The sequence below is a fragment of the Rhinatrema bivittatum genome, chromosome 8, assembly GCF_901001135.1.
Source record: "Rhinatrema bivittatum chromosome 8, aRhiBiv1.1, whole genome shotgun sequence".
Taxonomy (NCBI): Eukaryota; Metazoa; Chordata; class Amphibia; order Gymnophiona; family Rhinatrematidae; genus Rhinatrema; species Rhinatrema bivittatum.
The window spans coordinates 240,578,294-240,639,241 of NC_042622.1; the positions used below are offsets into that span (position 1 = coordinate 240,578,294).

Genomic DNA, 60,948 nt, shown 5'->3' on the forward strand with positions numbered 1-60,948 from the left:
ATACTGTGGAAGTCCAAAAGGTATCCCTCTCGAATTATGGTTAGGACCCACTTGTCCGACGTTATCTCGACCCATCTTTGGTAGAATCAGGCAAGCCTGCCCCCTATGGCTTCTTCCTGTGGATGGGTCTGTTGATTCTCATTGTGGGGTGCTGCTGGGGCCTGGACCTGAGCCGGCTCCCTTCTTGTTGTGTTTGTTCCGAAAGGACTGGCACCTGCCTGCGGGGCGAGGTGCTTGGTATGTATTCTTGTACGATCTGAAACGCTGTGATCCTCTGCCCCTGGATGTCCGGGGAGAGGGGCGTTGGCTTCTCTTGATCTTGTCCTCCGGTAACCGAGGTACTGGAGATTCGCCCCATTTGTCGGCTAACTTCTCTAGTTCACTGCCGAACAGGAGGGTTGTTTTAAAAGGCATTCTTGTGAGTTTTGTCTTGGATGTCGCGTCGGCTGACCAGCTTCGGAGTCAGAGTTGCCTTCTGGCTGCTACAATGGATGAGATTCCCCTGGCTGAAGTGCGCACCAGATCGGAGGTCACATCCATGAGGAAGGATATTGCTGGTTCTAATGTTTCGACGGGCGTGGTTGTGTTCCTGGCCTGTGACAAGCATGCGCGTGTCACCACGGCACAGCAGGCAGCGATCTGCAGAGACATAGCTGCTGCCTCAAATGACTGTTTAAGGATGGACTCCTGATGTCTGTCTTGGGCATCCTTGAGTGCCTTTCCTCCTTTGACTGGAATGGTGGTGCGTTTTGTGACTGCGCAGACCATGGCATCCACTTTGGGGAACCCCAGGAGATCTTTGGCAGAGGGTCTAGTGGGTATAGAGCTTCTAGGTCCCGTCTTCCCTTGAAACTGGCCTCCGGGGCATTCCATTCCAGGTCGATCAGCTGTTGTACAGCTTGCAGCAATGGGAAATGGCGTGAGGCCTGACAGAGACCGACCAGAAGAGGGTTCATCTTTGGCTCCGCTGAGGCACTTGTGTCTGTGATGGCCAGCTCCCTCAGACTCCCGGACACGAGGTCTGGTAATTCGTTTTTGGAGAAGAAATGCATCATGGTTCGGTATGGTTCCGTTCCTGGAGGAATTTCCCCTTCCTCCAGGGAGCCTTGGTCTTCCTCTGAGGTGTCCGTGTCGCCTAAGGTTAGGCTTTTGTCTGGAGGAGGCACATCTCTGGGAGGCCGAGAAGGGCCTGGGAGGTTACAGTCCTCTAGTGGAGGCTGTGGCATCGGTGGTGCCGATGGCGCCTGGACGAAGGTTTGCAGACCTTTAAAGAATTCCACCCAAGAAAAAGGTTCCTGGGTCTATACTGAACCCAGCGGCGTTCCCCGAGGGTCCCATCTGGAGGGCCGAGCTGGGGATAGAGAGGTCCGGGGTTCTACCAGTGGATCCGTATTCCTGTACTGGCTGGGGGGGACCTTGCCCTGGTTCTCCCAGAGCCGTCTCGCATGTAGGCACAGGGCAGTAGCCTCTTCATACTGCGCAGCTCTTATGTGGCAGGCTGGGCAGAGGGCTTGTGCTTTGGCTTTCTTGGCCGGTGGTGCCATGGTTTGTGCGCGTAGGGGCGTTCAAACCCGGTCTGTGCGATAATATACGCACGCCGGGAGGCTTAGATATGCACTTCGAGTGCGCGGAGGGTGTGCGTGCAGGTTGCGAAGATACGCGTGGCCAGTCTGTGCGCGCAGCCGAAATTGCACGCATGGTGCTGTTAAGTGTGGCGCTATGCGCCCGGCACCCTCATGCGCCTCGCTTTGCGCGCGGCACCTATGTGCGCGCCACTGTGCGCACAGCTCAGTTAGGTGGACAGTACGGCGATCAAGGGAGGCGACCATGCGATTAAGATGGTGACCCCCTGGAGGGTCTCCACGTGGGAGGACCCTCGAGCCGGATCGGGGTCTAGCCTGGAAGGAGCTGCTCAACCCGATGGGACAGACGCCGACGGGCGATCTGTGTGGCTATCCGAGCCTCAGAGACGAGAGTTTTCTACCTTACCTTGTCTCGGCACTTCCTGGTCTCGTGCCGGGTGGTCTCCAGCTGCGGGGGGAGAGGGAAAATACCTTCACTGCTGTGCTCGGTCTTGCATCTGCTGCCTCTCAGCCGCTCCCTCCTGGGGGCTAAGTCCACGCCGGAAACCGGCTGCTGGAGCGAGGCTTACCTCTGAGGGATCTCGGAAATCACCTCAGGAATTCTCGACTGGGGGAGGGACCCTTAGGTATCACCACAGGAGAGCGGAGCTCGTCTTGAGAGGTAAGATTTTGGAATTTTCTTTCTTCTTTGGGTTTGGATTTTCTAACGCTGTGCAAACATGTGTAGAGTCCCAAACTGCTATGGAGATGGAGAAATACTGAAAAGCAGAGCTTCCTGCAGGGATATATGTAGTGCTGACGTCAGATTGAAATCTGACTCCGTCTCCAACTGCTATCAGGAGCACACTATACCCATTGGTCCTGAGTCCATCTGCTACACGCTAGAAAATTAATACATTTTACTTTCTCAATCAACAATATTTCATCATCTTTCTTCTTTTTTTCAATGTAGTTCTATATACATCTTCACTTGATCACTATTTTCTGAAGACTCTTCTCTATATTCCTTTAATGTGCTATACTTGTTCACCGGGTATTGCTTTCTTATCCTAGTTCAACCAAGATATCTCAGTTTCACCCTTTCGCTAAGGGCTTCCTCAGGGACTAACCCGAATACTCATAAAACAGCAGCAGATCAACCCAATTCACTCCTCATAGGAATATAAGAACATAAGACATGCCATACTGGGTCAGACCAAGGGTCAATCAAGTCCAGCATATCCTGTGTCCAACAGTGACCAATCCAAGTCACAAGTACCTGGCAAATACCCAAACATTAAATAGATCCCAAATTACTACTGCTATTAATTAATAGCAGTTTATGGACTTCTCCTCTAGGAACATATCCAAACCTTTTTTAAACCCAGTTACACTAACTGCCATAACCACATCCTCTCACAATGAATTCCAGAGCTTAACTATGCATTGAGTGTGTGTGTGTGTGGGGGGGGGGGGGGGGGGGGGGGGGGAGGGGGGGGGAGGGGGGGGGAAAGCTCCAGTTTGTTTTAAATGTGCTACTTGCTAACTTCATGGAGTGCCCCTAATGCTTCTTTACATTAATCTGTTCAACTCTTTCATGATTTTGTAGACCTCTATCATATCTCCCCTCAGCCGTCTCTTCTCCTCATAGGGCAGCCGTTCCATGCCCCTTTATCATTTTGGTTATCCTTCTCTGTACCTTCTCTCCAGTGCAACTATATTTTTTTGAGATGTGGTGACCAAAACTGTACACAGTATTCAAGGTGTAACTGTTTTAGTTTGATAAGGAATAATTCACAGACACCAATTTAATAATAATTTTTAATAAGCAAATTGGTAAAAGTTGATTTGCTATATCCTTTTTAATGTTTCTTTAGTATACACTTAGAATATACAGTAAAGTATATAATTCCTTATCCAGTTATCTCTAGGGATCTTTTCAGAGATAATGAAATAAACGTAGAGACTTTCCCATTGATATCTATACTTGATTAATATTGTATCAAATACTTACGATGTAAGTTGTAGCTGGCCAGGCTATTGATACTCACAGTGGGGAGGGAATGTAGCACTGTGATACAGGATATCTTCTGGGCATGTGTTTCTCTCTCTCTGCCTCCAAAGTGATGATAAAGTTTTACTCTGTTTTATAATGTCCCAAGTGAAATCCAAGACAAATGTTCTTTTCTGATTGGTCACAAATTGGAGCTCTTTTCCTCAAATATGGTTTTGTACCAGAATAACCAAGTTCTCTTGTCATATATGGTTTTGTGCCAGAATAGCCCCAGCCAACTAAGAATCACTTATTAGCATGGCTCTTCCCTATAGAAACAGTTGTTCCTTTCTATTATAGAAACAGTTGTTTTGGAGTTATTTCTGACCCCAACCAATCAATGACTACAGCAATGACTATATCCAGGACTTCAGCTCCGGTTGCTAGACAGACTCCAGATGTACTCTATTTTAACTGACTCCATACGTTGTTGTCAATCTTCCAATCCAGCATCTCTGAGCAAAATGCAGCGTCAGCAAAGCTTCAGCCTGTCACTAGTAAGTTTTAGCTGGCTTACTAGTTAAATCCACTGTATCCAATACAATATTAATTCAAATAAGGAAATCAAAGAAATAATCTCCTCATCATCCCACATTTCCCTCAAATGATTCCATGAGAACTCATCAGTGAACAAGGAATCACATACTAAAGTACATAGCACAGCAAAATTATGCATTCTTATAAAACTTCCGTTGTAAATGGAAATCTGCAAGCATAACTGAAAGCTGTGTTGTCTTTTTACGTACCCAATAGCACATAAACAATAAAATAAAAAAGAATATAACTTGCACAACACACATAATAACAATTGGATGAATTAGAAAATCAAAAACATGAGAGGCTGTTGGGGAAAATCCGAACAATGAGTCCCACCAAGAAAAATGAACAGGTTTATTTAAGAAAGTGCGTGAAACTTTCTCATTTTCAATTTGAATAGTGTGTTGGACTTGAGTATTATTTGATGTCAAATAAGCAATGTAGTGATGAAGAGCAGTAAAGTTTACAAGGTGATGATAGATATCTTCACCTAGTCCCAATGGTAAAGGATGAACAGAAAAAGAAAGAAAGTCCTTTGTGATGTCCACAGACTGCTTAAAGATGATAGGAGTAGAAAATACAGTCCCATTGATACGAAGCGAAGTTAAAATTTGAGACTGATTAGAACACCATGTGTCATTGGTAAGGTCCACAGAAAATGGAACAGAACTTTGAGTAGTAGTGAAGAAAACAGTTTGTGGTGTAAACAAGTGAAAACAGAAATGTCCAGCACCCAAATAATACACCATAAAATCTTCATTAGGATTGTATTCTACAGATGCCTCTAAAAAGCACTGAGATACATTAAGTAAACAAGGTGATGACATATTCAGTAGTTGACCATCAAAACAAGAAAAATGATAAGGAAAAGATTTACATAAACTTGGATCAATAGGTTGAAACTCATTCCATGCATTATCAAGAGGTAAAATCCAATTCAAAACATCACGAGGATATACAACCACATTATGTAATTGAATACCAATGTTAACTATAGGATAAATAACAATATGTTCACCCTGCCATGGAAGCAAAGTACCAATTGTACAACCAGTAAAAGAACAAGAAGGAACACTAACGGTCCACCAGTCTAAATTTTCAAGAGCAAATTGAGGTATATGCTTACTTGCAAGTTGCATGAGTGAAGTGGGCCAATGACCTAGACGAGCAGTAATTAGAATTTCTTTAAGAATAGTGTTAAGTTCTATTTGTACTTGGCTACAAGCTAATGCCCAAGATACATCTTTAGAAAGTTCATACTCACTTTTAGCAAGCATAAGTATTTTCTTCTCCAAAATGGATGATACAAGACTAGTAGTATCCACAATAACATTAGATAAACGAGAGGAAGCTTCATTCATATTATATTGGGATCTAAAACCATCAGCATTATGCCGAGCTGTAGAAGTCATTTTGTTACGAAGTACTTCTAAATTAACTGTATTCACAGTGCCTAGTACTGTACTAGCACCACCTAAGATAGTATTTAATATGCTACGTTTATGTCGAATAGTTTCCTCTGGAGAATAAGTAGTTTGAAGAGAAAACCAAGATTCAAGTAATTGAACATGATTAGCAACGAAACTAGAGCAATTTGGATATGTGTAACTCACTAAAAATAAATGAGGGCGTAAATGCCACGTAACAAAATGATAATCTACATGATATAAAACATCATGGGGTTCATCATATTTAACTTGGAAAGGATGTGTACTTAAGACAAAAGGTGTATCATGGGAGCAACTATCAGTTTCAATAGGGTATGTCAGATCACATCGTATAGTGTATGGAACACAATAAGAAACACAGTAAACTATCCTTTCATCAAACTGAAATCTATTATCACGGGCAAACATCTCACTTTGTGAAACAGTACAGTTCTGAAAATGAGTAGTGTTATCATTGTAGACATAATATTGGGGGGAAGGACTACCTAAATATTCACATGTACATTGCCAAGCTATAGCTCCACTTTGTTTTGTAGAACTCCACTTTACTTTCCTATATTGACCATCTTGCAATTGTGACTCATCTGAACAATAAGGATGAAGAGAAACCTCTTCAGCATGAGTATATGATAAATGGACAAACAACACAAACAACCAGGAAACATAAGATAGACAAAACATCTTCTTCCAGGAAAGATGCCAGGTAGGCTGGAAAGGTGATCTTCGAGGAGGCAGTATCACTTTCTGACGTGGACGCTTCACTCCACAAAAAAGTCTCCATGGCTCCATCCTGTAACAAGAAAACTCAAGAAAATTTCTTTAATTGTGAGATATGTACCCATTTAAGCTTATCACTGGGTAAAACAATCTGATAAACAACTGGACTAATACGGTTAGTGACCGTACAAGGTCCCAACCATTTAGATTCTAAAACATGCTTCTTTTTACTCAAATTAAGGTACATAACCTGCTCACCAACATCCCATCCATCTGATTTGTCTTGATCAGGGCTGTTCTTGTTTCGTGCCTTTATAATAGATTGCAAAGCCTGATCCATTCGAAACTGCATAGTTGTTTTATCTTGTAAAAGGGCTTTAATATGCTGAATTACCTGATAATCCATGGCTTGTTCATCTCCTTCACACATCCAGTCTTGAGTAATTAGTAGCGGCATAGCATGACCAAAAAGAATTTGATAAGGTTGATAACCTGTGTGCAATCGATTAGTACTTCGAATAGAGGCCAAAATCAATGGTAACTTTTGAGGCCAATCTTTGCCAGTACCACAAACAACTTTACGAAGAGCTTCTTTAATAGTACGATTCATTCTCTCCACTTGGCCTGCTGCCTGGGGATGGTATGGTATATGTAGCTTTTGGGTAATACCTAAAGCTTTTAATAATGATGTAAATATCTGACCTACAAATGCAGGACCTCTGTCTGAATCAATAATATGTGGTATACCAAACCTACAAATTACCTCCTCAAACAGTTTCTTAGCAGCGGTTTCTGCGGTGTGAGTTCTGGTAGGAAACGCTTCTACCCAGCCCGAGAAACCATCAATGATCACTAAAAGATATTTATATCCCTCTTTAGAAATAGGGAGTGCATCAATAAAATCAATTTGTAAGCGATGCCAAGGACCAACACGTCTCTGATGATAAAGATATTTATCATAAGTTACAGCTTGTCTAGCTTTTTCTTGAGCACAGGGTATACAATTAGCTACCCATTCTTTGATCTGATCTTTCATCTGAGGCCACTGTGCAACTTGTTTAACTCTATATAAAGTACCCTCTATTCCCTCATGAAGGTAAGAATGTGCAAGACAAATTAACTCCTGTCTTTCAATAGTAGATGGATGCCATATAGGCTCCTCTGATTCTTGTGACTGATCTTGTGCTTGCCTTCTTGTGGTAACTGCTGCTATAAATTCATTAGCTAGTTTATCCACCTTGTTGTTCCAATATGATTCCTTATCTTGATTCTTCTGATGTGCCTTAACATGTCTAACATGTAAAATCCCTGGATGTTTACTTGTCCAAGTATACAAATATTCCCATTGTTTACGCTGAGCTAATTCTTTCCCATCTATGGTATGCCATCCATGTTTTGCCCAATCTAACATCCAATATTGTAGGCCCTTAGCCACATAATCACTGTCTGTATATACATACACTGCTGGAGGTGGATTAGGATAGAACTGTAAAACCTGTTTAACTGCTTCAACTTCTGCATTTTGAGCAGATACATGTGTGTGTATTTTTCCTTTTATCTCCGCTCCAGCCAAATTTATGGCTGCATACTGAGTATGTCTTACCCCTTTTTCCCATAATGAACTACCATCAGTAAACCAAATGTGTGGATGTAAATCTGCACTATCAATCTCTGACAATAATGGAGCTACTTTACACTGTGACATGTGAGTATCTTCCAATTCTCCACAATTATGATCATTTCCTTTTTCAATAAGTGCATGTGCCATCAAATCAGGTTTGCTTATTGTTTCACTAGTAACTCCTCTGTTAAGCAAAATAAGAGTCCATTGTGCTAATCTAGTTCCTGAAACTCTACCTCCTACCAACTGTCCTGACAAAATATACTTCAAAGGAGTATGCAGACACTGAATTGTTATAGCAGCTGTCCCTGTCAGTGGTTCAAAAGTCTGAACTGCCCACACTGCTGCCAAGCATTCCCTTTCACAAGGATCAAAATTTAATTCTGTGCCCTGCAACTTCCTTGAATCATATGCAACTGGAACCAATTTATCATCTTCATTTCTCTGTAAAAGTACAGCAGCAAGAGCTACATCAGATGTTGCAAGTCTAATACTAAATGGCTTAGCACTATCTGGGAATTTAAGTGCTGGAGCTCTTAGCGCAGCTTGTTTCAATTGAGATAAAGCTTGATCATGTTCTGGACCCCATTCCCACTGAGATTTTTTCTTTAATAGTTTATACAATGGGGCTGCTATTTGTGCATATTGAAAAATGTACGATCTCAAAAAATTAAATCCTCCTAATAGAACTCTAAGAGAATGAGCATCAGTTGGAGCAGGAGCTTCCACTAATGCTGTGACCTTTCTCTGATCAGCTTTTCTTCCTTCTTTACCTACAAGAGTACCTAAGTACTGCACTTGTTCTTGAACTAGCTGAGCCTTCTCCAGGTTAACTTTAAATCCTGTCTTTTGAATAAGCTCTAGTACCCTTTCTGTCCTCTCTTGTACTTCCTGTTTATTAACACCCGTAATGATAATATCATCCACATATGAATATACATGATCTTTGTCTGACTCTTCTAAGTTAGACAGCATTTGAATTACATGTGCATGAGCTATTGCCGGTGCATTATGAAATCCCTGAGGGACTCTACAAAAAGTGTATTGTTTATCTTCAAATTGAAATGCAAAGCGCTCCTGACTCTCATATTGAATGGGGATATTAAAAAAACAGTTTGCCAAATCTATCACTGAAAACCATTTACATCGATCTTGAATCTTTTGTACCCATTCTGTAATATTAGCTACTACTGGTGCCATTTGAGGAGTACCTTTATTTACTCTCCTGTAATCAACTGTCATTCTCCAATTAATTCCATCAGCTTTTCTAACAGGCCAAATAGGTGAATTAAATGGTGAATTTGTTCTCCTAATTACCCCTTGTGCTAGTAAGTCATCAATAATTTCTTTTAGACCTTTATGAGCTTCTGAGGGATACCTATATTGTTTTTGTGGGGGCACAAAATCTCCTACAATTTTAACACAAGCTTCAATTTTACCACAATCTGTGGGTTTTATTGTCCATAGACTAGGAAATTTATTTTGCCAATATTCCCTATCTTCCTTACACATAATTCCACATACTTCAGTAATATCAATCCCTTCATCTACATCTTTAATTGGAAACCAATCATTTCTGTTACTAATCTTCCAGAGTACCCGATTGGGAATATCTATTATGCATTGATGTTTCTTAAGCCAATCTATTCCTAGTATCATATCATCCTGCATATCAGAGTTCTGAACCATAGGACCAACTAATTGTTTTCCTGCAATAGTCACTGGTACTTTTCCCCATAAAATACCCTTTGAATCATGGCCCTGAAAACTCTGTAAATGTACTGATCTAACTCTAATTCCTTCCTCTGGCTTACTACGAATTAATGTGATAGCTGCACCAGTGTCTAGTAAAGCATTTATTTCTTTAGTTCCATGCCTGAGAGTCACTCTTGGTCTGCCTCCAGGATCCCACTGTAACTGGCACAGCTGGATCCACTTACAACATTTTGTGCTATCATGACCCTCAAGCTCCTCATTTCAATCTTCTTTCAACATTTTTCCATACTCCACAGAATTAGAAAAATCCACAGCAGCATTTGGAACTTGTTTACAATTAAGTTGGAGAGCTCGAGCAATGATACTGGAAGTGGGTTTCCCATTCCAATAATCACGATTCTCCCCATGCTGCATCAGAATTTTCCAAGCCTGTACTCGATTATCATTTTCCTGTGTAGTATTTTCATACACTTTGTTATCCTGCCACTGACTGAGAGAAGGATATAAACCTCCTCTGCCTCTTCCTACCACACCTCTATTTCTGACTCGACTTCTGCCTCTTGACTGTGATCTCCATCCACCCTCATTACTATATGTAATATCTGTAGTCCCAACTGAAGCTACACCTTGTTTCTTACACCCTTTTGGTAAGCCATAGTACATCTGAACCTGATGTACCTTTTCTCTCACTTCTGTCATTGTAGCTGGATGATTATCCTCCCATACAGAAAATCTATTACTATAATGGGGATGCAAACTAGCTACACAGTCTCTTAAGGCAGAAAAGCCATAAGCTACTTCATCTAAATTCTCTGCAGGAACATTTCCTTCACCGTTCCTGACTGGATGGGTATTCCCTGCCATAACTTGTAAAAGACCCCACTTGGTGATAAAATTATCTGGGTCTTCCTCTGCTCCCTGAACTAGAGTTGCTGCTTTAATTTTAAGATCTTTCTGACCCATTGAACATCCTAATTGTGTCATTAGTTGTAACAATGGTTGCCCAGGGACTGCAGCAATTCTCTCCACTATGCCCCTTATAGAATCATCTGCACATGCTAACATTAAACGTTGAACTTCCTTACTATCCAAATTCTCCCTAAAAAACAGTTCCCATAAATTTTATTAACCAATCTGATCATGTGCGAATTGTAAGGGGTCCTAGTTCTTTCCCTAAGGCTTGCATATCTACAGGTGACAAACTCTGAGTGGTTGTTGTAGTGGTGGTGCTGGGGGCATCATTCTCCCCATCTCCACCTGGAGTAGTGGCAATAGAAGTGCGGGTGACCACTGCAACAGGGTGGCATGCACTATCTGGATCCCAGCTCCAGATATCACCATTCCATTTGTCTGCAAAATCACCATCACAATTGCCATTCTCACAAGAGATAGCAGCTATTTGGGCTCTATGCATATTCACTGCTTGAGTCAATTTCTTAAGACGAGACTCACAGCACTCATGATCTACAGGATTACGTCCCTGTTCTAAAGATAACTTCTTTACAAGTCCCTGTAATACAGAATTTTCATTCTGGAGTTTTTCCTGATCCCCTGTCTTTTGCTCTAAATTTGAAATCTGAGCTTGTGCATCTCTGTATGCTATTTTTAAATGTTCTCCGTTTGCTTGAGAAGAATGAGCAAGTAATTTCCAGTGTTCCTGCTTATCTTTTAAATCTTTTGTCTCCTGTGTTAAAGCTGTCACCTGCTCTTTTAATATTGCATTTTCTTTAAATAATTTACTAGCAGAGTTCCACAAAAGCCATAAGCAGCTAGATGTTTGTTTCTGATTATTCTTTACTGAATACAGATTGCAATATGCTTCAAGCTGTGATTCCAGATCAAAAACTGAATTGATTACGTCGGTGCATGAATCCGACCATGGACATGGACCTGAATTCTGTATAATCTGTCTCAGGAGCGAGGGCGAATCTACTCCTGGATAATTTAACTTTTGTTCCTGTTTTGTAAGATTCTTACGCTTAAACATGATTAGTTAACAATAATTTTAACTCAAACGAAACACCAGACACACAAGTTCTCCTTATACTTCAAAGAACTCCTAGACAAACATAAGTTCCCCTTATATCCTTCAAGGAACTACTTATATTTAGAACATAGGTGGGGGGGTCTTATTTATTCTCTCTTACTTTCATATAACTCCCCCTTCTTACTGTAACCTTTACGGAACTGATCCAGAACCTTCCTTGATTAATTAAAGAGCAACAAGCCCCAACCATCTCAAGGTGTTACTAGTAGAATTCCTCAAATTCCTTTGTCTAAATAATTTCCAAAATATTTAATGGTGCACCACATAACACAAACATACAAATATACAACCTATCAGAGAGAATTATTGAAAACTCTGCTTTTATTCCCATCTCTGCCTTTATTCCTATCTCTGCCCGCATTCTCCACCAATTTGTAACTGTTTTAGTTTGATAAGGAATAATTCACAGACACCAATTTAATAATAATTTTTAATAAGCAAATTGGTAAAAGTTGATTTGCTATATCCTTTTTAATGTTTCTTTAGTATACACTTAGAATATACAGTAAAGTATATAATTCCTTATCCAGTTATCTCTAGGGATCTTTTCAGAGATAATGAAATAAACGTAGAGACTTTCCCATTGATATCTATACTTGATTAATATTGTATCAAATACTTACGATGTAAGTTGTAGCTGGCCAGGCTATTGATACTCACAGTGGGGAGGGAATGTAGCACTGTGATACAGGATATCTTCTGGGCATGTGTTTCTCTCTCTCTGCCTCCAAAGCGATGATAAAGTTTTACTCTGTTTTATAATGTCCCAAGTGAAATCCAAGACAAATGTTCTTTTCTGATTGGTCACAAATTGGAGCTCTTTTCCTCAAATATGGTTTTGTACCAGAATAACCAAGTTCTCTTGTCATATATGGTTTTGTGCCAGAATAGCCCCAGCCAACTAAGAATCACTTATTAGCATGGCTCTTCCCTATAGAAACAGTTGTTCCTTTCTATTATAGAAACAGTTGTTTTGGAGTTATTTCTGACCCCAACCAATCAATGACTACAGCAATGACTATATCCAGGACTTCAGCTCCGGTTGCTAGACAGACTCCAGATGTACTCTATTTTAACTGACTCCATACGTTGTTGTCAATCTTCCAATCCAGCATCTCTGAGCAAAATGCAGCGTCAGCAAAGCTTCAGCCTGTCACTAGTAAGTTTTAGCTGGCTTACTAGTTAAATCCACTGTATCCAATACAATATTAATTCAAATAAGGAAATCAAAGAAATAATCTCCTCATCATCCCACAAAGGTGCAGTCTCACCATGGAGCAATACAGTGGCATTATGACATCCACCGTTATATTTGCCATTCCCTTCCTAATAATTCTGAACATTGGTTGGTTGCTTTTTTGACTGCCGCAGCACACTGAGCCGACAAATTCAATGTATTATTCACTATGACGCTTAGATCTCTTTCCTGGGTGGAAAACTCCTAAGATAGAACCAAACATTGTGTAAATACAGCAAGGGCATATTTTCCCTATATGCATCATCTTGCACTTGTCCACATTAAATTTCATCGGCCATTTGGATGCCCAATCTTCCAGTCTCGCAAGTTCCTTCTGCATTTTATCACAATTTGCTTGATATTTAACTACTCTGCATAATTTTGTGTCAGCCACAAATTTGATCACCTCACTCGTCCTACCCCTTTCCAGTTCATTTATAAATATATTAAAAAGCACTGGTCCAAGTACAGATCCCTGAGGCACTTCACTGTTTACCTTTTTCCACTGAGAAAATTGATCATTTCATCCTACTTTGTTTCCTGTCTTTTAACCAGTTTGCAATCCACAAAAGGACATCGCCTCCTATCCCATGACTTTTTAGTTTTTTTTAGAAGCCTCTCGTGAGGGACTTTGTCGAACGCCTTCTGAAAATCTAAATACACCACATAGGAAAATTGGTTCTTACCTGCTAATTTTCATTCCTGTACCACCACGGATCAGTCCAGACACCTGGGTTCATCTCCCCCTATCAGGAGATGGAGACAGAGAAAAAAACCTCGCTGCCACCGTATCTAAGCAACCATGCCACCTGCAGTTCTTCAGTATATATCTATATCAAAGCAAATAATAGCAAAAAATAAGGAACCATTAAACAACAATTAACAAGAAATGGAATGCAACAGAGAACAATCTTCCAGCTGAGCGGACTTTCCCCTTAATATAACCCCCTTCTAATTGGGCGGGCTCTGGCCTGATCTGTGGTCCTATAGGAACGAAAATTAGTAGGTAAGACCCAATTTTCCTTTCCCTGTACATACCCAGATCAGTCCAGACACCTGAGATGTACTAAAGCTCTTACCCAGGGTGGGACCTGGAGAGTCCCACTCGCAAAACACTCTCGCCAAAGGAAGGGTTTGCCGGAGCCCCGATATCTAAGCGATAAGTGCCTTGCAAAAGTATGCAGCGACTTCCAAGTCGCCGCTCTGCAAATTTCCTGTGGGGAAACAAGTTGAGATTCCGTCCACGAGGCCACTTGCGAACATGTGGAGTGAGCACGCAAGCCTTCCAGAATTGGACAACCACATGTAATGTGCATGGAAGAAATAGCCTCCTTCAACCATCGTGTGAGAGAGACTTTAGAAGCCTCTATTAGGACCACTCCACAGTACGAAGAGGTGATCGGACCTCCTAAAGTTATTGGTAATCTTGAGATAACGCAATAAAGCTCTCCAAACATCTAGACGTTTGAGGTCCTTCGCAATAGGATCCGACACCGGTAAGTTAGGAAAAGCCGGAAGTTCCACTGACTGATTGACATGGAATGCTGAAACCACCTTTGGTAAAAAGGAAGGTACTGTCTGTAAGGAAACTCCGGATTTCGAAATCTGAAGGTAAGGATCTCGACAAGATAACGCCTGTAACTCAGAAATTCTTCTAGCCGAACAAATAGCGACGAGAAAAATTACCTTAAGTGTCAAATCCTTTAACGTAGCCCTTCGAAGCGGCTCGAAGGGAGGTTCACACAGAGCTTTAAGAACTAGATTAAGATTCCAGGACAGACAAGATTTCCGAACTGTAGGACGAAGATTCATCGTACATCTAAGCAAACGAACCACATCCGGATGAGACGAAATAGAGGAACTTTCAATTTTGTCACGGACAGAGCCCAGTGCTGCTACTTGTACTTTAAGAGAACTAAGAGATAAGCCCTTGGTGAAGCCATCCTGTAAGAAAGATAATATTTTAGGAATTAAGGCTCTAAGAGGGCGAATTCCCCTGACGGAACACCAGGACTCAAAAATTTTCCATACCCAAACCTAAGAGAGGTTAGCAGACTTCCTTCTAGACTGTAACAATGTGGTGACTACCGAGTCACTACCGAGGTAGTTCCTCTTAAAAGCTATGCTGCTAAACAAAAGTGAGTAGCCTGGTCGAAATATATAGAACCCTGTCAAAGAAGACGCGTCAGGTGGCTGAAGCGAAGCGGGCCGTCCACCGCCAGGTTGACCAGATTCGCAAACCACGGACGCCGAGGCCACCCCAGAGCCACCAGAATCACCTTTCCACAATGCTTTTCTATGCAACGTAGAGCCTTGCCCACCAGCGGCCACGGAGGAAAAACATAGTAGAACTCCCTGAGGCCATGGTAGAACCAAAGCGTCGACCCCTTCGGCCCCATACTGTCTTCGGCGACTGAAGAATCGGAAGGCCTTGGCATTCCGAGAGATCGTCATAAGCTCGATGTGAGGTAAACCCCAACAATCTCGAATTAATTGCATGGCTGTCTCTGATAGTTCCCACTCACCTGGATCCAAGAGTGTGAGACTCAAGAAATCCGCCTGACCCTTCTCTGTTCCTGTGATGTGGGATGCTGCTAATCTCTCTAGATGTCGTTCCGCCCAAGGCACCAACCTCTGCGCCTCTAGAGCCACTGCTTTGCTTTTGGTTCTGCCCTGCCAATTTATATACTCTACTGTTGTTGTGTTGTCCGACAGAACTCGAACCAGACGATTCCATAGTAACGGCAGAAACTCCTTCAAAGTCAAGTGAACCGCGCTGGTCTCTAGAGGAGCGCTGAAATGTTCTCTTGTTCCTGTCTTCAGGTAATCGGGGTACTGGGGATTCGCCCCATTTGTTGGCTAACTTCTCCAGTTCGCTTCCGAATAGGAGAGATCCTTTAAAAGGCATTTTTGTGAGGTTCGCTTTGGAAGTCGCGTCAGCCGACCAATTCCAGAGCCATAGTTGTCTTCTGGCCGCCACCGCGGCGGTGACACTCCTGGCTGAGGTGCGTACAAGGTCTGCGGTAGCATTGGTGAGGAAGGAGACCGCAGGTTCCATCACTTCTCCGGGCGTGGTTGTGTCTCTGGAGAGGCTCAAACAGGAACGTGCCACCAAAGCGCAGAGGAAGCAATTTGTAGTGTCATTGCTGATACATCAAAGGATGCTTAAGGATGGTTTCCAGCCTTCTGTCCTGGGTGTCCTTCAGTGCCGCTCCTCCCTCCACACACATATCGTGGTGCGTTTTGAGACTGCACAGATCATAGCATCCACTTTAGGGAAGCGTAGAAGTTCCTTAGCCGTGGGTTCCAGCGGATATAGGGCTTCTAGTGCCCGCCCCCCTTTGAAAGTGGCCTCTGGAGCATTCCATTCCAGGTCAATCAGTTCCTTAATGGGCTCCAACATAGGAAAATAGCATGAGGCTTTACGAAGGTACACAACATGGGATTCATCTTTGGTTCTGATGTAGGCTCTGTGCCTGGAAGACCATAGTCTGGGACACAAGGGCTAGTAATTTGTCCTTGTGGAAGAATCGGAGCATGGTTCGGTATGGCTCCATCCCTGGGGGAATTTCTCCTTCTTCTAGGGCAGAGCTTTCCAAACTGTGTGTCGGGACACGTTAGTGTGTCGCCTGCAGTGTGCAGGTGTGTCGCGCAAGCCCGGTCAACTCTGATGCGAGTTTGGGCTTTTTTTTTTCTAGAGATTCACTTTTTTTTTTTCAGTTTATGGGTTGCTTATTATTGGGTGATTTTTGCTGTCAATCGCGTTTTTTTGGGGGGCTTGGTGGGTGGGAACGAGCCCAGCCATCCTTGCATTGGCTGCTGCTGCCGAAGAGGCCTGGCCATGAGGAGTACTGACTGCAAGCAGCAGTGTCTGGTGATCATGGAAGGGAGTGAAGCACTTAACTGGCAACAATCAAAAAGACGAGGTACATGAGTGTGGGGGCCAGACATGTGCTGGGGGGAGAGAGATGAGTGAGTGGGGGGCAAACGTGCTGGGGGGACAGACATGTGCTTGAGGGGGAGAGATATGAGTGTGTGGGGGCCAGACATGTGCTTTGGGGGGGGGGGGGGGAAGAGATGAGTGTGTGGGGGCCAGACATGTGCTGGGGGGAGGAGAGAGATGAGTGTGTGGGGGACAGACAATTTGTTTTATTATTGTTTCTCATAAATTATAACAATAACATGAATCTTGGAATATATATTTTTAATATAAATTTAAGGTTTTCATGAGATAGGTTGTGTCGTGAAACATTTTATTTATGTATATATTTAAGGAAACATACATAAATTGTCGAAATATGTTTCGTTCGTTTAACCTTTAACCTCTGGTTTACTAGTAGACTGAATTACCGTGTCGTGAAATTATGTTTGTCTAAAAAGTGTGTCACCAACATGAAAAGTTTGGAAAGTTCTGTTCTAGGGAGTCTGTTTCCTCATCTGAGGTATCTGGATCCCCACCATGGGAGCACTTGGTTAGGAGAGGCATGTCTCGAGGAACTCGGGAGGTGCCGGGAAGGGCTTGTGCTTCTGGCAGGGGTTGAGTCGGGTGCACAGCAGAGGCTGGTTGTGCCTGGACAAAGGTTTGCAGCCCTTTGAAAAATTCCACCCAGGAGAAGGTTCCTGGGTCCATGTTGATCCCAGGAGGGGTTGTGGTGGTAGCCCCGGAGGAATTTTCCTGTGGGGGTGCCGAGTTGGAAATACTTAGGTCTGGGGTGCCATCATCAGTGATTCTGGATCCCTCTCCTGGCTGTAGAGGGTCTTGATTTGGTTCACCCTGGTTCTGTTCACACTGTTGGCTCAGAAGGGATTCCAATTCAGGCTGCGCAGCTCTTAAGTGGCAGGCTGGGCAAAGGAAGGGTCCCTTGGCTTTCTTGGGTGGTGGTGCCATTGTTTGTGTGCGTGAAGGGCTTAAAAGCTCGTCCGCACGTGGAGTTATGCACACAGATGCGCTTAGTTGTGGGCCTTGGATGCGCAGAAGTTATGCGCATGAAGTGCGCACAAGTGCGTGCGGGCAACAGCATTTGTGCGCACAGCATAGTTATGTGCAGTTGTGCGTGCATGCGGCCTAGTTGTGCACATGACCCAGATGTGCACACCGCTGTGCACTCAAACCATAGTTGAGCGCTTAGGGTCTCCAACTTGCCCTGCACGTACCGTCGGTCGAAAGGGGGAAAATGGCACCGACAACCCCAAAGGCAAGATGGCGGCCCCCCCCCCCCCCCCCCCCCCCGGAGGGTCTCCACGTGTGTGGAGCCCCGCTCTGAATGGGGCCTACCCAAAGGAGGGTTGCTCAACCCAATTTTAAACCTCGTCGGAGGAAGGACGGTACGGCTGTTCGAGCCTTGGAGACTTAGAAGTAAAGATTTCTACCTTACCTGGTCTCGGCGCTTACCGGTCGCGTGCCGGGCGGTTTCCAGCTGCGGGGGGAGAGGAGAATACCTTCACCACCGCGCTCGAATCTGCACAAGCTGCCTTTCAGTCACATCAGAAAAGTCTCGACTGAGGGAGGGACCATTACGTTTCACCGCAGGAGAAGCGGGGCTCTCTTCTTAAAGGTAAATTTTTTTTCTTCTTTCTTGTAAATGTTACACTATTCTCATTTGGGATAGTGTCCGCATCTGCTATGGAGACGGAGAAATACTGAAGAGCTAAGCATGCTGCACAGGTATATGTAGGCTGACGTCAGCTTTGAAATCTGACTCTGTCTCCCTTCTGCTATCAGGAGAGCACAATACCCATTTATCCTGAGTCCATCTGGCTGCACTCTAGGAAATGCAGGATTAACAGCCTCTGCCATCTGCTGGAGACAGAGAAATACTAACGAACTGCAGGTGGCTCGGTTTGCTTAGATACGGTGTCAGCGAGGTTTTTTTTTCTCTGTCTCCATCTGCTGATAGGGGGAGATGAACCCAGGTGTCTGGACTGATCCAGATACATACAGGGAACTACTGGTTCACTTTTGTCCACAGGTTTATTCACCCATTCAAAAAAATGAAGCAGATTTGTGAGGCCAGACTTCCCTTGGGCTGTTTAATGGGACCCATGCTGGCTGTGTCCCATTAAACCCTGTCTATCTAAATGTTCTGTGATTTTATTCTTTATTGTAGTTTCTACTCTTTATAACAGTTTCCTTTTCAGAATCAACCAAACCCTGCCAATCACTCTCGGGGAGGTCCTGACAACCGGAAATGGCTGCGGTACTTGGGGACAGGCATGAAAGATATGGAAGGGTGCTGGACTCCGAGCGCGACGGCTCGCCAACCTGTCAATAATACAGGCAAGTGCTGAAAAGCAAGGCAGTCCCCTCAGATCATACGCTACAAGTCACTTTATGCCAAAACACTTCTGCCAGCTCGTGCCATTTAATAGTCCCCTGCAGCACCCTACAGGGAAGAAAATGACTGTTCATTACCACATTACTAAATTGCTCTTTCAAATTTGCTACTAATTGCTAGAAAAAAAACAAAACAAAACGTTTTTCCTGTTTTAGTTACTTAGGATTTACTGGAAATCTAGGCGAGCTGCTTTAAGGCAAACATACTATGCACACAATATAGGAAGGTGAGCAGGCTTTTACCTTTATAAAAAAAATGTTCTCCTGCATTTATCTTTTCAGTGCAAAATGCTGTTGATTCATCTTGCACAGTAACTATTTACAGTTCTCAAAGGGACAGGACAGGCTCTGGGAGGAAGAACGTGCAGTGTGTGCTTGCACAGAGGAGGGGAGGGTGGGGTGTTGCTCTGCTCTATATTGGGTGAAGGATCCCATGAAAAGCGAGTCTCTCTCCACCCCCGGTTCAATCCCTTCCTCCCTGTGGGCTCTTCTCTTCAGTCTGCATTTCGCCCTCCAGCCCGGGCACTAGAACTTCTTGTTCTTGCTCAGCTTGTTGTTGCGCCAGATGTGCTGCTTCCGCAGGGTTCTCCAGTACTTGGGAGACTCCGGGTCCAGTTCGTGCAGCTTCTTTGGGGGCCCCAGATGCAGCTGGAACAGCCTGCAAGAAACAAAACCAGGGTGGGTGGGGATGACTCTGATAGGAAGCGCACTGCAGGCCGGGAGAGGTACAAATGCTTTCCCCGACTTTACAAGCCCCCTCGGCAACACCTGCGATGTTTGCCCGAGGCTGGAAACGCTGCCAGAACTCCATGGCCAAAGAATGTGCTGCTAATAAATCCGTCCTTTTTGGAGTACACAGAGGTTCCAGGCACATTCTTCGTGCAGCCTGCCCTGCTTTTTACTATGCAGATGGACAGATAGAAGGCAAGCTGCATGTATGCAAGGACAGACTGTTTCACAACAAACAGAACTGATGGGCAGCAGGGCAGTATGTGACTCCTTACCATTCAGGATACTCTGAATCCTCCTTCAGCGCCACCTCCTGGCCTTGCTTGTAGATGTTCACGCCCATGGCGTGGGAGGTGAGCAGCCCAGGGTCCTTGCACACTTCAGGATCCTTTAACGTCTCTATGCTTGCTCCTTTCCCTTTTCCCTTCACAACTGCAAGACAAAGCAGAATGCAGATTTTAGAGCTGCACCCAGAGCACACAACGGTGGAACCTGGAGACTCAGAGTCCAATCCCACCTCCACTAATCACTGTTGGGTGACCTTAAGTAACTTATAAAACCTTGAACACCTCCCGGGGTCCAGCTTACGGATAAGAATGGCAGAGTCATGTCAGGCATGGAGTAGCCACCCAGCGGTTAGAGCAGTGGGCCAGGGAAGACCGGGTTCAAATCGCGCTTCTCCCACTGACACACGATGCGACCTTGGACAAATCACGTCACCCTATTATTATCACGGGTACAAAACTTACATTGTAAGTCCTACGGGATAAGGGAATACCTACTGTACCCGACTGAAACTTGCCTTGAACATGGGTTTAGCAAGGGGAGTAATTAACTCTAAAAATCCAAACTCATGGCATACACAGATACATTAGCAGCACAGCTACAGTATTATTGCTAAGGCAAGCTGGTCTGGTTCTATCCTAGAGCATGCTGGGAAATGTATATCCCTCTTTTAATAAATAATAAACTATAGACACTGATCCAGCGCTGCCAGGTGTGCAAACTGTACAACTGAATGGGGCAGCACTTCCAGGGAGGACAGCAGGCGAGGCCTCCAGCATAGCCCATCCTACTTGGCAGCCACAGAAAGGAGAGAGAGACCCCGGCACAGGCAATCCTTACAGTGGCCACAGTAAGGAGAAAGTGAGGCCCCATGAGAGAGTATGAGTATGTGTAGGTGAAACAGTGCAAGGGTGAGTCAGTAAAAGACCATGTATACATGTGAATATAACCCACAATCATCTCAGGGTGACTGGAAATCAAAAATTCCCAGGTATGGAGATTGGAGAATTTTTTTTAAATCCTTATTAGCTGTAGTTAATGAGTGTTATTTGAAATGTCTGTCGTTTTTGAAATATTTTATTGATATTTGGGAAATGTTTACAAATTTTTAATTGAGTTTTTAATTATTCAATGTTCTTTTCATCAGCTGTTTTGAAATATGTATTTTTTTTAACTAGTATGATTTTACTATTATAATGTATGTTTTACATTTCTTGATTTTTATTGTTTGATGTTTTATAAGGAATTGTGATGTTTGTTTTTCCATTGTTGCACTGCATACAAAGTATGACATGTAGTGTCATTTTTAAAGTTTGGATCACTGGAGGGAGCCGGACCTTTTTTTGGTGGTGCCCAGAACAGAGACAGACAAGAGTGTGAGACAGAGTATGTGAGACTGAGCCAAAGTGAGACTCAGGTTGTGTTAGAGACAGAGATTGTTTTTCTGCGAGTTGGTTACTGGAAAAAGAATAATAATTAAGTATTAAAAAAATAAAAACCAGAATGAGGAGGGAGCAGCATGGTAATTGTTCATACAGGGCAGCAAAAAAATAAAAATAAAAAAAATCTAGCACCAGTCCTGTGTAGACTACAGAATGTCCTGAAATGGGAACTAGACAAGATCACTAAGAACATAAGAAATTGCTATACTTGGTCAGACCAAGCGTCTAAGAAGCCCAGTATCCTATTTCCAACAGTGGCCAATCCAGGATAAAAGTACCTGGCAAGTACCCAAGCATTAAATGGTTCCCATGCTACAAAATACTGGGAACAAGCAGTGGTTATTGCCTAAGTCAATTTGACTAATAGCAATTTATGATCTTCTACAGGAACTTGTCCAAACCTTTTTTAAACCCTGCTAAGCTAACAGCCTTAACCACATCCTTTGGCAACTATTTCCAGAGCTTAATTGTGCATTGAGTGAAAAAGAATTGTCTATGATTTGTTTTAAATGTGCTGCTTGCTAACTTCATGGAGAGCCCCCTAGTCCTTCTATTGTCTGAAAGAGTAAACAACCGATTCACATTTACCCATTCAAGTCCTCTATCATATCCCCCTCAGTTGTGTCTTCTCCAAGCTGAACAGCCCTAACTCTTTAGCCTTTCCTCATAAGACAGCAGTTCCATCCCCTTTAACATTTTGATCACCCTTCTTTGTACCTTCTCCCTAGACACTTTATGTTGGAAAGAATCACCAACCAATTACCCTAAAAGAGAAAAGCTTATGTATGCAGAAGCTGGGAATACAAATGGGGCCTCCTGGTGACTCTATAGGCAGTCAAGTTCTCAGGATATCCACATGAAATTGAGGCATTCAAATTTATCTCATGCATATTCATTGTGGGTATCCTCAAATCTCCACAGACTGAGACCGGTAGGGCAGGTTTGGGACATCACTTGTTATCAAGACTGTAGAAAGGGGTGGTGTAGACGAAACTCCATTTATGGAAGAGAATGTATAGGAAGAGCTAAGAAAACTGAAAGTGGACAAAGCCATGGGGCCTGATGAGGTTCACCCCCGAATACTGAGGGAACTCAGAGATGTGCTGGTGGGTCCATTGTGTGACCTGCTCAATAGATCTTTGTAAAAGGGTTGTAGTGCTTAGTGACTGGAGAGAAGAGTGGTGGTGGTCCCCGCTTCACAAGAGTGGAAGTAGAGAAGAGGCTGGAAACTACAGGCCGGTTAGCATCACCTCGGTGGTGGGAAATTACTGGAGACACTGCTGATGGAAAGGATAGTGAACCTATCTACAATCCGGTGGGTTGCTCAATCAGAAGCAGCATGGATTCACCCGAGGAAGGTCCAGGCAGACAAATCTAATTGATTTCTTTGATGGGGTGACTAAGAGAACTGGATCAGGGAAGAATCGCTCGATGTAATTTACTTGGATTTTAGTAAAGCTTTTGATATGATCCCACAAAGAAGACATCAACAAAATGAGAAGCTTGGGAATCAGCTCCAAGGTGTTGGTGTGGATTACAACTGGCTGACAGATAGAAGACAACAGATGATGGGCGTGGCGCTTAACAAAATGGAACCTACTCTGAAGAGAGAATGGTGTTAAGTGGAGTGCCACAGGGATCGGTGTTGGGACAGATTCTGTTCAATATCTTCGTGAGCGACATCGCGGAAGTGTTAGAAGGTAAAGTTTGTCTATTTGCGGATGATACTAAGATCTACAACAGAGTGGACACGCCGGAAGGAGCACAGAGAATGAGATGGGATTTAAGGAAAGCTGGAAGAGTGGTCGAACATATGGCAGCTGGGATTCAATGCCAAGAAATGCAGAGTCGTGCATCTGGGGCGTGGTAATCCAAAAGAAACTATATGCGTTGGGGGGTGAAGGGCTGATGTGCACAGAGCAGGAGAGAGACCTTGGGGTGATAGTGTCTAACAAACTGAAGTCGACGAAACAGTGTGACACCGCGATAGCCAAAGCCAGAAGAATGCTGGGCTGCATAGAGAGAGGAATATCGAGTAAGAAAAGGGAAGTGATAATCCCCTATACAGGTTCTTGGTGAGGCATCACCTGGAGTACTGTGTTCAGTTCTGGAGATCGATTCTCAAAGGAGACAGACAGCATGGAGGTGGTTCAGAGAAGGGCGACCAAAATGGTGGGTGGTCTCCATCGAATGACTTATGAGGAGAGGTTGAAGACCTGAATATGTATACCCTGGAGGAGAGGAGGAGCAGGGGTGCTGGTGATATGATACAGACCTTCAGATACTTGAAAGTTTTTAATGATCCATCGTTGTCAACAAACCTTTTCCACTGGAAACAATTTAGTAGAACTAGGGGTCATGAATTAAACTCCAGGGGAGGAAGACCTCAGAACCAATATCAGAAATATTTCTTCACTAAGAGGGTGGTGAATGCCTGGAATGCCCCTTCCGGAGGGAAGTGGTGAAGGACTTAAACTGTGAAGGATTTCAAAGGGGCATGGGATAAAACACTGGTGGATCCCTAAAAGGCTAGAGAATGGGAATAAATAAAAAAGCTAAACCGGCATGGAGCAGCAGTTACTACTTGGGAAGCTTGCTGGGAAAACTAGATGGACCATTTTGGTTTTTTTCTTTCTGCCGTCATTATTTTTGGCCGATACAGAAAAACCTGTGGGAGAGCCAGCAAGCACTAGTTCTCCCGGCGTGCGTCCAGGCACTCTCCTGGGGGCACGATTCAGAAAAAAAAATATGTAAATGAGGGCCCCTGGTAAAAGGAGGCGCTAGGGACACTAGCATGTCCCTAGCGCCTCATTTTTTATAGAAGTGGCGGCTGTCAGCGGGTTTTGACAGCTGACGCTCAATTTTTACCAGCCATGGGTTCGGAAAACGGACACCGGCAAAATTGAGCGTCCGTCTTCCAACCCGTGGGCTGATTTAAATTTTTTTTTTTTTTAATTTTTGATTTTTTTTAATTTTTGGGGCCTCCGACTTAATATCGCTATGATATTAAGTCAGAGGGTGTACAGAAAAGCAGTTTTTTTCTGCTTTTCTGTACACTTTCCCGGTTGCCAGCCGAAATTAACTCCTGCCTTTGGGCAAGCCTTAATTTCTGAAAGCAAAATGTGCGGCTTCGCTGAACATTTTACTTTTCTGTATCACGCGGGAATAACTAATAGGCCCATCAACATGCATTTGCATGTTGCAGGCGCTATTAGTTTCGGGGGGTGGTTGGCTGCGCGTTTTCCCACACACTATTACCCCTTACTGTCAGGCCGATACAGTACAGTGCACTCCGGCGGAGGCCCCAAAAGTTAAAAAAAAAAAAGTAAAAATTAAAAAAACAAATTAAAAATCTGCCCACGGGTCGGAAGACAGACGCTCAATTTTGCTGGCGTCCATTTTCCGAACCCGTAGCTGTCAGTGGGTTTGAGAACCGACGCCGGTAAAATTGAGCGTCGGCTGCCAAACCCGCTGACAGCCGCCGCTTCTGTCAAAAATGAGGCGCTAGGGCGCGCTAGTGTTCCGCCGGAGCGCACTGTACTGTATCGGCCCTACAGCAAGGGGTAATAGCACGTGGAAAACATGCGGCCAACCCCCCCCGGAACTAATAGTGCCCGCAACATGCAAATGAATGTTGATGGGCCTATTAGTCATTCCTGCACGATACAGAAAGTAAAATGTTCAGCAAAGCCGCACATTTTACTTTCAGAAATTAAGGCCTGCATCGGGAAAGTGTACAGAAAAGAAAAAACTGCTTTTCTGTACACCCTCCAACTTAATATCATAGCGATATTAAGTCAGAGGCCCCCAAAAGTATGTACACGCTGGAGGAAAGGAAGAGTAGAGGTGATATGATAGAGACTTTCAGATATGTGAAAGGTTTTACTGATCCAAAGACAACGACAAACCTTTTCCATTGGAAAAAAATCAGCAGAACCAGGGGTCACGATTTGAAGCTCCAAGGAAGAAGACTCAGAACCAATGTCAGGAAGTATTTCTTCACGGAGAGGGTGGTGGATACCTGGTATGCCCTTCCGGAGGAAGTGGTGAAGACTAAAACTGTGAAGGACTTCAAAGGGGTGTGGGATAAACACTGTGGATCCATAAAGTCTAGAGGATGTGAAGGATGTGAATAAGAGGGAGGCTTGCAGGAAAGATTGCTACTACCTGGAGATAATACCCTTATTCAATTGACATACACACTGTAAATGAGGCTCCGACAGTGCTCTATGCTTCAACGGCAAGAGGAAATGTGAAAAAAAGGATTTGCATTCACAAAACATCCGGGGAGTAGCTTGCTTGTTACCGTGGTTACTACCCCAAACCAAACAAGCCTGATGCTTCACTTTCAATGCATATCCAGTGTTGTTTTCTGCTTCCAACGCAGGGGGGAATGAAGAAAAGATGATTTTTATATTCAGACAACAACCAACAAGGACTGAATTCCACAGTCGGGGTAAACAAATAAGCATGGGTGTAGCTTGCTTGCTACGGCAGTTACTACCCCAAACCAAACAAGCCTGATGCTTCACTTTCAATACATATCCAGAGAAGCTCTCTGCTTCAACGGCAGGGGGAAATGAAGAAAAGTGAATTTATATTCAGATAACAACCAACAAGGACTGAATTGCACAGGCTGGGTAAACAAATAAGCGTGGGAGTAGCTTGCTTATTATGGCGGTTATTACCTTTAACCAATTAAGCTAGATACTTCACTTAGAAGCAGATCCGGCACTGCTCTTTACATTAATGGCGGGGCTGGAAGGGATATAGAACCAAAAGGTTACATTAATAGCAGGGTTGGAAGGTAAATAGAACTAAAAGGTTACTAAAGGCCAAGAGTGTGGAAGCTTGCTGGGCAGACTGGATGGGCCATTTGGTCTTCTTCTGCCATCATTTCTATGTTTCTTTTACCGCAGGCCCTCATTTGCATAATTTTCTTTACTGGATCGTGCGCCCAGGAGAGCGGCCTAGGCGCTCGCCCGCTCTCCCGCGAAGTTTTCTGTATCGGCCCGTCTAGCGGGCCGATACAGAAAATTAACAGAAATTAACGCCTGCCCAAAGGCTGGCGTTAATTTCTGCTGGCACCGGGGAAGTATACAGAAAAGCAGGAGGCCCCAAAATTTAAAAAAAATTTGTAAATTGGCCAGCGGCCCACGGGTCGGAAGACGGACACTCAATTTAGCCGGCATCCACTTTCCGAACCCATGGCTGTCAACGGGTTTGAGAACCGAGGCTGGCAAAATTAAGCACCGGCTGTCAATCCCGCTGACAGCCAATGCTCCTGTCAAAAAGGAGGTGCTAGAGACGCGCTAGTGTCCCTAGCGCCTCTTTTTACCACGGGCCCTAATTTGCATCTTCTCCCCCCCTGAATCGCGCGCACAGGAGAGTGGCCTGTGCGCTCGCCCGCGACTTTTACTGAATCGCCCGAATAAGGGGTAAAAATAGCGCGTCGAAAACGTGCGGCCAAACGAGGGCTAACAGTGCGCTCAGCCTGAGCGCACTTTACTGCATCGGCCCGTACGTTAAGGCGATGTATCCAAGACAAATCCTCAGCTGCCGTGCACCATACCTGCTCAGTACAGCTAATTAATCTCAATATCCTGGGGGCCAAGGCTATGAAGCCTCCTTATCCACTTTGTTGGCTCGGACTCTTGTGACTATCATACAGTTCTGAGAGAAGGTCAGATGAGACCGCTGACTTTCCTCTTATATGAAGCCTGATGCCTTAACCCTAGCAGTGAGGCAGCCCCAAGGACACCGAATTTTGCTACCGTCCTTGACCCCCTGCCCTTACCTGCTTTCTTGGCATATCCGCGAGCCAGCAGGCGGTAGAGGTTGTTGGGTCCCGGTGGGGAGCACCGCGCCACTAGCCCCCAGGCCATAGAGGGCCACCACCCCAGCCATTCCCCCACCAACACCACCGGCAGGGCTCCGCCTCCACGTTCCACGTGGGGGGCACTCAGATCGCCCCTTCTTCCGGCTCACGCCACGCACTTACGATTTGCAGAGGGTGTGCTGAGGGCGGGCGGGCGTGCAGGCCTTGCAGACTACGGAAGGTCTGCTGGCGCCCCTGTGAGGCGTAGTCCCTAATAACCAGGCACCTCATACGGACGATGGGCCCTGGGTCACCGGGCTCTTCAAGTCCTTGTGAGCGCTCAAGTGAAGGGGCTGGATGGTCCAGTAGCATAGCCCCTGCGTTTAGAAAGAACTACATCTCCCGGCACGCTTCACGCCGCGCCTGCGCGGTGGGCCACAGGAAGAAGCGGCGTGGGAGGGAGGTGTTAAATGTCCCGTGCCGGGAAGGGAACTGCTGAAGTTGAGTCTTGGAGGGAATGATGTGGTGTTATTAATTTTCCCCTGCCGCTATAACCGGGCGTGTGGGGGGGCAGGAAAGATGCTGATATTGTACCCCGGAAGTAAGTTTTTGCCTCCTGGGATTGGTTTTGTGATGTTAATTACGTTTGTTGTAGTTAATATGATCTTTTCAAAGACGGGCCTGGGAGAGACTTTGGATGACTTCTCCCCTGCTTCTTTGGTTTATTCAGTTTAGAAGCTCTTAATACATGCTTTTAGGATTTTTTTTTTAGTGTTTTGTTTTTAAAAGAGGCTGCCGGTGCTATAATTGTCAGATGTTGTCTTAAAAAAAATATAATGTGAAAATAGAAGTGAAGGTCAACCTCGTTAATTTATTAAAAAAAAAGTAACAATAGCAAAATCTGCAAAAGAGAAAAAATATGGGGTGTGGAAGTTAAAAAGAAATACAACTGCAGAAGATATTTTCTTTCTTTTCTTGTTTAAAGAAAACCACGTCATTTTCAGTGAATAAAAGAGAAATACCATTCTTTTGAAATTCCTAACCATCCAGAAAATTGTTGTACTGTGATGCCTTGCAGAACTTCCCCCCTCCTGCTGTCCAAGTATCATGTAAGCCTGAAACTGCCCGGGGGAAAAAGGAAGTAGTGTTTGCCTTTTGCCACAATTTGCTGCAAAAGTTTGAAAAAAGAAACTTTCATATTTGTTTGGGCATAGGCAGAAGTTGCTGGCACCGGTGCCTTTTAAAAGAATAAAAATAGCCACTTCAAAAATGAACCTGGGTGTGGAAAATATCTACTTGGATTCTAGACTAGATGAGTAATTTCACAGTGGCATCCAACTGGGACCCGGGCCATGTCTGAGTCCACAATGCTGCGTTTAGTCTAGCAAGTCGTGCTTGCCCTGGTGGGCTGGCATTTACTATAAATATAGCTGCGATTGACCTGGCTATTTTAGCTGTGGGTTTATACAGGCAGAAAGGTGGAGACTCCAAAATCTTGGGGATTTTAAGTAATTATAGGCAATGTAATTTAGATTTTTCCTCACCATTGCCTCAGTCCTTGCCTCAGATGTACAATAAATAGTAAAATCACAGTATGTTGTAAAATAATTCTGATTTATTTTTAAACCTTGCTTATTTTCCTAAACTGTGTTCTGTTCTGCTTCTTTTTCAGTGTAGGGCCTTTTTGTCCTTGCCCCATCTAGGGGTGAGATCCACCATGGCAGAAAATGGTATGGACTTTCAGATGGGTCTGGCCTCTGTGCCCAGTTTTTGTGATGACACTCATCCCAGAGAAACTGCTGAGCTTCCAGCTATGGACTTAGAAGAAGGCACTCACTCTCTGCAGGCTGCTGACAGAGTTGGTTGCACTGCACACCAGCCCAGCTCTAGCTTGGGCACACTGCAGTTTCTCTCCCTGGACCTCAAAACCTCCACTGATGAAGGCAGCGTTTGCAAAGCCCCAGGGACTGACATGGCAAGGAGCAGGGGACTTGCTGACGCTGAGAGCCCTGAGAGGAGTTTAAGAGATGCTGAGACATCTTGTTCAATAGTTGCTTTAGACTTTGATATCCAAGCTGCTTCTGATTGCTCTGCTTGTCCCACGAGTTGTAAGGACTCAGCCAGAGCTATGGAAGATGGTGAGTGTTCTGCGCCACCTGAAACTGACCACAGTTGGAAGGACGATCCAAAGGCACCACCCCAAACTGTTGGTAGCCTTGCTGAGGGCCAGCTGAGATCATCAAGTAGCGTGGTTAGTATGGAGCTAGATGAGCAGCCTGAGAGCAGATCGCTCACGGCAGCAGAGGAGTGGCTCAAGAGGCCGCAAGATGACCATTTTCAAATTCAGGAACTTTTAACGCAGCTTCAGAGCCTCGGCTCTAGCTTCACGAATGAGCCTACGGTTGAGGAACTGCCTGCCTGCCTGTCTGAAGCAGACACACACGGGGGGGCCAGCTTTGAGGCAGAGGTCACAGAGCGCCAGGCAGTGCAGGCACAAGACTTTGACCAGCATGAGCTTCAGCCTGAGGACCCCCCATGCCCGTTGCACATTGCAATAGGCAGAGGACTAATAATGCAGGCTAGGAACGAGCAGCGCTTAGCTGAGTCTGGGACACGTCAGCAAAACCCAGGGAGCCGTGGGCTTCTTGCCGCTGAAGCTGACCGGGAAGACTTGCTGGATCTCCTGGCATATGAACGGGTGCCATCTGCCGAAGTCATTGCCGGGACGCCATTGGCTAGATCTGACATCCTAACTGGAACAGACGTCCAGGCGGGCTTCCCATCTGCAGAAAGCCCGTCTGAGGACACAGATGACAGTGATGCCCTTGAGATGATTCCTCTTCGGCCTCGTAGTTCAGACCTGGCTTTTAGCCAGACTTCCTCAAGCTGTGAGTGTGCTGCAGCAGAGGCCGGGCGCTCCCGCAGGTGGTGCCCAGCGGAGGATGCACCAGGGTGCCCTCTGGTGGATGCCGGCGAGGAAGGCTCGGCACGCGTGTGCCCGTACAGCCCCGACGATTCACCAGAGCCTGCCTGGGTCAGGATGCCCTCGGCCCTTTCACCAGAACAGCATCCACCTCGGTCGCACGAGAGCAGCGATGTAAGCTTTACCTGAGTTACTCTTCTACCCTGCTGGCTGGGGGTGTCTGTGCAAAATGGGCAAAGAACAGGGGGCTTCTTCCCTCCCCACGACAGTTTTCCTCACGACTGCCGTGCCTTTGATTTATATCGCCCTTCCTGCCCCCACTCGCATGGTCCCAAGCTCTCTTCACGCATTCTCCACCCAAAAATCAACAACTTGCTGCACCCTTACTGATTTAAACGTGTTGTGGCAGCTGGCGTTGGGTTCCAGACGTGCACGGTACCCTTTAAGGTTCAGTTAAGCCCCAGTTATTGAAGCATCACAGCCGCTCCCTGCAACATGGACTTAAACTTCCTAAGCCGATCAGCGCAGTTCTTGGAACTGTTGCGGGAGATGAGGTGCGTTGCAGTGGTGCGTAGTTCTGCCAGGTACAGTCTGGTCTCTGTTCAGTGTGGTGGTGGTGGGGCCATCAAGCTTTGCGTGAGTAATGCAGCCGGGGGAGCAGTATCAAAGGCTGGGAGGCGGGCGGTGATCAACTTGGAGTTGTTACCTACAAGGTGGGGAGGGGGCAAGGTGATGAAGCAGTAATCATGACAGAGAGAGACCCAGCCGTGAGCCGACTGAGGTTTGGAGACTGTCTGGTCTTGTTACGGATTGATTAAGGTGCCAGGAAGATTGCCGTGGCTTGGTCTGTGTACTTTTCAGTGAGAAATGTTGGATTCTTGGTTTTTGTTTCTTTTTCTTTCAGACGGTAGAGACTTTGGCTTTCTATTCCGCAATCAAAGGAGGTGAGTACAGCAACACACCCTGGTAGGGAGATAGCCAAGCATAGCCCCTTGGTAGATATAAAATTGTCTTTCTAACTACATCGTGGCCATGTCCTTTCTAATGGAACTTAAGGTCTAGGGGCGGCTAAGTTGAAGTTCTATCCCGGCAAGCAGCTTTGAATTGAAAAGGTGTCTCGGGTGGGTAGTGAGTATCCCTGGCACTAAGTGTGGGGGTGAAGAGGAAGTTTTGAAGGTGGGCATTGGGGAAAGGGAGGGGAAGGAGCACAAAGCATCTCTGCTGCTGTAAAACCTGCTATGCTTACGTAGTCGCCTGTCCCGTGTGTCCTCAGTGCCGGGGCCGTGTGAGCCAGAGGATCTCCTGGATGGTGTAATATTTGGGGCAAAGTACCTGGGCTCCACCCAGCTGGTCTCGGAGAGGAGTCCTTCCACCAGCATCCGCATGGCACAGGCCCAGGAGGCTGTCGACAGAATCAAGGTGTGTGGAGTATGGAGGGGTGAGTTGTGCACTCAGAGAGAGAGAGAGAGGGGCTGGCGGTGCAGGAAGCAGCAGAGGGGAGGTGTGCTGGAAGCATTCAGGAACTGGGGATCTGGTGGCCAAATTTAAGGTGCCACTCTGGTTTCTGAGCTAATACTTATGAGATGTAAAAAAACCAAAAACCTTAAACACATGCAGCGGTAGCTGGGGTTGGCGCACATGGCCATGTGTGTAGAGTAATGAGCTGGTGTGTGAGTTTGTGTTTGCCTCACGCTTTGGGGCTGATGCAATACTGTGCACAGTGACTAGCACACAGTTTAACACCTGATTGGACACACGTCATAACCCCCGATGCATTATGGGGATTAGTGCATCAAAAACACACGTTCAAATCACCGCGTAGCTAATAGCGCCCATCACCTCTAAATTCCATGTAGACGAAGGTATCAGCTAATCCCCGCGATGCAAAAACTTTCCCACACAACCAATGCGCGCGTTGCAACGTGGCACATTCATGCTAGCCTGGGGCCGATGTAAGAGGTCTGTCACGCTCAAGGGCGCATTGACAGAAAAGAAAAATTCTGCTTTCCATGCTTCCTCCTGATAGTATTGTCGTGATACTAAGTAGGAGGAACCAAGAAAGCAGAGTTAGGTTAAAAAAAAAAAAAAAAATTCTGGACGCCCAAAATACATACACAGTCCAGGCTGTGCATCTTGGGTGTGTCTATGCTGGTAGTGAGATTGAGCATCCGTTTTCCCAACCCCTGGCGGCCACCTCTCCTGTGCGCCCCATGCTGAGGAGGTGCAAGGCATGCACGATTTTCTCTAGCACCTCCTTTTTTTTTTTTTTTTTTTAGTGCCGCCCCCTCCCCGATTTAAATATTGCATCGTGCGCCCAGGCAAGGCGGCTGGATGCAAATTTTGGGAAATGAGCGCTCAACACTGAGCACCCGTTTGCTGCGCGCAAATATTGTATCGGCCCCTTTGAGCGTGACAGGTGTGGGGCATTCTTCACTGGGAGTGTCCTCCTGCCCCTGCAGTCCTGAGTAAGGTGTAGTAGGAGAAGCTCCTGAGGACAGCCGATAATAGGGGGAGAAGGGGATGCGTGAATCCCCCTTTCTTTTGGCAGTCTCTTGGGGGAGGTCACAGATTAGTCTTCAAACTTGACTTCCAGCACTCCTTGGCCTTATGTATCTTTTGAGGCAGATTCCGGGTTGTGCCTGCACCAGGCCTGATCCACTTGCCCTTTACATCAGATTTCCAGCTTAGAGGCAAGCAGTGGCGTTTACCTTCTTTCCTTGTAGCATATTATCTGTGGTCTGATTGGCTAGCAGTCGTCGTGTGGCTTTGTTTTCATCCAGTTCCTTGCGTTGAAGAAGTATGTGTGTAAGAGTGACACCCCCCCCCCCCCCCCCCCCCGCCAGTGGTGAGCAGCTGTGTCCTTGTGTCTTGGAAACTATGCAAGGTGTGCACTGGTACCCAGCAGGAGAAGTGGTGCCTTCTCCATCACTAGGTTAAAAATTGGTTTCCACACTCCCTGTATGGCAGGGTATTTAGTAACTGGGTCTAGGGGTTTAGTGGGGGCCATTAAAGTGTCAGTTTGGCAACAAAAGTCCTTTGTGTTAAAGACTAAGCTTTCAGGCTTACTTGGGATTGGCCGCACTGTGGTCTTCACCCCATATCTGCTCTATTTACTGGTTTAAAAGTATTTCACTACTTCCTCATGTAGTGGTAATGCCAAAATAAAGAAAACTTCTTAAAATAAAACCAAATAATTCTTGGAGACCAGAAAGTCACCCAAATAAACTAATTTTATTGTAAAGACTACAAATTACAGCACTAATCAGATTATAGCATATAATTATACAAACATTTAGATATTTTTTGCATTCACTAGGGATTGTTAGATTGGATATGTAAACAGTAAGCAAGGCTCCTCTGCTTGTTATCCTTGCAAGCAATGCATGAGGACATATTGATAGTTGGCCAACCTTCTTCCTGTAGGTCAGGTCAGATGATCAGTCTGCATCCGTGCTTGCTTCGTGATGGTGATGGCAGCTCCTCGGATATTCCTATCTTGTTTCATATCTTGTACCTCCCACAGCAGCATCTCTCTTAACAGACAGGTGATGTCATCCTTGTCAATCATGGCTAGGTTTCGTCGTTTTATTTTTGGTAGTAGTAGTTATGACATTGTAATTTCCCAGGAAAAATAAAATAAAAACCTGTGCCTACCCGGATCAGTCCAGACTCCTGGGTTTTTGCCTCCCCTCCAGCAGATGGAGACAGAGAAGTTTGAAAGGACTCTGTCCTATACCCCTGAGGGTACCACACCTAGAGTCTGTCAGTATTCTCTGTCTCCAGCAGTTTGAAAGGACTCTTTGAAAGCATCGTCCTCGTTTCCCTCCCCCGTGATTTTCTTTGCAAGCCGGCTCTGCTGTTTTGTTTTTTGGAGCTCCCAGACTATTTTTGGCCGCGTCACCGTGCCGCGTGTGTGGCCTGCCTCTCTCGAGCCAGTTTATGTGCCGACTGCCTCCTCGGGGGGGGGGGGGTGTTGGGGTGGAAGGCACGTCGGGGAGGGCAGCAGCTGATTCGTCCCGTGGCAGCGTTTCTAAGAGTCGCAGAGAGCCTGAGAGGCTCGGCAGCCGCCGGCAGCCCTCTGATCCATTCCTGCTTAATGCGGGAACGGAAGGGCCCTGTTACAAACGTTCAGGGAGCAGGAGCAAAGAGTTTTGAGGGGAGAAATTCTCCTCCCCTGCTTTCCCCACAGCCCCCAGAAGGGGGGGGGGGGGGCCAAGAATTGCCAGCAGATCGCAAGCATTCATCAGAGGGAGACATGGATGCTGCTTCAGGCAGCTCTTCTTGTCGTTCTCTGAATTTATTTTAAGGCTCCACAAGGCCTTTAAGGCCTGGAAGGTGGCAAAGAAGCATGGCAACAAGATTTCTAAGACAGCTCCGCACCCTTGGTGTAGGGGATAGGGATGCCAAGCTTTCCAAGTCCCCAAAGGGGGGATTGTGTCGATGAAATGCAAGCGACCTCTTCGTTCTGGAGTGGACCATAATGGCACGTCATCCTCCAACCGGTCAGATGAGGAAGACACATTTCCGCAGGATCCCACAGGTCCTGATACAGATCCCAAACAAACAGGTGCACAGATGGTTGAGGGGGATGACCCGAAGCTGGTGCGCTTGTTCCGAAAGGATGAATTGGGTCCTCTCATTCCCGGCTATTTGGGAGAATTGGGGATTGATGTACCCCAAGAAGATTAGCGGATGGGAGCTATGAACCCGGTCATGGTCGGCCTTAGGGGTCCAGCTCATTCTTTTCTTTTCCATTTGTCACTTGTTCCGGAATGGGACACCCCGGACTTGGGATTGAAGGTAGGTTGGGCAATGGACAAATTGTATCCGTTGCCGGAGGATGCTTTGGACCTCCTCAAGGTACCAAAAGTGGATGCAGTGGTTTCAGCGGTCACAAAAAAGACCACCATCCCGGTAACAGGAGCTAAGGCCCTGAAAGATTTACAGGATCGCAAATTAGAGCTGCAGCTTAAGAAGAATTTTGAAGTCTCTGCCCTTGGAGTCCGGGTCGCCATGTGTAGCAGTTTCGAATTGTGGGCCAGCCTCCACTGGGTTGCAACACCTGCAATCAGTGGCTTCCCTTTCTGACTCAGTTCAGGCTGGTCGCTTGGAGGCGGCTGTAGCTTACAGTGCAGATGCTCTCTTACTTGCTGCATACTTCGGGCAGAACCAAGGTGTCTGCTGTTTCCGCCCGCAGACTTCTATGGCTTCTGAATTGGTCTGCAGATGTTTCTTCAAAATCGCAGCTGGGATCCTTACCCTTCAAGGGAAGGCTGCTTTTGACCAGCAATTGGAGGACTTGATTAATCTCTGGAAGAGAATAAAGTCCATAAATTGCCGGGAGGATAGGCCCAGAACCAGGGGATCTTTCCCGCAGCGGTCCAGATTCCGGGGGAATCGCCATTTCTGCTCTTCGCGGTCTGCAGGATATTCTTCTCATCAGGGTTCCAATCTTCAACACTGTTGGAACTAGTCCTTTCGAGGCCAACGGCCTCCAAGAGACGACGGGGCCCCCCAGACTCATGGAAATATCAAATCTGCCACAATGAAGCGAGGCCGGTTCACTCCTCCGTTCCAAGAATAGGATGAAGACTATCTCTTTTTCTCGAGGAGTGGACTATCTTGACCTCGGATTGGTAGGTCCTAAATGTAATCGAACATGGCTACGCTTTAGATTTTGCTCAACCACTCCAGGAGCACTATCTAGTTTCCCCATGCTCTTACAGCCAAAAGCGTGAGGCGGTGCGGAACACCATTTGGCGCTTGCTGGACCTGGGGCAATAGTTCCAGTACCCCGCAGGAGAACTCAGGTGCGGTCACTACTCATCTACTTCATGGTACCCAAGAAAGACGACGACACCAGTCTAATCCTAGACTTAAAGAGAGTCAATCGAAATCTAAAAGTGCCCCAGTTTCGAATGGAAACCCTCCGTTCGGTGATGGCCTCTGTTCCTAGCGTCTCTAGACCGGACAGAAGCGTATTTGCACATTCCCATCCACCCGGATCATCAGAAATATCTACGATTTGCAATCCTGGGGCATCATTTCCAATTCTGTGCCCTCCCAGGGTGTTCACCTTCCGCAGGGGAAGGAGGATCCCCTCCTTCCCCTGCGGAAGGAGGGGATCCTCGTGCACCCATATCTGGATGATTGGCTGATTCGAGCGAAGTCGAAAGATCTTTGCTGGAAGGCAGTTCAGCGAGTACTACATCTGCTCAGCTCATTAGGTTGGGTGGTCAATCCAGACAAGTCATTTAGTGCCTTCCCAGTCCTTGGAATTTCTGGGGGCTCGGTTCGACACCCTCCTGGGGAAAGTCTTTCTTACCGAGGAGAGAATAGCCAAGCTTCTATCTCAGGTGGAATCTTTGCGAACCATACCTCGTGCACGAGGTATGGACCGCAGATCCTGGGTTCGAAGGCCTCCATGCTCGATTTGGTACCTTGGGCCTTTAAGCATATGCGTCCTCTTCAGTCTGCTTTACTCTCCCAATGGAATCTGCTCTCCGAACAGTTTTTTTATCTTCGTCTGCCCCTCATGGACTTGGCAAACTCCAGTTTGCTGTGGTGGCTCTGCCCAGACCATTTGCGGAGATGGGTGGATTTGGGAAATTCCCACTGGATAGTGGTGACCACGACGCCAGCCTCTCTGGTTGGGGAGCTGTCTGCCGAGGGAGAGCAGTACAAGGTCATGAACAAGGACAGAGTCCTCCTGGTCGATCAATCGGTTGGAAACCAAGGCGGTCCGATTGGCCCCTGCTGGACCTCCTTCCCTTAGTGGAGGGCCGATCGGTCATAATCCTCTCAGACAATGCGACGACGGTGGCTTACATCAATCGGCAGGGCAGGACCAAGAGCTGTCCGGGTAGCAACGGAAGCGCAGCTGTTAATCAACTGGGCGGAGCAGCACTTGTACAGGATAGCGGCCTCTCACATCTGCCGGCGTGGGACAATGTTCAGGCCGATTTCCTCAGCCGCAACCAGTTGGACCCGGGGGAGTGGGAGTTCTCCGAGGCGGCCTTTCATCTTCTTTGCAAACACTAGACCAGGCCCTCCATGAACCTGATGGTGACGTATCGCAATGCCAAGGCTCCTTGATTCTTCAGCCGACATCGGGAAATAGGAGCAGAAGGGGTGGATGTTTTGGTCCTTCCCTGGCCAAAGGACATTCTACTGTATGTCTTTCCGCCGTGGCTGTTAGTGGGGCAAAGTTCTGCGCCGTATCGAGACTCAACCCGGGCGACGTGATCCTCGTGGCGCCAGAGTGGCCAAGGCGCCCATGGTTTGCGGACCTTCTGAACCTAGCAGTCGACTGGCCGCTGAGATTTCCTCCCTCCCCCGGATCGTCTGCGCCAAGGGCCAGTTTGTTTCAGAGAGGCAGATCGCTTTTGTCTAGCAGCTTGGCTTTTGAGAGGCAGAGATTAAAGAACAAGGGTTACTTGGATGCTGTGGTTGCCACGCAATTGCATTCCCGTAAGACTTCCACTTCCATGGCGTACGTGGGAGTTTGGGGCGTGTTAGAGTCCTGGTGTTTAGACCATGAGGTGGACCCGTCCAGGGCTTTGGTTGTGGATGTTCTGGCCTTATTGCAAGCAGGGCTGGCTAAAGAGCTAGCCTTTAATTCCCTTCGAGTTCAGGTGTCGGCGCTTGGTTGTTTTCGAGGAAAGTACAAGGTGTTCGTATAGCATCCCATTCTGATGTCATTTGGTTCCTGCGTGGGGCTAAGCATCTGCATCCTCTGGTTCGGAATCCCTGTCCTTCATGGAAGTTGAATTTAGTGCTCCGTGCCCTTTGTTCTGCGCCCTTTGAGCCGTTGAAGCATGCTACTTTGAAAGATTTGACGTTGAAGGTTGTTTTCCTTTTGGCTATCTCCTCGGCATGGCGTGTTTCAGAATTGCAGGCCTTGCGTGTAGGGAGCCCTTTTTACGAATTTCAGACGCCGGAGTTCCTTAAGAACTGTTCCCTCGTTTCTGCCGAAAGTGGTGTCCTCTTCTTTTGAATCAGTCTGTGGAGCTCCCTTCCTTCGCAGGCCTGGATTCTTCTGCTCCAAAAGCTGCAGAATTAAGGAAACTAGATGTCAAGAGTGTTGTGTTACTTGGAAGTCACCAACTGTTTCCGTCTTTCAGATCATCTGTTTGTCCTGTGCTGTGGGCCCCAGAGGGGTCACAAAGCTTCGAGAGCCATTATAGTGTGCTAGTTAAAGGAGGCCATTGTTTCGGCATACCTGGTGCAGGGCTGTCCGATTCCAGTGGGTCTTTGAGCACACTCAACTAGATCGCAGGTGACCTCGTGGGCGGAATGTCAACAGGTGTCTCCGCAGGAAATTGTAGGGCGGCTACCTGGAAATCTACGCACACTTTTGCCAGGCATTATTGTCTGGATGTTCTGGGCACCGGAGCCCAGATCTTTCAGGGCCAGTATACTCCGAGCGGGTCTCTCTCAGTCCCACCCTACTTAGGGAAGCTTTGGTACATCCAGGAGTCCTGGACTGATCTGGGTACATTCAGGGAAAGGAAAATTGGTTCTTACCTTCTAATTTTTGTTCTTGTAGTACCACGGATCAGTCCAGAGTCCCGCCCATGGGGAACGGAGAGTCTGCTCGGCCGGTATTTACTTAATTAGTTCTCTGCTAGTTGCAAACTGTGGCAGGTCATGTGTCCTCCTTACGGGTAAAGATTTATGGACATAATGTTTGTTGGAGTTACAAGTTTTTCATTCCCTCTGCTCTTCAAGGGGAGTTGGTTTATAGTGGGTATTAAGATTTACTTTTTTTTTTTAGCTTGGATACAGTGTAATACTGACAGACTCTAGGTGGCACCTCAGGGGTTTAGGGCAGAGTCTGTTAAAACTTCTCTGTCTCCATCTGCTGGAGAGGAGGCAAAACTTAGGAGTCTGGACTGATCCGTGGTACTACAGGAACGAAAATTAGCAGGTAAGAATCAATTTTTCTTCCCTGATCATGGCTTATGGTGCAGGCACTCTGGACAGTGTTGTAATAACGTTCCACCCAGAATGTCTCCTGTTTGATAAAAGAAGAGAGAAACAGGAGAGTGGCTTTGCAATGTCTGCATGCACTCAGGAGCTATAGACCGTTCTCGGCAGTTCCAGCAACTATGTTGCGCTTTGGCTTTTTTGATAACATCAGCATTGAACCTGGGACCATTTCCCTTGTATTACATGCAATATGTCATTTTTGCAGAGCCAAATTACAGCAGTAGAACAGGTCTTGTAGAGCTCTAGTAGCTGCCCTACTCTACCCCATTACGATCTTATCAGTTATTGGAGAATGAGTTTGACCCATCTGATGTCTCAAATGAAAAACAAAACTTGGTATTTTTAAGCAGGGTCTATTTTGCAGTAACCATGTGAAAAAAAGGTGAGGAACATTTGCAGCCAGCCGGGGTTGCTCTGAAGACCCCTCCTTCCCATCCTGTTTCTTGGGTAGGGTCTTGGTGCTGTACTTGGGGGGGGTCCTCTTAACACACGAATATTTTTTTGTTTGTTCCCCGCAGGCACCAGAAGGTGAATCCCAGCCAATGACAGAGGTAGATCTGTTCGTCTCCACCCAAAGGATTAAAGTGCTTACGGCTGACACCCAGGTGTGTTGCAGTTCTAGGGCAAATGGTGGGGCATGCAGCAAAGTTTATTTTGTCTTTGGATAAAGGTTCCCCAGGCTTTCTTGGTTGCATTATGATAGTACACGTGTCCTGTGCCCTGCCTGTAACACTCCCGTGATGGTAGAATGTTTCTCTTCTGCTCAGGAGGCGATGATGGACCATCCTCTGCAGACCATCTCGTACATCGCAGACATCGGTAGTATCGTTGTCTTCATGGCACGCAGGAAGCTCCCATGCCGTGCCGAGGAAGCTGTTGGGGAGAAGAGGCTGTACAAGATGATATGCCATGTCTTCCAGTCTGCCGATGTAAGTGCGTGTGGCACTTTTGGGAATGGTACCTGCTGTGCAGTGAAACGAGGAGCATGGTGTACGTCTTTCCCTGTACCTGGAGCACTGCACCCCAGCTTTTCTCTGTAACCTTACAGTACTGTCGGGTCTTCAGCCCTAGAGAGAGAAACCAAGCACACGGTTTGTCTTATCGCACCGTTTGACCTAACAAGTGAGAATTCAAAGTGCTGCTGACCTTGCGCCAGGCTGGCTGTGCTATAAGTATTTTGGTTCGGCTTGGTCAGATCTAGTCTGTGCCTTCTCACTCACCTTTGCTGCCTCAGTACCGGGGGCTGAGCGTTGTTAAATAACCGATGTGAATCGGTTATTTACGCTTTCGGATAGTAGAAAGACTAGGGGGCACTCCATGAAGTTAGCATGGGGCACATTTAAAACTAATCGGAGAAAGTTCTTTTTTACTCAACGCACAATTAAACTCTGGAATTTGTTGCCAGAGGATGTGGTTAGTGCAGTTAGTGTAGCTGTGTTTAAAAAAGGATTGGATAAGTTCTTGGAGGAGAAGTCCATTACCTGCTATTAAGTTCACTTAGAGAATAGCCACTGCTATTACTAGCAACGGTAACATGGAATAGACTTAGTTTTTGGGTACTGCCAGGTTCTTATGGCCTGGATTGGCCCACTGTTGGAAACAGGATGCTGGGCTTGATGGACCCTTGGTCTGACCCAGTATGGCATTTTCTTATGTTCTTATGCAGAGCCTGAAGTCCGAGCTACTCTGTCTGGCCTCCTTGTCCGTGGGCAGTCCCACTGCCCTCTGCTGCTGGATTCCAGGGGGGGCGGGTGAGAGCTCTCACGGAGTTTCTTCTCTCCTGCAGGCACAGATGATCGCACAGGCCATAGGCCAGGCCTTTAGTGTAGCCTACCAGCAGTTCCTGCAGTCCAAAGGCATCGACCCCAGCAAGCTGCCACCCGGCCAGTACAGCGATGTTCTGGACAAGGAGCAACTGTACAATGCAGATCTCATCCACTTCTCCAAGCAAGAGAACTGCAGGGATGTAAGGCATTCCTCCGTTTACTCCCAGTTGTGTCCATCTGTGGTGGGCGCTCGTGTCCTTCTACGATGAATCTAGTGGTCATGGGCCATGCTGCTGCTGCCTTGGCAACACTGGGAAAGAAAATCCTGCATGGATCAGCCCTCAGCTGGTTGGGGCCATAGTGCATCACTCTCGTGTGCCTTCCCTCGGGGCAGGGTTTTCTCTGTTTGCATGGATCAGCCCTCAGCTGGTTGGGGCATAGTGCATCACTCTCGGGTGCCTTCCCTCGGGGCAGGGTTTTCTCTGTTTTTTCAGACTATGGGAGGGAAGGGGGTGGTCTAGCACTTAGAGCATTGAACTCACAAGCCAGGAGAAGTCTTAGGAGTTCAAATTCCTCTGTGACCCTGGGCAAGTCATTGTGTGTGTCTCTGCCACCATTCACCCAAATATAATTGGATCAATGTGACGGGGTTGCTTCTCTCCCCCTCTGAATTTTACAGTCCCAGTGCTTCATGTTGTGCCATCGGGCCCCCTGCACCGCAGAAGGGGCTGCATTGCCTCTCAAGTCCTAGCTCTTTCTTGACGTGCGCTTTGATCCTGCTCTGACGAAGGACGCTCTGCAAATCCCAATTATAAATATCAGGGCATTGAGGACCTCCATACTGTCTCCTCTCTCTGCAGGTCTGCATCCGGAAGCAAAAGGGCGAGATCCTGGGCATTGCGGTGGTGGAGTCGGGCTGGGGCTCCATCCTCCCCACCGTCACCATAGCTAATCTCATGCACAGCGGGCCTGCGGAGAAGTCTGGGGAGCTGAGCATCGGAGACCGCCTCATGTCAGTCAATGGGACCAGCCTGGTGGGCTTGCCCCTTGCCACCTGCCACAACATCATTCGGGTGAGGAGGGTAACGGAACACGGAGGGGTATGACGGAGGAGGGGGGGGGGGCAGAGCTGTGCTCCTCGGCACTTAGGGGGACAGGGAAGGGGGGAAGGGGATGGGATCCTTTTCTGGCTTTACAATGGCACTGGAGGGCTCAGGTTCAAAGAATTTACCTCCCTTTCAGCCCTCAGCTAATGAAAGGGTCCGATACAGGCAGGCAGCCATCCATTTTTGGGGGGGTGCTGGGAGGCAGAATTGCAGATCTCTAGATCCTGTACATGTGCAGCGTGCAGGCTAACCGAAAAAAAACAAACAATGGGCTGTCAGTCCCCCGCTTTTGAGAGGTGCATGGTTGCCGGTTCAGTTGAGGATTTTGGCGCTAGTCTGTAAATGTTTGTGTGGAGCTGGGCCATCTTATTTGATGGCATAAGCCAACTCCTGTGCTGCGGTTTTCTTAGTGATTGCTGTTGTCTGTCCCTTCTTTAGCCCTGGCCCGTCCGTGTATTATGTACCAGACTGCATTCGGTTATTTTGCGCTGGTAATTTTGGAATTCAGGTCCTTGAAGACGTTCCTAGTGACCTGAACTATTTTAAAGTTCAGGAAATGAACCAAGGCTTGGTTATTTACTTGAGCTGGAACTGTCTTGTAGTATTAGTTGCTTTGAATTGATTTACAGAGGCTGTTAATTGTATTAACTTGCATGGAGATTTTGTTTTGTTTTGGGGCTTGAGGGGGCTACTGTTTTATGTAATTCTTGGGGTTTTTTTCTTTTGTAACTGAGGCTTTGAATGGCAGGATATCAACTTTTAATAAATATTGGCACTGGCCCCTGCTATAAAGTGTAGATATGTGGTTAAAAGGGCTCCCTCCGTTTGCCAGCTGTTAGATTGTCTACGTCTGTCTGTAGTGGAAAGTTTATCATAGTCCCGTGGTCAGTGGTTCTGTCAGCTGGAGCTTCTGCAAGGAAACATCTCTGAAGATGCCTTCCTCAGGCCATTAGATGTGAACGTTCCTGAATTTCACTCTTGGGTGTTTTGTTATTAATGGCTTTTGTATTATTTTCCAGGGTTGGGGGCTGTCGGCCAGTCCAGCCATTTGCTTGGCCCCGGATGGTCATGCTGCTGCACAAGCCTGTGTGTGTGTGTGTGTGTGTGTGTGTGTGTGGCATCAGCATGACGACTCTGCTGTCCAAGTAATGCCTTTTTTTTTTTTTTTTTCCCCCTCCCATAAGGATTTGAAGCCTCTGACAGAGGTGACCCTGAACATCGTACGCTGCCCTCCTGTCACTACAGCCATTATCCGCAGGTCCGATGCCAAGCACCAACTGGGGTTCTGCGTGGAGGATGGAATTGTAAGGAGAGACTTAACATGAGAAATCTCTCACCCCCATCTTCACACACACACCCCATCATGCGAAACAAAATTACCTCCCCTGGTGCCTGCAGGAGGAAATGAAACCAGTAGTTGTTCAAGCCAGGCCAGCTTCCGCAGCCCACCCCCCACCTTGCCTCACCCTAGCCGGTATCTGCTGGTTTACCCTGCCCCCACTCTACTGCACTTCAGTTTCCTGCTGAGACTGACTGACCTATATTATAGGTATTTTTATCAGCCCCAGCTTTCATTACTTTAAGGCTGTGGTTCCCAAACCTATCCTCTGGTTCCCCCCAGCTAGTTGAGTTTTCAGGACATCCCCCAATGAATTGCATGAGAGAGTTGCGTACGCTTTCTCGGTTGTATGCATTCTGGCCATTAACAATTAAAAGACCATGCTTATTGTGGATATCCTAAAAAACCAACTGGGTTGCGGGTCCTGAAGATAAATTTAGGAACTTCTGCTTTGAGAAATTCCCCCTCTTCACCTCTGAAACCCTGAAAAAAAACACAGTATCTGTGTGACATGTAAAGCACACACAATCATTTGCAATACTCTGGCCTGACTTTATAATACAGTTTGGTTTTTTCATGTGAGGTTTCCTGAGAACAGCTGCCCTGACACGCACCTCTTAAAGCATCCATACTGTCAGTGGTTCTGGGTTCTCTGACTGAGGGGGGGAGGGGGGTGTCTGTATACTGTGTCCTTAACTAGTAAGGAGCTAACCAGGCACCTGTACCCACTCAGATCTGCAGCCTTATGCGAGGAGGGATCGCAGAGCGTGGTGGGATCCGTGTGGGTCATCGTATCATCGAGATAAATGGGCAGAGTGTGGTGGCCACTCCTCATGATAAGATCATCCAGACCCTGATGAATGCCATAGGAGAGGTGAGTGCCCTTGTAGTATCGGAGTAGAAGGAAAGAGGTGGGGGGCCCAGGAGGGAGGAACAGGACATAACCTTCACTTATGAACCCTATCTATGTTTCATATAAGATCTGAGAGCCAGTTAATCTTTGCTGAGCTTGTTTGGATGTCTTTTTCCAAGCTGTGTGACAGACAGCCAGTTCCCTGTACGTACTCGGATCAGTCCAGACAGTGGGTTATGTCCCCCTTCCAGCAGAGGGAGTCAGAGGAAAACTTGAAGGGTGCTCTCCCAGACACAGGTGCGCCCTCTGCGTCCCTTCAGTATTGCTCTGACTCCAGCAGAGGAAAGTCACAGAATCTGCGGTTCCCTACTAATCTTTCTACAGGGTTTGAATTTTCCTTTTCAATCTCTACTTTCAATAATTTTTCTCTGTTGGATGGATCATTTGTAAAAAAAAAACAAAACAAAACCAAAACAAACATAGAGAGAAGATTTTTCTTGAGAAAGTTTCAGATACCTCTTATCTTTTCTCCTGGCTTTCTTAGTTTAATATTCTTGCAGGCTGAACCAGCAGCAGACTAGTTTAATTTGTTTTAAATTTGTGTAAGTCTCTGTAATTTTTAACTTATCATTTTAGTTTTGGCTGTTTGGGGAGTGCACTTTGTGGTCCAACCTCTCCCCCCCCATAACGATCCGCTGCCTGAGAAGCCGTTTACCTCGGGGCAGCACTTGCAGAGACGGTGTCATTCCTCTGTTTAAAAAAATATATATATATATATATTTATTTATTTATTTATTTTTGATTGTTATATACTTGGAAGTTCCTGTATAAAATACATAATCACTCTCCGGTTTACAGGTAACAGAAATAACTAACCCGCCGTGTGGCGTTTAACATGGAACATATCAAAATATATATCTATATATATATATATATATAGAGAGAGAGAGAGAGAGAGAGAGGACTTTTTACTGGATATTTGCTGGGTCGTTTCTTACCTGAGCAGAGGTTTCTCCCTGTTTCCCGCTCCTCACAGCCTTCAGTGGAAGTTGATTTTACTTTTGTTTACTCTTCTTCCTTCCCCATGCCGCGATGTTTGGGCGTGTGGAGAGCCGGGACCCCGGTTCTCCCGCCACGGCCTGCGTTGAGTTGCCTCCCTGGTGGGGAGGGTACCACGGAGCATTTCTCATGTGCTCTCAAGCGGGGCGGATCGATGGCGGGTCAGCTCCTCTCCTGTCTAAAGCAGGAATGGTGGCCATTTTGTTTTCTGAGCTGGCTTCTTAGCAGCCCCCTGAAGATTTAAATGTGTTTTCTCCACAGATTCTGATTCTGGAGAACCCTCCTAATCAGGAGACCCCGTCGGAGGCCCCCCACCCCACCCCGGGACTCCTCCCAACCATTTTCTCAGCAGATTTTATTTATCTCTGCATAGGGCTTACCTAGCCAGTTTGGAGCAGCAGCATCCAGCTCCTGGACCTACTCCTCCCAAAGTTGCCAGGGTTGCGGATCTCCTTGATTCTGCAGGATCTTCTCTAGGTACTTCTTGGGTTAGAGTGATTCCGCAACCTGATCCTCCTCCTCAGGATCCCTCTCCACTGCCAGATACTGTCCAAGATATGCTGGATGATTATGTGCAAGTGGAAGGCGATGACCCGCAGGTCCTGTGTTTATTCCAAAGGGATGAGTTGGACCCCCTCATTCCCCATGTTCTGGCGGAGTTAGATATTGATGCTCCTCAGGGGTCTCCAGTTACCCCTTCGGGAACTAAGAAGGGTGACCCCGTCCTTGCTGGGATGCAGCCTCCAGCAAGCATTTTTCCCTTTCCATCCCATGTTACTGCAATTGTTGCCCAGGGAATGGGACTCACCGGAGGCTAGTCTAAGGGTTGGCAGAGCTATGGACAAGCTCTACCCTCTCCTGGAGGAGAATTTGGAACTTCTCAAGGTTCCCAAAGTTGACGCGTCAGTCTCGGTGGTCACTAAAAGAACTACTATTCCAGTGACGGGTGGACCTGCCCTTCGGGACTTACAGGATCGGAAACTTGAGGTTTACCTCAAGAGGATTTTGAAGTTTCAGCCTTAGGGGTCAGAGCCACAGATTGTAGCTCCCTGATGCAGCGCACTGGTCTCCGTTGGGTCCAACAGCTAGTTGGCACACAAGATCTGCCTCCGGAGGAAGTGCAGCAAGCAGAACGTCTAGAAGCGGTAATAGCATATGGAGCGGATGCTTTATATGATCTTCTCCGCGTCTTGTCCAGATCGATGGTATCCGCAGTTTCTGCTAGACATTCTCTCTGGCTCCGTAACTGGTCAGCAGATGCCTCTTCTAAGCTCAGTTGGGGTCTCTTCCCTTCAAGGGCAATTTGTTGTTTGGGGAAGATCTAGAGCGAATCATTAAATCCCTGGGATAGAATAAGGTGCATAAGTTGCCGAGGATCGTCCTCGGACCTTTAGGACCTTCAACTCTACCAGAGGCCGATTCGGGGCCAGCGTCATTTTCGTCAGTCAAGGCCACCTTCACAGAAGTTTCCTTCCTCACAGTCGCAGTCCTGGTCTCAGTCCTTTCAGGGGGCACAGACCAGCCTGAGATGGCTTCTCCCAAGGGGCCCCTCCAGCCAGCCCAATGAAGCCTTCCGATCCACTCCTCAACTCTCAGGATAGGGGGACGTCTTTCCCTCTTCTTTGGGGAGTGGGTCAAAATTACTTCGGACAAATGGGGCCTGCATATTCTACAGCACGGCTACACTTTAGACTTTGTTTGCCCCTTAAGAGACAGATTTCTCTTTTTCTCCCTGCAGAACCCCTGCAGAAACAATATGTAGTTCAACAAACACTAGACCCGCCTCCTGGACCTAGGGGCCATCCTCCCGGTGCCTCCGTCGGAACATGGATTAGGCCACTATTCTGTCTACATCGTAGTTCCAAAAAGGAGGGCACCTTCCGGCCAATCCTGAATATCAAGATGGTCAACAAGGCCCTCAAAATCCCACACTTCAGGATGGAAACATTGCGATCCGTGATAGCAGCGCTTCACCGCAGAGAATTCCTAGCGTCTTTGGATCTCACGGAGGCTTACCTTCACATTCCTATCCTGAAGCAGCATCAACGCTTCCTTCGGTTCAAGATACTTGGACAACATTTTCAATTTCAGGCCTTACCGTTCAGTCTGGTGACCGCTCCCCACACTTTCACCAAAGTTATGGTGGTGGTAGCGGCAGCCTTACAAAGAGATTCTGGCCATCCCTACCTGGACCATTGGCTTATCCGAGCAAAGACCCTGGATCTTTGTCATTGGGCAGTCGACAGTCTTGCACCTCCTGCGCTCTCTGGGCTGGTCATCAACTTTTCCAAGAGCAGCCTTTCGCCCTCTCAATTGATTGATTTTTTGGGAGCTCACTTCGATACCAGCGTGGGCAAGGTCTTCCTCCATCACGATCGTGATCCGTTTCTTATCTCTCAGGTACAGCAATTCCGCTGTCTCCCTCTCCCCACAGCATGGGATTATCTTCAGGTCCTGGGCTCGATGGCTTCTACTATAGATCTAGTTCCTTGGGCCTTTGCATATATGAGAGCATTGCTGCCCTGCTGGAAGCCTGTCTCAAGAGTTCCAAGCCCTCCTGCCCCTGTCGGAGGTTGCCAAGGACAACCTAAGCTGGTGGCTGTGTCTGGACCACTTGCTCCTGGGAATGGACTTAGAGATCCCTCAGTGGGTGATCCATCACCACGGTTGCCAGTCTCTCCGGCTGGGGAGCGGTGTCAATCGCAGTCTGCTCAGGGGCGATGGTCGTCAGTGCAGGCGACATGGCCAATCAACTGTCTGGAGACCAGAGTGGTTCGTCTCGCGTTGAAGCACTTCCTTCCTCTGGTTCGTCACAGAGCAGTAAGGATCCTCTCAGACAATGCCACTACAGTAGCGTACATCAATCGTCAAGGGGGGACAAAGAGCCTTCATGTCTCGGGAGACGGACAAGTTATGTTTAAACAGTTTTTATTGAGTTTGCACAGAACAACAAAGAACAACATTGGTAGGGGAGGGTGGTTTCAGATCCCCCCCCCCCCCCCACCCCAAGCCTCAACAGATACAGCAGTTTTTTTCCCCCAACCCCTCCCCCCCCCTCCCCCCTACCCCCACAGTTAGCAGGTCACAGTGATGAGTGGATAAAAGAGAAGAGCCAATCCAGGTGAACACCGAGAGCCGCCGGGTCTGTGCACACCTGTGACCTATAAATCGTTCAGCACAAGACTTCGCGCCCTGGGAGATAGCTGTTGAAGATATAAGGTCCAGACACTTAAGAAGAGACGCCGTCGCTGTGGAGAGCCTCGCGCCGCCATGCTTTCCATCGTCATCAACGAGTGCAGTTGGTTCCTCCACACCCAGAAAGACGGGACATCCGGGGAGCGCCAAACCAACAATATGGACTTCTTTCCCACAAGGCTCGCCTTCTGTAAAAACAGGCGCGAACCAGGATCCCGGACTCTAATCGGGGAGATGCAGCCAAATAAAAACCACATGGGAGAGACGGGTAACACTATATCTAGAAGATCTTCCAAATAGGCGATCACCTTGCGCCAGAATCTATAAACCGTGGGACACGTCCAAAAAACGTGGGAAAGGGTACCCACGACTCCCTGGCAACGAGTGCACAAAGGTGAGGGGGCAATAGTCAGCCTAAAGGCCACTTGGGGAGACACGTAGGCCCGGCTTAAAAATTTAAATTGCATCTCCCGAAAGTACATGGTGGCCGAGATCCTGGTGATACGCCGAAAACAGGTGCGTAAAATACGAACTGTTAAACAAAAATCCCCATCCCGATTCCAGCGGGCCACAAGGCACGAAGCGACGTCCACCTCCGTGCGACGCCGCAAGGCCCCGTGATAACCGGAAAGGGAGGGGGCACGAGCACTGGCAAAATGGAAAATGCTGTCCAACGTTTGAAACTGGGTGATGGTCTTAGAAGCTTCCGGCAGAGATCGGGTGTAGTGGCGCACCTGCAGGTACGGGAAAACCTGACTAGCCCCCAAGTGGTAGACGGCCTGAAAATCAGGAAATGGCATGAAAGTCCCCTCCGGAGTCCACAAGTGGCCCAAGTGAGTAATGCCCTTGGTCTCCCATCCCCTAAACAGGGCAGATTGTGAGCCCGACGGAAAGTCGTCATTCCCACGGAGTGGTAGGAGATAAGCACAAATCGGATGGATCCGCAAGAGCTTGGTAAGACGTACCCAAGACTGTTGCAAAGGTTTAAGGAGTGCGGATTGAGTGAGACACGAAGGAAGGCGACCAGAGCCCGCCTGCACCACGTAAGAGGGGGTCCGAGGATACATAAGAGCGTGGTCTACTGACAGAGAAGCATAGTGCGAAGTCCCCAAAAGCCAATTACGTAAAAGCCGCAGATTACAAGCTAAGTTATAGCGAGCCAGGTCGGGAACACCCAGACCCCTCGCCCTCCAATCATTCTGTAACCACCTTAAGGGAAGACGAGCCCTCCCGCCCCGCCACAAAAATTTACGCAACGCGCTTTCCAAGGTAGCAAGGTCCCGCCGTCTGAGCCATAAGGGCAAGTTTTGCAAGAGGTATAGCCACTTCGGGAGGAGGACCATCTTGAATAGCGCAACCCTCCCCGTTACCAAAAGCGGCAAGGACCGCCAACGAGCCAAGGTCTCCTGGGTCTGACGAAGTAAACGGGGGATATTAGCCTGATAGACAGCGTCGGGAACTGCCGGAAGATATACCCCCAGATATCGAAGGCTATCACTCGCCCACTGCAAAGGAAAAGGGGTTGGCCAAGAGTCCCTCAAGCCCGGCGGATAGGCCAGCACCGAAGACTTGGATTCGTTAAGTTTCAACCCCGAGAAAGTCCCAACGGTCCCAATTAAGCGGAGGAGCGGAGGTAAGGAAGAATGGGGGTTGGTAATAAAAACTAGTAAATCATCCGCGAAAGCAACGTATTTAAAAATGTCAGAGCCCATACGAATACCTCGAATCTCCCGAGTTTCATTGATGGCGTGTAGTAAGGGTTCCAATTGTAGGAGAAATAACAAGGGCGAGAGAGGACAGCCCTGTCGGGTGCCCCGTTCTACCAGAAAGGATTCGGATTGGGCACCGTTAGCAACGATGCACGCCCTGGGTGCGGAATAAAGGAGCTGGACAGCTTGAAGAAAGAAACCCTCAAATCCCAAACGGCGCAACACAAAAAAAAGGTAATTCCACTCCACCCAGTCAAACGCTTTCTCCGCGTCGAAGCTGATAGCCAGGTAAGGATGGGACATCCATTGGCTCATGGACATTGCCGACATAATTTTCCGGATGTTTGCGAGGGCATAGCGCTGGCGGATGAAACCAGCCTGGTGGGAGCCAACCAGCGCAGGCAGCAGAGGCGCCAACCGATCCGCCAGTATCTTAGCCAGCAACTTGTGATCGTAATTAAGAAGAGAAATTGGGCGGTAGGAGTCTGGCAGAAGGGAATCCTTACCGGCCTTGGGTATTAAAATGATGTGTGCTAGGTTAGAGTGCTCTGGAAAGGACCCCTGAGCCACCAGCGCCGAAAACATAGAAGCCAACGGCGTGGCCACGTGGCCCACTAAGGCTTTAAAAAATTCCGCGGTAAAGCCATCAGGCCCTGGGGCTTTAAAATTCTTAGAGTGTTGAATGGCAAGAAGCACCTCCGTGTCGGAAATGGGGGCATTTAATAAGGCCCTCTGGTCCCACGTCAACCGAGGGAGGGGCAAATCATCGCAAAACCCTTGGCAACCCTCTGGGTCCCACCCTCCCGAAGCATAGAGAGAAGAATAATAATCCCGAAAACTTTGGAGAATAGAGGGCGTGTCCCGCACCACCTCCGTGGGGGACCGACGTACTGCCGGGATAAACCTACTGGACCGGGAAGATTTGATGAGGTTGGACAGCATTTTCCCCGCCTTGTTACTATGTTGGTAAAGTTTGAACTGATAATAAAGGTAACTTTTTTTGGCCCGCTGGTGTAGAAGGGAGTTAAGTGCATGTTGATAAGACATATAAGAGGCTCGTGCTTCCTTCGTACGTATACGAGATAAGTGGGCCCGGGCCTGAGTCACCTGGGAGTTTAGCAGCAAAATGCGACGGTCCAAAGCCTTCCGCCTGTGGGAAACATAAGAAATTATTTCGCCCCGTAATACCGCCTTAGCAGCATTCCAGAATAAAATTGGTTGCGAGACATGATCCTGATTATTTGCCACATATTCCTTCCATTTGTCCGTAAGAAATTCCTTAAATTTGGCATCCTGGACCAAGAAATACGGGTAACGCCAAATTTTAGGTGTAAACGAGGGGGGAGCCATCCCAATAGCCACCCACACAGGAGCGTGGTCGGAAATAACAATATTGCCTATACCCGCGTCCAAAACCCGGTGAAAGGCATGGGCGCTCACAAGAAAGTAGTCAATCCGCGAAAAGGAAGCATGAGCTCTGGAAAGATGTGTGAAGTCGCACTCAGTGGGGTGCAAGGTCCTCCACACATCTAACAAATGTAGGTGAGTTTCCAACATAGCCGGCCCCTTACCCATGTTCACGTCCCAGGTACGGCCTTGGGAAGCATCTAGGTGCGGGTCCCTAATAGTGTTGAAGTCGCCCCCCACAACTAAAATATCCGACAAATAGGGCAATAAGTGAGAGTACAAGTCCCGATAAAATCGAGAAGTATAAACATTGGGGGCATACACGTTGCAAAACACCACTATTTGGTTATACAGTGTAGTAACCAGGATTAAGTAGCGCCCCTGGGGGTCCTTAATTTCCTTACTGATAGTAATAGGAAGTTGCTTACGGAGTAAAATTGCTACCCCCGCCAATTTAGACGTTGCCGACGCGTATCGCACCTCCCCCACCCAGGTACGTCGAAGCTTCTCATGTTCTTTATCAGTTAGATGGGTTTCCTGCAAGAAAGCCACTGCAGGCGACTGCTTGTTCAAGAAAGAAAGCACTTTAGTGCGTTTGATTGGGGAGTTAAGGCCACAGACATTCCATGACACAAGTCTGGTAAGACTACTCATAGCAGAGAAGAAAAAAAGGATGAGTACCACTCGAAGGACGAATGTTGGCGGTGACGACCCTCCCAGCCGAGGCCCCCACCACCCACCACATAACCCAAGCCAAGTCAGCCCCACAGCGACGGACTATCGCTAACCGGACCCAACCATCCATCCACTCCAGCCTCATACAAACATTGACACTTCCCCCTGCCATCCCATGATTCCCCCTCCACCTCCCCCCTCCCCACCCCCACCCCACTCCCCCCCCCATATCTCGTTCATCTGACTAGGTCCTCCAACTAAGGAGACCATGGGGATCCAGTATTGATGTGCCAAGGACCCCACTCTAACAGCAGAAATAACAGTCGCGTTAGCAAAATAAAAACAGACAACAAGGTGCAACGCTATACGGCTAAGCCCAGGAAACAGGTAAATGTAACCAACAAAAAGTATAACGGTCCCCCACAAAAGAACCAGAGCAGTAAGGCAGCTGTCCTCGGATTCCGGAAGCATCACATTGTCACCAGGCGGCGGGCCAGAGGAAAGAAAACAAAGCCAGTCCAATAGCTGGAGGTGAAGTGGGCAGGGCCACCCCGGTAGCCTTAGACATTCTGAAGGAGAAAAAAAAACGAAAGAAAACCCCGGACAGAGAAATCCAGTGTGTCCATACGGTGTAATCCCCTCCTCACCAAAGCTGCTTGCTCCCCCAAAGCAAGGAGAGCATACGGGACCCAAAAAAAAAAAGAGTCCGGGGTAGGGTATCCCCCGCCAAACCAGACCAAGGCTTCATACTGCAGCCAATCCCCAAAGAAGGAGAAGATAAATAATAGATAAAAAAAACAAAGCTAGGTTGAGCTGGAAAAAATAAGAGCCCCCCGCCTGAGAACCGCATAAAGCCAAACACAAACAACAGTCTCAGCAATGGCAGTAAGCCGCGGTCTCCTCTAAAAACAGACCCGCAGGCAGATCCAGCAGAGAGTATGGGAAGGGGAACACCAGGCAGTCAAACGGACCTCCGGGCCCGGAGCGGTGCGAGGAAACCGCCACAGCTCAACACAATGCCCCACACGTAGCCATCACTTATCCATCTGATCCATAAAGGCCTGCGCCAATTCCGGAGACTCGAAAACGTGCATCCTGTCCCCCTGCCAAATCCTCAGGCGTGCCGGGAACAACAGGGAAAACTTAACTCCCTTATTATGTAGCGTGGTGCAGAGGGGGGCAAAGCTACGCCGGGCCGCTGAGACCCGCAGCGGAAAGTCCTGGAAAACCCGTATAGGTTTACCCTGATACTGCGGGTCTTGTTTGATCCTCGTAGCACGCCAAACCTCTGCCTTGTGCGCTGAGTTGAGGATCTTGGCGATCACAAGCCGAGGGCGCCCCGAGCCCGCATTCCGGGCCCCCAGCCGGTGAGCCCGTTCGACAACGAGTGTTCCCTGCAGGTGGGGAAGGGCCAATACCTCAGGTAGCCAGTCAGACAATAACCGGCAAAGTGAGCGGTCCTCGATGTCTTCGGGGAACCCCCATAAACGCAGGTTATCGCGGCGGGCGCGGTTCTCCGGCTCATCCACTTTGCTTTGAAGGAGTTGAATATTTTTGTCCCGGGCCGCCATGCTGGCTGAACACGCGGCCGCTCCATCCTCCAGCCCAGAAATTCGTGCTTCAGCTTGTTCCAGCCGAGGTTGAAAAGTAGAGAGGTGCTCTTTTACTTCCCCTAATTGCGAGGTTATGTGTGCCAGCTTTTCGTCCAGCGCCTCGTGGATCACTTCTTTGATACCCGCGATCGTGACCGCTGCAGGGGAAGTAGGGGCATCGGACTCGTCGGCGGCCGCCATCTTGGAATCAGGAGCCCTGGGTTTTTCTTTTTCCTTTTTGCCGCCCTTCACTAACATCCCCGAGCTAGCTTTTTGTAGCGATCGGGTGCCCAACATGAGCGCTTACCCCGGCTGAAATTCAAACTCGATAGAGCAGGATATACGCGGTGAAAATTAGCGCGCTAGGCAGAGTGGGTCCCGGAGCAAGCGAGAACACGTCTCACCCGCTCAGCACATCACGTGACCCCCCGACGGACAAGTTAATGGCTTGGGCAGAGCTCCATCTCTCCCACCTGGCGGTTCCCACATAGCAGGAGTCAACAATGTTCAGGCGGACTTTTTAAGCTGCCAGCACATAGATCCCGGGGAATGGGAACTCTCCGCTGAGCGATGTCACTGCTCGACAGATGATGGGGGTCCCCCCATCTGGAACTGAATGGCCACTCAGCGGAATGTGAAGGCTCGCGCTTCTTTCAGCCCGCAGAAGGGAACACGGCACAGAAGGCGTGGATGCCCTAGTCCTCCCATGGCCAACACATCTCCTGCTCTGTGTTTCCACCATGGCCCCTGGTGGGCAAAGTGCTTCGGATAGAAATTCACTAGGGGCTAGTAATCCTGGTAGCACCAGAGTGGCCCTGAAGACCATGGTTCTCAGACCTTGTCAACCTCACGGTGGACGGTCCTCTTCGCCTGGGACATCTGTAGATTCTGCTGCATCAGGGTCCTCTATTTTACGACCGGGCAGATCGCATCTCTTGCGGCCTGGCTTTTGAGAGGCGCAGATTACGGAGACGGGGCTACCCGAAGCAGGTTATCTCGATGCTCCTGAGGGCCAGGAAGAAGTCCACTTCCATTTCCTATGTCCGGGTCTGGAAAGTTTTCGAAGTCTGGTGTGATTCCATCCAGATATCGCCTCGTCATGCTTCTGTAGTCCAGATCCTCTCCTTTCTGCAGCGAGGCCTTGAGAAGGGTTTGGCTTACAATTCCCTGAGGGTTCAGGTGGCCGCCCTTGGTTCTCTCATCTGTCGCCTGGACAGGGCTCCTTTTTCCTCGCATCCGGACATAGTCCGCTTTTTAAGGAGCGTGAAGCACCTACATCCACCGGTTCGCCACTTCTATTCCTCCTGGAGCTTAAATTTGGTTCTTCGGATCTTGGGCGAGCCGCCCTTTGAGCCGTTGCACAGAACTACACTCAAACATTTAACTCTTAAGACGGTCTTCTTGGTGTCTATATGTTTTGCCCGCAGGATCTCGGAGATACAAGCGCTGTCATGCAGAGAACCCTTCCTCCACTTCTTGGACTCGGGAATATCCTTGAGTACAGTGCCCTCTTTTCTGCCGAAGGTGGTCTCAGCCTTTCATCTGAACCAATCAGTGGAGCTTTCATCCTTCCCTGACGAGGATTCCAAGGAACTTCGGCTTGATGTTAAGCGAGCTCTTCTTCACTACTTGGAAATTACCAATGACTTCCGACTATTGGATCATCTTTGTCCTCTACAGCGGCCCCAGGAAGGGGAATGCAGCTTCCAAAACTACTATTGCTCGTTGGCTGTACAGCCATCTCTGCAGCATATATTGGTGCCAGGAAGCCACCTCTGGAGGGCATTAAGACTCACTCCCTTCGGGCTCAAGGAAACTCAAGCGGTTTCTCCACAGGAGATCTGCACGGCGGCTACCTGGAAGTCATTGCATACTTTTGCCTGTTATCGTTTGAAGCTCCAACCTCCGGTTTTTGGCTCGTTTGGCACTCGGGTCATTCGAGCAGGGCTATCCAGGGCCCACCCTACGTAGAGAAGCTTTGGTACATCCCACTGTCTGGACTGATCTGGGTACGTACAGGGAAAAGAAAATTATTCCTTACCTGCTAATTTTCATTTCTGTAGTACCACAGATCAGTCCAGACACCCACCCTCAGATTTTCTTGGGTTTTTTGAGATTAGCCTCCACCTCGATTATTGGGGAGATTTCAGACTATTTGTACCTGTTTAATGGTTCAGTTTAAGTTGTTCTTCTTGATCTTAAACTCAAGTTTTCGTACATGTTATGCATGTTTACAGTTGTTTGATTTTCCATGATCCATCCTCTGTTTTTCCGCTGGCTTTGATATTCTTAATACTGAAGGGATGCAGAGTGCACACCTGTGTCTGGGAGAGCACCCTTCAAGCTTTCCTCTGACTCCTTCTGCTGGACTGGGGCCATAACCCACTGTCTGGACTGATCTATACTACTACAGGAATGAAAATTGGCAGGTAAGGAATAATTTTCTTATCTGTCTGATTGTAGATTCATGGAAGACTGTTTCCTTTCACCTTGTCTTTTGCTCAGCCTTCAAGTTGGGATAGTTCAGTTATCTCCCTGTTCGCAGGTAAGCCTTAAGGTGGGTGGAAGACTATCTGGCTTTAACCTCCCTATGTTTGTCTTGCACTGTAGGTTCATATAAAGACCATGCCTGCCTCAACGTACAGACTGTTAACGGGCCAGGAGCAACCTGTCTATCTGTGAGCTGTAGCGGCACCCAGAAGAAAGGAAAAGGGGCATTGAAGAGGGGGATGGGGAGCTGGAGGCAGTCCTGCCTGTAATTATTCGTATGGACCCAGCCCCCTACCTGACTATTGCACATACCAGCGCTTTGCAGAAAAAGTGATGGCCTCTAGAGCTGTACCTTCCCAGCTCTGGCAAGATGTTTGTTCTCTCCACTGTGCCGCTTTTGAGTGGGTTAGGTTTTTTTGTTTTGTAAGTGGGAGCTGAGGTGCTTTTTATTTCTTGTAGCCATGGGAGGCACGCCTCGTGTGGCCATAGCTCTAGCAGAGCAATGCGTCTTATGACCTCTTTACTACCGTTCTAACTTCTTCCGTTCATGCTGCTGCAGCATTATGCCCTCTGACCAGAGCTCAAGCTATAGGAGTAAATGTTGTGGTTTTCTGCCTTTGCTCCTTTCCCTGCTGTGTGTAAGGGTGACCTATTCCAGCTGTGATTAGAAGAAAGGGTCATCTCCTTTATATCCCGGCATCTTAACTTTAAATGAGGGTATTAAGGAAGGAGAGAGCACCACTTGGGACAGCTGTGCTAATGAAATTTGAACTTATTTCTACACAGGCTCTTAGTTTTGATGAAAAACTTTTTTTTTTTTCCTGATCTGTTACTCAAAACTTCTGGGCCTGTGAGCTGAAGCTGTACCTTCTTCCTCTGGCCCTATTGAGGCTGTAGGTGAAGCTGGCAGTAGGGGATTGGGCAGGATCGAATCACCTTCAGTCTACCAGCCAAGCAGTAGAGCTAAAGGAAGAAGTATAAGATGTGGACAATGCTGAATTCATCCTGCTTGGGGCTGCTTCCTCCAGCTGTTAGCATGTAACAGTATGTTTACATAGGGCAGAATCGATTGTGCCTTCACTTAGCTGCCTTTGACCCCTCGTGAGGTTTATGCAGCTCCATTGATGCCTGCCTGTGCCCTCTCTTCCTACTCTGAAGAGAGCATGCACTAGCAGTATCTCGCCTGAGCAGGACTGGTCACATTCTTTTCTGTTACTAGCAGCATTGGCCCTGCCATTCCCTGGAGCTTTGAGCCTAATATTCAAAGGTCTAGCTCCCTAATCCTTCTGAAATAAAAACATGCTAGCTAAGTTTAGGCACCTTCAAGCAGGAGGGTATCTAAAAGTAGAGACTTAGGTTTTGGTGAAGGCCCAGGCTGCCCTGCTGTGGCCAGAAAGAAATATTGACTAAGCATATTATGATCCTATAAGCCCAGTGCTTGCCCTATAAGGGAAAAAAAAAGTGTCTGTCCATCAGTGAAGCAGATGCCTATGGTGCTATTGGGCACTGATGATCAATATTTTTTGATGGCCAGAGCAACAACGCTAGGACCTGAATGGATATCCTTGAAAGGATGGAAAATAACAGGAAAAGGGATGGGGAGGCCATAATCCTGGGAAGGGTGAGTTCAGGCTTGCTCCCATTTTCCCATGGACACCCTAAGAGTCGTGGCACTAGGGTGGGAATGTCTTTTTGCTCCCATATGGACCTGGCAGGCCACCCACACCCCCCCCCCCCCAAAAAAAAACCCTTAGTACGTGAAAACCATCCTAATCATGGGTGTGGGGGAGTTTTAAATAATTAAAACTAAATAATGGGCTTGGAAAGAGGGGTAGCACTAGGTACAGCGTGGATGGCCCACGTGCCAGAGAAGGTGCCAGTGCTTCTGGTGGTCATCGTACAGTAATGTTCACACTTTGTCCAGGATCTTATTTTGGATGGGGAAAACATTGTGCGACGGATTGGGTTTCTGCAGGTCGGCTCTCTTGTACATCAAATGCTGTGCTTGACGGTGGAAAGAAGATGGGGGAGGTGCCCCTGTGAGCTTTACAACTGAATCCCCATAGCTGGGCGTGGGGGTGAGAAAAAGCCACGCAGAATTTCAGGAATAAGGAGTTGAGGAATGCCAAAAATGTTAATCTGGGGCATTCCCCAAAACGATGTAGGACTATTGCCTGGGCTGAATAGGTGCTTGGCATACGTAATAAAGTCTAGTAAACGGCCAGCCCACACTCCTCCTTGCCAGATTGCCATAGCACTTGGGTGCTAGTTTGCTATAAAAGCTTTGCCAAGCTGGCCTGGCTTTGCTCCCTAATGGTGTTGGCCAGGGTTAGGTAATGGATGCTTATGCAAGACCAATCGCTTTCTATGATGTAGCCTGAAAGACTATGGCTGGAATATCCCATAGCCTGCTGAGGCTTTGGGGGTAAGTGTTAGGTATTGTAAAAGGAGGTAGGTACTCAAGGGCCACAAACAGGCCAGGTTTTCAGGATAACCACAATGAATATGCATGAGATTAGATCTGCATGCTCTGCCTGCAATGTATGCAAAACTATCTCATGCATATTCATTGTGGATATCCTGAAAAGCGGACTGGCTGTGAGGTCCCCAGGACAGGTTTGGGAAGCCCTGCTCTAAACGGTTGTGGGGTACTAGTCTTCATTGATGTATGTGAAAATAGGAGGATAATCTCCAGGACCTTCAGTGGTGGGTCTAGCTCATATCTTAAAGGATACATTTGGCTGGGGAAAGCAATGCCAGAGAAGCAAGGCAAGGTTATTCCTGAAAATTTCCATACAGATTTCACAGGTCTCTTTAAGAAAAAGAAACGTTTCAGCTACCATAAAGCAAGGCAGAAGGTTCATGGAGACAGAAGCCAAACTATGAGTAAGAAGAAAAGTAGGAAGTATTTAAAACGAGGAGCAAATGTTGCCAGTGCCTTGGCATAACTTTTCTAACGTCCAATGTTTACTAATGTACAAATAAATATTATTTGGATGGATCTAATGCCTGTAGTGATCTCACTGATGTTCCACTTGCCACTACTCGAAACAAGGAGGTGTGGTGTGTGCATCAGTATCTGCCCCTAACCTCCCATGAAAGCCAGATGCTGCCCCTATTGCCACAGCTGATGGTAGGGAAAAGATCATGCAATAGAGCTGGTGGGGAGAGGTAGCACAGGCCAAGTGCTATCTTTTAGGCTTTCCCTCCTACTGATTCTGCTAGAGCACTTCATGTCCTACTTTTTTTTTTTTTAAATTCAACAATTTCATCCTCTGTTCTAGTTCTCACCTCTTCCCCTAGCTCCTACTAGCCAGTTACCAGCCTTCTTTCCCTCTATCCTGATTTCTTCTTCTTCCTTCCTAACCCAGGATCCTCTCTCCCAGAAGCTCTGCCTGCATCATCTCCACCCTGGGAAAGCTCTCCCTAGCTTCATCTCCCTCCTGTCCCTAGAAAACTCTCCCCACCTCCAACTCCACTTTCTGGAAGGCTTGCCCTGCATGCTACTCTGCTGCCACCCCTTGATCCTCTATAACCCACAGCCCATATGCACCCCCTCCTTCCTAGCCAGGTCAAACATCGTACAGCAATAGGTTGTGTAGGAAAATCAGATTTACAGGGGAGGACAGAACCTTCTCCTTCCTTCTATCCCTCAGCTTAGTGGGGGAGAAACTGTACAAACTTTCTGTTCCTCCTCCAACTGTCATATATTCACACTCTCTCTCCCAGGCCTGACCCCATCAACTTAAACTGCATCAGGATGCTTCAGTAAAATAATTCTCAAACCTTTGTATTTCTTGATGGTTCAGAGGTCTATATTCAGCCCCATTAGCCAGATCAGGGGTGGCATGTCACTCGTTGGGCATGTGCAGCAGCAGCTACATAGCAGACTATCGGGCTAGTTAGTTGGCTAAGGGGGAGCAGAGTTACTTATCCAGGTAACTTAGACCTGGATTCATCATATTGCTATAAATATAGCACCCACTGTTACAGGGGGGGGGGGGGGGTGTGAGGCTCTCATATAAGCAAACTTTATACCACTCTAAGAGGAGCAGTAATGTGGGGTTAGGTTTTTTTTGGGGGGGGGGGGGCAGTTTTACATGCACAGTCTGAGGTACAAACAGCACAGTAGACATCAGTGAAGATTTTATGAGATTTGGAGTGATGACAGCTACACAAAGATGAGGTTTGTACATTGTACTCTTGACCTAGCTTGATAGCAGCTAGGTAGAGAGTGCATCAAGCTAGGTTGAGAGTACAATGTACAAATCTCATCTTTTTATACCTTTGCTTTCAT

General features: G+C 47.4%; 2 protein-coding genes across 3 annotated transcripts; one reads left to right on the forward strand and one right to left on the reverse strand.

Moving 5' to 3' along the window:
- Window positions 1–18,573: 18,573 nt before the first annotated feature.
- Window positions 18,574–27,719, reverse strand: MRPL54 (mitochondrial ribosomal protein L54). The gene is made up of 3 exons (XM_029614316.1): window positions 27,526–27,719; window positions 20,277–20,433; window positions 18,574–19,930 (listed from the first exon to the last, which is right to left on the reverse strand). Exons 1-3 carry the CDS (start codon window positions 27,611–27,613, stop codon window positions 19,798–19,800), a joined length of 378 nt encoding a protein of 125 aa, XP_029470176.1. The 5' UTR covers window positions 27,614–27,719; the 3' UTR covers window positions 18,574–19,797.
- Window positions 27,720–27,722: 3 nt separating this feature from the next.
- On the forward strand, window positions 27,723–59,652 carry APBA3 (amyloid beta precursor protein binding family A member 3). 2 transcript variants are annotated; one of them, XM_029614314.1, is made up of 11 exons: window positions 27,723–28,147; window positions 29,219–30,643; window positions 31,374–31,413; window positions 31,743–31,888; window positions 39,979–40,065; window positions 40,228–40,389; window positions 41,247–41,426; window positions 42,087–42,299; window positions 43,517–43,636; window positions 44,405–44,545; window positions 56,772–59,652. In XM_029614314.1, the coding sequence occupies exons 2-11, from the start codon at window positions 29,264–29,266 to the stop codon at window positions 56,841–56,843; spliced, it is 2,541 nt and encodes an 846-aa protein (XP_029470174.1). In that variant the 5' UTR covers window positions 27,723–28,147; window positions 29,219–29,263; the 3' UTR covers window positions 56,844–59,652. The 2 variants fall into 2 exon arrangements, with proteins under 2 accessions (XP_029470174.1, XP_029470175.1); XM_029614315.1 differs by lacking the exon at window positions 41,247–41,426.
- The last annotated feature ends 1,296 nt before the right edge of the window (window positions 59,653–60,948 follow it).

What these genes read in the sequence shown, in the direction of transcription:
- MRPL54 (XM_029614316.1), bottom strand. Translation starts at nt 27,613, where the DNA reads ATGGCCTGGGGGCTAGTGGCGCGGTGCTCCCCACCGGGACCCAACAAC. An exon ending in CGGATATGCCAAGAAAGCAG is followed by an intron (nt 20,434 to 27,525) that starts GTAAGGGCAGGG and finishes TTTGTCTTGCAG; the next exon opens with TTGTGAAGGGAAAAGGGAAA. An exon ending in GATTCAGAGTATCCTGAATG is followed by an intron (nt 19,931 to 20,276) that starts GTAAGGAGTCAC and finishes TGTTTCTTGCAG; the next exon opens with GCTGTTCCAGCTGCATCTGG.
- APBA3 (XM_029614314.1), top strand. Translation starts at nt 29,264, where the DNA reads ATGGCAGAAAATGGTATGGACTTTCAGATGGGTCTGGCCTCTGTGCCC. An exon ending in CTATTCCGCAATCAAAGGAG is followed by an intron (nt 31,414 to 31,742) that starts GTGAGTACAGCA and finishes GTGTGTCCTCAG; the next exon opens with TGCCGGGGCCGTGTGAGCCA. An exon ending in AGCAAGAGAACTGCAGGGAT is followed by an intron (nt 41,427 to 42,086) that starts GTAAGGCATTCC and finishes CTCTCTCTGCAG; the next exon opens with GTCTGCATCCGGAAGCAAAA.